Source organism: Citrus sinensis, chromosome 7, assembly GCF_022201045.2.
Source record: "Citrus sinensis cultivar Valencia sweet orange chromosome 7, DVS_A1.0, whole genome shotgun sequence".
NCBI classification, from domain to species: Eukaryota; Viridiplantae; Streptophyta; class Magnoliopsida; order Sapindales; family Rutaceae; genus Citrus; species Citrus sinensis.
In genome coordinates this window covers 21,239,997-21,306,699 of record NC_068562.1, presented here as the reverse complement: position 1 = coordinate 21,306,699, position 66,703 = coordinate 21,239,997, and the positions used below count along the sequence as shown (strand labels likewise).

General features: G+C 35.1%; 2 protein-coding genes, 1 long non-coding RNA gene and 3 other non-coding genes across 6 annotated transcripts; 3 read left to right on the top strand and 3 right to left on the bottom strand.

Moving 5' to 3' along the window:
• The first annotated feature begins 9,465 nt into the window (after window positions 1-9,465).
• On the top strand, window positions 9,466-11,545 carry LOC102626823 (CBS domain-containing protein CBSX3, mitochondrial). The gene is made up of 6 exons (XM_006464906.4): window positions 9,466-9,633; window positions 9,880-10,145; window positions 10,234-10,315; window positions 10,784-10,857; window positions 10,993-11,053; window positions 11,137-11,545. The coding sequence occupies exons 2-6, from the start codon at window positions 9,888-9,890 to the stop codon at window positions 11,277-11,279; spliced, it is 618 nt and encodes a 205-aa protein (XP_006464969.1). The 5' UTR covers window positions 9,466-9,633; window positions 9,880-9,887; the 3' UTR covers window positions 11,280-11,545.
• A 620-nt stretch (window positions 11,546-12,165) lies between these two features.
• LOC102627098 (uncharacterized) lies at window positions 12,166-12,928 on the bottom strand. Its single transcript, XR_369215.4, has 2 exons — window positions 12,889-12,928; window positions 12,166-12,768 (listed from the first exon to the last, which is right to left on the bottom strand). It is a non-coding gene; the product is annotated as an uncharacterized LOC102627098 (long non-coding RNA).
• Window positions 12,929-24,848: 11,920 nt separating this feature from the next.
• Window positions 24,849-25,589, bottom strand: LOC107176326 (uncharacterized). Its single transcript, XM_015528626.1, has 2 exons — window positions 25,334-25,589; window positions 24,849-25,225 (listed from the first exon to the last, which is right to left on the bottom strand). Exons 1-2 carry the CDS (start codon window positions 25,587-25,589, stop codon window positions 24,849-24,851), a joined length of 633 nt encoding a protein of 210 aa, XP_015384112.1.
• Window positions 25,590-30,496: 4,907 nt separating this feature from the next.
• On the top strand, window positions 30,497-30,602 carry LOC112496496 (small nucleolar RNA R71). Its single transcript, XR_003063055.1, has one exon. It is a non-coding gene; the product is annotated as a small nucleolar RNA R71 (small nucleolar RNA).
• Window positions 30,603-33,546: 2,944 nt separating this feature from the next.
• LOC112496517 (small nucleolar RNA R71) lies at window positions 33,547-33,654 on the bottom strand. Its single transcript, XR_003063075.1, has one exon. It is a non-coding gene; the product is annotated as a small nucleolar RNA R71 (small nucleolar RNA).
• Window positions 33,655-51,154: 17,500 nt separating this feature from the next.
• On the top strand, window positions 51,155-51,258 carry LOC127898985 (small nucleolar RNA R71). The gene has a single exon (XR_008050753.1). It is a non-coding gene; the product is annotated as a small nucleolar RNA R71 (small nucleolar RNA).
• The last annotated feature ends 15,445 nt before the right edge of the window (window positions 51,259-66,703 follow it).

The window sequence follows — 66,703 nt, the reverse complement described above, 5'->3', positions numbered from 1 at the left end:
ACAAGTTTATTTAGTTAAGTTGGATGGATTTTATCTCAGCTCATTAAAAAGTAGACCAGGTTAGAATTTCACTAACCCTATCAAACCCAACTCATGCCCACCCTTATATCATTCTATCTAAATCATAAAATGTCAATAATCCAACTCTTTAACCATTTTCACATTGAATTTAAGTTGAGGCAATTGACCTAAACTAAATAACCCAAATTCTAAATAAATGTGAAATAAGACAAAAAATTTCTAAACCACACGTATGACTCGTAGATTGAAGGTAAAACGGATAAATTAGTGTTAGAGTGGTAAATTGGTCTACAAAATTAAAAAAAATTAAAAATAGAAAAAAACTAGTAAATTGATAGAAAATGTAGTAAATTAATGTTGGAGTTGTAATTTGTACGAAGAACTTGTAAACAAAACAAAAACTTAGAAAAATGACATAGAACTAGTAAATTCACATTAAGTGTGAAATAAAACATAAAATATGTAAACCACACATAAAACTCGTAAATTAATGAAAAAAATGGTAAATTAATGTTGGAGTTGTAAATTGTAAGAAAAACTTGTAAACAAAACAAAAACTTAGAAAAATGACATAGAACTAGTAAATTGACATTAATTGAGAAATAAAACAAAAAATGTGTAAATCCCACATAATACTAGTAAATTGATGGAAAAATGAGTAAATTAATGTTGGAGTTGTAATTGGCAAGAAAAACTTGTAAACAAAACAAAAACTTAGAAAAATGACATACAACCTGTAAATTGACATTAAGTGTGAAATGAAACAAAAAATTTGTAAACCACACATAAAACTAGTAAATTAATGGAATAATGGGTAAATTAATGTTGGAGTTGTAATTGGCAAGAAGAAATTGTAAACAAAACAAAAAGTTAGAAAAATGACATACAACTTGTAAATTGACATAACGTGTGAAATGAAACAAACAAATGTGTAAACCACACATAAAACTAGTAAATTAATGAAAAACATGGTAAATTAATGTTGGAATTGTAATTTGCACGAAGAACTTGTAAACAAAACAAAAACTTATAAAAATGACATAGAACTTGTAAATTCACATTAAGTGTGAAATAAAACAAAAAATATGTAAACCACACATAAAACTAGTAAATTAATGAAAAACATGGTAAATTAATGTTGGCGTTGTAATTTGTACGAAGAACTTGTAAACAAAACAAAAACATAGAAAAATGACATAGAACTAGTAAATTCACATTAAGTGTAAAATAAAACATAAAATATGTAAACCACAAATAAAACTCATAAATTAATGAAAAAAATGGTAAATTAATGTTGGAATTGTAATTTGCACGAAGAACTTGTAAACAAAACAAAAACTTATAAAAATGACATAGAACTAGTAAATTGACATTAATTGAGAAATAAAACAAAAAATGTGTAAATCACACATAAAACTAGTAAATTGATGGAAAAATGAGTAAATTAATGTTGGAGTTGTAATTTGTACGAAGAACTTGTAAACAAAACAAAAACTTAGAAAAATGACATAAAACTTGTAAATTCACATTAAGTGTGAAATAAAACAAAAAATATATAAACCATACATAAAACTAATAAATTAATGAAAAAAATGGTAAATTAATGTTGGAATTGTAATTTGCACGAAGAACTTGTAAACAAAACAAAAACTTATAAAACTGACATAGAACTAGTAAATTGACATTTATTGTGAAATAAAACAAAAAATGTGTAAATCACAAATAAAACTAGTAAATTGATGGAAAATGAGTAAATTAATGTTGGAGTTGTAATTTGTATGAAGAACTTGTAAACAAAACAAAAACTTAGAAAAATGACATAGAACTAGTAAATTCACATTAAGTGTGAAATAAAACATAAAATATGTAAACCACACATAAAACGCGTAAATTAATGAAAAAAATGGTAAATTAATGTTGGAGTTGTAAATTGCAAGAAAAACTTGTAAACAAAACAAAAACTTAGAAAAATGACATAGAACTTGTAAATTCACATTAAGTGTGAAATCAAACATAAAATATGTAAACCACACATAAAACTAGTAAATTAATGAAAAAATAGGTAAATTAATGTTAGAGTTGTAAATTGTAAGAAGAACTTGTAAATGAAACAAAAACTTGTAAATATTGCATAAAACTTGTAAATCAACATTAACTTGTAAAAGTTTCATAAAACTTGTAAATCACACATAAAATTGGTAAATGTAACCTAGAACTTGAACAAAAAATAGTAATTACCTGCTACTTAGGTAACAGGTTACCTATTTATTTAGAATTAATGGTAGAGATTTTTTATTCAAATCTAACGGTCCACGTCCATTACGGCATCAATGCCGTAAATTTAGTTACAGCATTATAGAATGACCCTTATAATAAATGTATATTTATTTTCTTTAAAAATATTTACTTATTTATTTTGTTATCTAAAAATACATAATTTTAATGAAGGGCATTTTTGTAACTTGTAATAATCCATTTTAATTTTAAGATAAAGTAAATGCATTAGTGGGAGTATCGTTGATTTTGATTCTAATTTTGATTTCTACAACTTAAGCAAACAACTTATTCTAATTAATAAACAACATTTTCTAATTCGTACAGTTTAAGTAAACAACTATTTGGATTCTAAGTTAGTAAATAGTGCACATGTGCATTTAGGATTTTAGATTGTTAGATAATAGAGTGCCTGAATATATATTTTGTAAAAGTTTTTAAAATTGATTATTTGAAAATCAAATTCTTAAATAATCTAGTTTTATATAAATTTTCAAAATTCAAATAGTAGCTTCTCAAAATCAAGTTATTTATTTATTCTATAATTTCTTAAAAAAAATAATATAATAAGGGAAAAATAGGAAAAATAAAACACCAAAATTAGCTTATGGAAATCAAAAGAAAAAAAAATAGAAAGTTGCATGTAATATGTGGTTTTGGTAATATAAACCAATTGTTGTGGGCAGCGAATAGGTTTGATAAAGGAAAAAATCTGCAAGATACTAGCAGGGGTATCCGCTAACCTGCATTACTTCTTTCATCTTTTTAGTGATTTAATCTTTAATATTTATTCAAGAAAATATGTAAGGTAAGAGTAAGAAAATGCTAAGGTAGCATTTAATTCTTGAATTAGAGTGGGAATCTTGAGCAGTGAGAATCTTGAAATTAGGAGTGTGGAGTGTGAGTGAGAATCGATTGTTTACTTACAGTTGATGTGTTTACTTGGTCTTAAATTGGGAGTGAATTATTTCAAATTACAGTTTTACCCTTATTTAAAGAATAATGGTTTTTGTTTACAAAGTGAAAAAAATATTTGTAAGATAAACTATTTATTTTGTTAATATAAATTAATAATAATTATTAATATTCTTAATTATGTAAATCATAATTTTTTAATTAATTTTAATTTTAATTATGTAAATTAAAAATTATTGATAGGAGCAACATAAATGAAGAATTATTATTAATAATATAGTACAAATTAGTATTTTTCTTATAATAAGCTATTTATTATTATTAATTATTAATATATATAAATATAATAATATTAAAATAAAAAATTATAATATTATATTTTCAAATAAAGATAGTATATTTTACTACTACTAATTCTCTATAAATATAACAATATTATTTTTAAGTATTTTAACTTAGAATCAATGTAAATTATTATTTTTAACCAAATAGAATGATATTTTATTTAAATAAGTTTAATATTATTATTTTTAATATGTAATATTATTAAATAACATTCTTTAAATAAATATGATATTATGATTTTTAAATAAATGTAACATTATTTTATTTTAATAAATATAATTATATTATATTTAATAAGGGAACGGCAAAAAAAGAAGAGGTGGGGTAGATTCCCACTCCTTACTTAAAAAATGAGTACGATCCACGGAATGCGACTTCCATTCCCCTCCTTAAATGAGTAAGTAAACGTTGGAGTGAGAGAAATCCATACTCCCCACTCCCACTACAACTAATAAATACAATATAAACCTAAAAGTAACATATAAGGTAATTGTAGGAGTCGTGTTGAATGGATGCGACTAGTAGTGGTGAATAATATGAAAATCTTAATTCTTGGAGCTCAAAGCATAGTGTTAGATCATGGGTGCTACTCTCATATGCGAGTTTATGGATTGTGGTTCTTTGTTTATTGATTTTTAAAATAAAAATACTTGTGATTGACTCGTGTATTTTGTACTTAAATTGGAGAATTTTTGTATTCTTACATAAGCTGGAGAATTTTTGTTAGATTGATAGATTTTATGTGTTTATTTTAAAGTTGAAACTTTTATGTCACTCACATTACTTAAAACTAGAATTAAGAATGTGGTGTATTTTTTCAAGCTAATTCTATAAATTTATAGTTTGAACTATGTAGTTTATATATTTTTAAGTCTAGGAACCTGTAAAAAATTCATTGGGTACTAGTGTTGTTTGATAATTGCTCAAACCTACAATAGGTTGGTTTTTGGAAAGAAAAAAAATGAAATATGCATTGGATATGATGCAGGTCTAGTGTTTTTATTTTTATTTTTTTGGGGGGAGATGCAGGTGTGTTATTAATAAACCCACACCCTACCCTATCCAATATCATTCCTATTTTTTATTCTCTATCTCAGGTCCCAAATTCTAAATATCCCTCAAATTTTCTATTTTAGCCTGTTTCATATTTAAGGTTCATATTTTATAAATAACGTAATTCAAGATACATTACTATCGTTCGATGTTTCATTTTTACTAGTACTCTTGTTTGATGCTCGTTGTTGCATAATTTACAATGATAATTGCATATTTTATTTTCTTTATTTCATGTATAAGATTATGTTTCACATTTATATCACACCCTGTATCTTTGAAGTGTTTCATATATGAAATGGTGCCAAAATTTATTTTTTCCCGTCTTTTCATTTCATTATAGAATTCAATGTTTAATGTGTTCGCCGATATTACATGTCAAATGTTGCATATTTGGTATTCATTTTTTCATATGCTATGTTTCCTATTTCATGAACAATTTTCATGTTTCATATTCATATCAGATGTTGCATATCCAAAGTTTCGAGTTTCATGTTTTAAATACTACAAAAATTACTATTTCTCCTAGTTTCAAGTTTGACTATTTTGTTGCATATATAACATCACGTGGTGTATGTTTGAGTAAAAGATTGCACGTTATGTCGTTTTATATTAGTTATTTATTTTTTTTTAGGTTTGAAAAGAAAAAAAATGTTAGTTGTCTATTGTTGCATATTGCACACCATGTGTTAGTCATTTTTCATTCTTTGTTTCATGTATAAATATCATATTTCAGGTATAAGTCTAATATTATTTGTTTGAACTTTGATGTTTCATGTTTTAAATACCCTAAAAAATTATTTCTTTTTTCCTTGATTTCATGTTTCACTTTGATATTTCATAGAACATATAAGTTGTTTCAAGTTTAAACATCAATATTGAAATGCCCTCTAAATCTATTCTACTTTGCCCTTTGTTTCCAAGCTTCGTGTTTGACATTCAAGTTTTACATATTACGTTCATGTTACATACATAGAATTTAATGTATCATGTTTGAAGTTTAATGTCTAATATTACGTATTCAACTCGCGTGATTGCATGTTTGACATACCCTGTTTCATATTTATATAACATGTGATATATAGACTTCAAATTTAACACTATAGTAAACAAAGTCACATTCCCTTCGTGAATAAGAAAATATAAATTGCGCAGGAGATGAGGAAACAATAAAAGCAAGCCAATGGAATATAATAGACTACAGAGAAATTTTATTAATTAAAAACTATGTCTTAGGTTTTGAAATCAATCCTTAGCTAATAGAAAAACTACTCGTACATGTCTAAGACATTTAAGATTAAATTCGTTAAGGAAAACTAACAAAAGACAAAAGAAATAAGGTCTTATTGATTGAGTTTTTGTTATGTTGCCTGTTATTCTCTTTAAGTTTCCTCTCCTCCTCTTCTCACATTTTTCTCTCTTATTGAATTGTTTCTTGATGCCAAAGCCTCCTTAGTTCTGACTTTTATGTGTGTTATCAGCCCTAACCCTAGTTGGACTTGGTAAAACTGTTTTTGTTCTTAGATTCCCACTAGGAATATATCTTTGAACAAAGGAAATAAGTCGATATGGCATAATAGCTTACAAAAACGTTTCCTATTAGGTTTAAAGGGAATTTCGGCCAGCCCTTTAAGAACTAATTCTTTCGGAGCAAATCTGACCCTTCACTTCATCATAAGTCAACTAAAACGCAAGAATAGGGATGTCAAAAATCCCTACGGGGACGGGTACCTTCGAAGATTTTCTTTATTCGGGAAGGGTATGTGGATAATTTCATACCCAATTTCTTATTCGGAGAAGAGATGGGAAAATTTTTTTACCCAATTTCTTATTTGAGGAGGGGAGGGGGATGAAGTGGAATCCCCATCCCCTACCCATTTCCCCATTTTAATTTTTTATTTTATTTTTACTTTTTAAAATTACTAGTAAATAAATAATAAAATTTGAATTATAAAATTATAAATATTGGTAAAAATAACAAATATAAAAATATTTATATTATTAAACTTTTAGGCCTAATTAACTAATTAAAGTCCTAAATTTTTGTTTAGGAGATTAAAACGACCGGATAGATTCTATTAGCTCAAAAACTTTGTTTTAATTTTAATATTCATTAAATATTTTAAACTTAAATATATTTTTATTTATTTTTAGATGTTATAATTGCCCACAACGAATCACAATTTTAATATCTAATATAATATAATATAATCTAATATAATATTTGCTCTTGATTTGTTCGGACTTAACTATTGTACTGTAAAGGAAATAATCCACATTTATAAAGTGCCCACGCCACCATTGAAAAAGTTAATTTTGAATCTAAATTCGATTTTATTTGTAACAATTTTGTATTAGACTATTAATTTGTTCATGATAGTTTGTATCCCTTGCATGCTACGTTACTTACTAATTTAATGTATGTGACTTTTGTAATGGATATTAATATAAGATATATTTCAAACTTTACTTTTATTTGAATTTTTTATTTTAATATGATTAACTCAAAATCGAAAACAAAAAAATGTATTAGTTATTCGGGGATCGGGGACCCTCGGGAATCCTCTGTTATTATTTGGAGAGGGGATGAAGATTCTCTCAAGTAATTTTGATGGGGACGGTGATATACGTAAAATATCGGGGATGGGTACGGGGAGATTGGTTCCCTCCCCTCCCCTCCCCATTGCCATCTCTACGCAAGAACGTAAATTGAGCAAAAAAATAATTCAAAAAGTGATCAAAATCCATAAAATTGCACTTTGAGTATTTTTCACACCAATCCAACTTTTCTTCTCCTTTTGTTTCTTTGCCTCCAAAATTCCTATAAGACATAGAAGACTAATAAGAACTCAAAATGTTTAAAATACCTAAAAAAAATTGAATTTGCAAACTGTTAGCATTTTAAAAATGGTTTCTATGTTAAACTTAAGGTAGCGTTAATTTTTTGGATTGAAGTTAGAATTCTTAGGAGTGGAAATCCTATGATTGGGAGTGAGAGTATGTTATTTTCTTACATTGGAATGGAAGCATGGAATGGAGATCAAAATCCAATTTAGGTGTTTACTTTGTCTTGGATTAGGAGTAAATAGTTTCAAATTATAATTTTACCCTTATTTAAAGAATTGTAGTTTTTAATTACAAAGTTAATAAAAAATATATTTGATGAATAAACATTTATTTTATTATATTTGTAAATTTATAATAATTATTAATATTCTTAATTATGTACATCACAATTTTTTTTATTAAATTTAAGTTTAATTATTTAAATTAAAAATTATTGATAAGGGCAATATAAATGAAACATTTTTACTATTAACATAGTACAAAATTAATATTTTCTTAGAATAAATTATTAATTATTAATATTAAATAAATATAAAATTATTATTTTAAAATAAATATAATAATATTATTTTAAAATAAATATAATAATATTATATTTTTAAATAAAGATAGTGTATAGTAATATTATTAATTCTCTATTACTATAATAATATTATTTTTAAGTAATTTTAACTTAGAATCAATGCAAATTATTATTTAGTTAAATATAATAATATTATTTAAATAAATATAATATAATATAATATTATTTATTTTATTTTATTAAATATAATTATATTAGAATCTAATAAAACGAGGGTAAAAAAAGAAGAGGTGGGAGTGGGAATGGGAGTCCCACTCTCACTCCCCACTCCAAAAATAGGTGGTGCTCACAGAGTGAGATTCTTAATCTTACCTTAAAATGTGCAAATAAACACTATTCACTCCAACTCTATAAAGTAAACACAACATAAATTTTCAAAATTTCATTAGTGTAAATAATTATAGGGTAATTTTTAAAAACCTCCCCTGAGGTTTGGGTTTGTTGCAAGTAGATGGCGAGAATTTATTTATTTGTAAAAAACCCCCTACCGTCAGTTAACTTTAACATTGACCGTTAGTTGACTGTGCAAAGACAATATTACCCTTAACAACAGTTTGTAGACGGAAGTAACTAAAAAAAAAATTAAAATTGTAAAATTAAAATTGTTGGCTATTTTACCCTCTTTAAATTATTGATATTTTCTTAAAGTTCCTACAAAAAAGATAAAATTAAAAATTTTAAAAATCCTCTTTAAATTATTAATATTTTTTTAAAGTTCTTACAAAAAAAATAAAATTAAAAACTTGAAAATGAAATAGTTATAATCTTTACCTATGATATTATAAATATTTGGAATTGACAAGGATAAAATTGTCAAAAAATAGGGTTTGTGCTTTTTGCGCCAACAATTTTAATTTTTTTTTTAGTTATTTCCGTTTACAAACTATTGTTAAGGGTAATATTGTCTTTGCACAATCAACTAACGGTCAATGTTAAAGTTAACTGACGGTAGGGGGTTTTTTATAAATAAATAAATTCTCGCCATCTACTTGCAACAAGCCCAAACCTCAGGGGAGGTTTTTAAAAATTACCCATAATTATATTACATAATAATATATAAATTTATATTGCATTAAAAGGTTAAAATTGAAATGAATGGGTTCAAATTGAAATGAATGTGTTCAAAAATATACATACATAATAAAATTGCTTTTATACACAAAAGAGATCAGATTTGGATGCCAAGCGGATAATAAAATATTTGTCAAACCCATATCAGTTAACTAAATGGAGGTTTAAACTCCCACCGGTACCCGTACCTGTAGGCTGTAGCAGCCAAAATTGTAAAAACTGGGCTCGTTTATGTATTTATAAAATCGAGATCCTTCTCGTCAAAAAAAAAAATCGACATCCTTGTACAACCGGGGTTAATTTGGTACAATTGATTAAATAATAATCTAAATGTAAATTTTGTCTATTGAAGGGCGCTATGGCAATAATCAAATAGGAAAAGAAGTAAAGAATTAGGATCACGGGTCACTCTCACCCACTGCCATTTCCTTCTTATTCTATTTGGGTTACAGCAGGTCTCTCAATCTTATCCCGTATCTGCTGCTTCTGCCGCCGCCACCAGTATTGCTCTCTCACACTCACAGGTAAAAAGCCATTCCTTCCTTGGCGTAATCGTTGTTTTGATCTTGTTCGTGCGCCTTTAATTTATGAACCGAAAAATGAATCGGATCGGTTGATCAAGATGAATCCTATCTAACTCTTTGAGATTTCATATCGTTTATGTGCTTATTAATTGATGAGTTATGACAAAATTGTCGAGGATTTATTTCCCATGATTTTTAGTCTTCAGGAAAGATTCTATTTCATCATTGTTGATTATGTTGTAATAGGAAAAAAAATGCAAGGGGCAATTCAATCATTTCTATCCCATGGAAATATCGTCAAATCTGCTGTTCTGCAACGCATCCGTTTGGTCAATCCGATGCTTAGGCCTGTAGTTTCTTCGCGGTTCGAGTCGGTTTCATCTGCTCGTATGGAAGAGCATGGTTTCGAGAGCACAACAATTTCAGACATATTGAAAGCAAAAGGTAAAGGTGCGGATGGCTCTTGGCTTTGGTGCACTACTGATGACACTGTCTATGATGCTGTCAAGTCGGTGAGCAGCCACCCCCTTGAAATAGTTATTTATTTTATTATGAATCGATGACATTTTTAGATGTCTAAATAATTGATTATCATTGCAGATGACACAGCATAACGTTGGAGCGTTGGTCGTCGTCAAACCCGGAGAGCAAAAGTCTGTTGCTGGGATCATCACAGAGAGAGGTATTTTCAAAGCGTGCCATAATTGAAAATAATATGAATGTACCGGAACTGTTAGCTGTTGTTGGATGTTTTGATTTATATTCCTTTCGAGTTCTCTTACTTTTTTTCTTTTTCCTTCAGTGAGTTATTTGTACTTCTTTTGTTAGATGTCTGCCTTCAATAGTCGCAATCTTATTGATCCTGGCTTTGGCTGTAGCAATTGAACATTTATCTGTTTAAATTATGGTGCATAGGCAGAATGATGTGAAGAGTGAAAATTCTATTACTATTGAGTTTCTGATTGAATTAGCTAATTTTTCTTTGCAACTTTTGACTTTAGCTTCTTGACTTTCTCGTTCACATCTCTGTGTGCTCGGTTTCCTTGGTTTAAGGAATGTAATGATGTGCTTACTGGTTTCAATGGTGCTGTGCAATGCCTTTGGCTTATTAATTTTTTTTCCATTTTTCTTTGTTACAATTAAATTCCAGATTATCTCAGGAAGATCATAGTGCAGGGAAGATCATCCAAGTCAACTAAAGTTGGGGACATCATGACTGAAGAGGTATGAACTAGTCCTTTAACAGGAAAATATGTTTGGTTCTAAGGTTTTTTACAATTGAACATGCAAATGTTTCTGCTCAAGCAAGCATAAGTGTGTGTATTGGCTGTTTGATGATCATATCTACGGCGGCTACAGAACAAGCTGATCACAGTCTCACCTGACACCAAAGTTCTGCGGGCAATGCAATTGATGACAGGTCACATGTTGCTGCCCTAGGTTAAATTTGTTTGTTTATTGCTTATCTAGATGAGTTAATCCTGATGCCCTTGATTTTGGCAGATAACCGTATTCGGCACATTCCAGTAATTGATGACAAGGGAATGATAGGCATGGTGTCCATTGGAGATGTTGTTCGTGCTGTGGTGAGTGAGCATCGTGAGGAGTTAAACCGCCTGAATGCTTTTATACAAGGAGGTTACTAGATGATGATGACAAGATGAAATGTTGTGATGCATGTTTTTTGAGTACTACTAATAAGACAGGAGGTTGTAAATATGGCGTGTTGTATGCATCTCCTGTCGTATGCTTTTTCTTTTTCCCTTTTTCCCAGATGTCAATATGCTTTGACGTGAAATAAGACCTTGTGGACTAACCTTAATTTTGCTTGGAATTTCTTTTGTTTTGTCCTGTGCTAACATTGAATGGTATTGTTGCCATGGATGTATATTTCTCTCTACAAGTTTGTTTATATTCCTTTTGTGAACAGTTTTGTCGGCTATTGCCTATTCTGATGTATATGGCAATTGAGATTTGAAGTCTTTGGAATACGGCACGCTGGGCAAATTGTACCTTAACTAACATAAATTGACGCAATTTATATTCGTGTATTATTGGCATGTGGTGAAACATCATAAAAGATTTTCTTTTATATTTTTAGGCTTTACTCTCTGAATTAATCATTTATTTGCTGATAAATGGAGATTTAATATTTTTAGATTTCCTTTTAATCTGACAAAGGTTTCGGTAAATAATAATAATGATGATATTATAGACAATAAAGACCAAGACAGTGTGTGACAACAAATACTGAAATAGACGTAAATAATAACATTTTTTGTAGTCAGATTTAGGGGTGGGCGTGGTTCGGTTTTTTACTAAATTTTCATAATTGTTCGATTACGATTATTTTAAAATTATAATCGTAATTAATTAAATACTCGATTAATCGAAATAATTCGATTCGATGCGGTTCAATTATTTCAATTATGAGCCTATTGAACCTATTTTGGGTTTTTTTTTTTAAATTTAAAATCTTAAATTAATAAATTTATCACAAACATAAAAATACCTTACAACAACAGCGACAAATAATGGCAACAATCCAGGATTGCACATGGTATAAAACTCTCTTTAAACATCAAATTTGGAAAACTGAAAGAAGCAAATCCTAACACTTTTCCACAATCTACATTTAGAACGATAGATTTCCTTATTGTCAGTTGGAAGCACTTGATTAGAATTACAAGAACACTACACATATTTCTCAAGGCAAAAGGAGAACCCAGATTGGAATTAGAGGAAATACCTCACAACAGTAGCGACAAATAAAGGCAGCAAAGGAGCACCGTGACAGCAGCAACAATTGACAGTAGGTGACAGCGGCAGCAGTAGCAGATGACACCGGCTGCAACAGGTGGTAGCGACGGCGGAGACTCGGCGACGAGTAGCAGCAGCAAATCAGATTCGTGAAGGACAAGCAGCGGTGATGACTGACAAGCAGTGGCGATGACGAGATTGCAGCGACGACGACGAGCAGCGAGGACGAGATTACAACGGCTGAAGGTGCTGCGGCTAAAGGTCACGAGTTCGGTTTTCGGCTGAAGAACAGAAGAAGTGTTTATTTGAATCATCTGTAGGGCAAGATTCCACGTATTTGATTAATATCCATGACTGTAGGATATGTTAGGAACCCTGCACAAGAAACAAATGAAATAACAAAAGGGTTTTAATGTTACCAAGTGTTTTAAAAAACAAACTATTTTTCTTTATCTGAAACAAAAGCAAAAATGGGTTCGGAGAAAATGTGCTTACTAGTTTCAATGGGGCTGATTTTGTCAGTGTCGTTTGGTTCATTGAGAGAACTAAAAATATGAGTGAGCTGCTGTTGGTTATATTTAATAAGCAATTACTACCAATGCCAATGTGTAAGTATACACAACAAGTAATAAAGTGATAAGTATTCAAGATCGTCTCCACAGGGATTGATGTTACTTAAAGTGTTAAAGCAATCACAATAGTACAAATCAACTTAGGACCGAAGCAAACAATTGTAAAGTGATGTCTAAAGTAATTGAGGATTGTGAAAGAATTAACTAAAATAATACCATAACAAAATAAACTAGGTTAAATGTATCTAAGATTCAATTGAGATTATAGTAGTTGAATGATCAAACTCTTCTTATGGGGTGATTATTGTTTATCAAATTAGCACTAGTTATTATAGCAAATGCTGCAGCATAGGGCAGAATAAATCTGCATCCTCAGCTATCACATATTGGAAGTCTTATACCCTTAAATCTATGAACAATGACCAATTGTTGATATACTTATGGTACAACATTATAACTCTTAGTCTCTCCACCCTACATGGTGATCACCTATGTCTAGTGTGTCACAAATCTTAACTTCAAGTATTGCCCTTATGAGATTCAAGATAACTTAATCCAAGAAACTCGAATTAAGATCAAGTAGTACTCTAATAATATCCGCTAAGACATGCCCTTTTGCTACTCTATCTTAACTGAAACTATTAAATGAGTGGTCAACCGAAATAACAGTTATATTCATAAAAACTACTAGAGTAAAATGCTACAGCAATCCCATAACAACATATAAGAACAGTCAAGAACCCATTGGATTATTAGTCACTCAACTACATGTAAATTTAGTTCATATTTTGAATAAGGAAAATAAACATAAACATATTAATCTCGGAATACATCAAAACAATTAAAGGAAGAAGATGAATATAAGTTGAGCAAGGTGAAAAATGAATCCAAATAATTCTGCCCGATTCTCCAATGTTGCCGAAACAACACTCTTCAAATTTGATCTTCGTCTTCTTTCCTTGTAATTCTTCGAATGATAATTTTCTTACCGTCTTTCTATGTGGTGCACGCCTTCCTTTTATATTGCAAATTAGATTAAACAAAAACCCATGAGCGTGCATGCTTTAAAGTAGGAAACATGCGCTGACCCGTGCTTAAATTTTCTCTCGCATTGCTCCCATATTGCTACAGTACGGGTTGCTCTAACATCCGTAACAGCACTGCATTGTTCCCGATTGTGCTTTTCTTCTTCTGTGGCCATCTTCTTTCCTTCTCTTGCTCATCTAATGTCTCAGCATCCCCTTATGAATTAAGGCTTTCTGAGAACCTAAATTTATGCACCTGTTTTTAGCACAAATTACTTTGATTCAAGCAAAACTTATTAAGACTCAACTAAAATGAATGTTTATGCAAAATGTAACCAAAATTTAATAAAAACACCTTATTTGTTCTCTAAGTGGTCTTGATTCGAGTATAGAATTGATATAATAACTCTAATTTCCTAGAGTTATCACATCCTCAAACTTAAACCATTACTTGCCTTCAAGTAATGACACATACTAACACTTCCCGCAAACAATCATGCACACAACTTTAGCTATTTTATCAAATTTGCAAGGATTCTTCCACCTTCAGATCACAATCCCAATCATACAAAATGACTATAGTAAATCAGTTCTAGACTTAAGCTTCTTTCTGTCCAGAGTGTGTGTGTGCTTCCTTTGATTGAATTCTAGATATGCTGTAACATCACCAAAGGGCTGCATGAATTTCAGTAGTGATAACATTTCATTCATAAATGGGGTAGCATAAATTTCACATACTCAAACTGTGATGTTTTTAACATTGATAAACTGGGTAGTAATCAATCTTCTCACTGTAACATTTATCTTTCATGTGAATGTCAATCACTTGTAATGATGACACCCAATTACTCAAGCCATGCCCAGATCAGAGTTGCTGCAGTAATATTTGCAGTATAATCTTATCTAGAGGTATCTTTTATTCAAGGGTGAACATGGGGCTCATGAACAGACCTGGTTACTCAATGCCTTAGACAAAGGATTTTTTTTTTCTTTGCTGCAGCATTGCTCATAACTCTCGCTTCCTTTAACACAATTCTGCATATGGGGTACATACTCAGATATGGTTACTCAGCAACTTGAGCCATTGGAGCCGAGTTTATTTCATAGATATCACAGCCAATCAACTTGCTTCTTCCTCCAAACTTAAGATATTTTCTATTCTTTTGGCTTTGCTCTAACATTCTCATACAATTCAACCAAAGTCTAAGTGTTGGGACAAAATTTCATTTCTATCTATAACTATCTCTACTTGGCATTCTCATAAATATTGAATAACACTCAATTTATCTTCATTAGGTTTTCAAATCCACACACAAATATTAGATAACAGAGCTTCACACAATACAAACATAAACACATGCATTCGGAAACACAACCTCCCCCCCAAACTTGAGAGTTGTTGTGTCCTCACAAGCATACATAACAAAGGCACACGAACTGACAAGGATATGGAAGACCTTCAAAAATACCACACAAATTGACAAACAGAAGGATATTTTTTTTTTTGAAGAAATGAACTAGTAAGGAAAGAGTACTCCCCTGAGGTGGGGACTGCAGTACATGATAGAATGCTATTAGAGCTTTTTGGATGCACTGCACAACTTATCCTTAGGTGAAACTCGTGGGGAAGTAGCTGGCAATGTCTTTGTCTTTTTCGCCGCGGGGCTGGTGAGAGGATTTGTGGCTGGGGTTGCTGTAGTAGTACCTTTAGACGTACTGCCTTTTCGTTTGCTGGATTGTCTCAGACTGGTGCGAATAGGCTGGCTAGGAGTTTGCTGTGGAGGAATTAGACTTAATGCATCAGCTGCTTGGCCCTCAGCTGTGATGGCAGCAATGACCGCAAGTAGTTGCTTGACTTGCTCAGGTGTAGGCATAGCTCTGGCTGCTGCAGCAGCTAGCTCGGCATCGACTTGCTCCATGTCATCTTCAGAGGCTGGAGGTGTTGCCATTTTTGCTGTACCCTTGTCCTTTCTCTTGCTCGCAATGATTGGAATAGACGGCTCTTCTTCAAGGTCTTCCTCCTCCTCTTCTTAAATAATGTGCCTTTTTCTGGCTTTGGGCTAGGTTGGGATGGTTGGTTCCTCACGTTCTTTCTCTGAATTGTCCTCTGCCTCTGTGGGCGAGCTATCAGTCTCAGACTTGTCACCTTCTTCCTCAGGTGGGTCAGATGGTTCAGCATCTTCTAATTCTACCTCTGCTTATGGTTTGGCTGCAGTTTCATCTGCTGGTTCATCTGTGGCCGTGGCTTCTTCACTAGCTTCTGCTGGAGCACCTGTGGTGTTGGTGTCAAAATTATACTGTTGGAGCAGTGAATCAGGGAAGTTCCAGTGAGTGCGTTTCATGTACAGAGCAAATTGGTGTAGTTGGTTATACAGGTGCTGTAGATAACTCCAAAACCGATTGTTTTCCTTCTGCTGATCTTCCACGCATTGAGTTATACTTGCGCTGAGTGCCTGGATGGTCTGTTCTAAGCCAATAGCTCATCTTGCACCTGTTCCGATAACTGGTTTAGTGGTTGTTCCAGCACTCTCACCAGCAACTCTCTCAATGGTACGTGCCGTAAAGGCACCATCATTCTTGACATGGTCATTTCTGGCGTCAAGACGAACACCAAAAACTATATAAATGTTAGTGATGAGTGAAGGAAATAGCAAGGCAGCAGTTCAGTGAGTCTTGACTGCATAATCCGGGATTTCTTTTGCGATGATGCTACCCACATCTATAGGAAGCCCTCGAACTATGACATATAACAAGACCAACCTCTCTTGTGAAACCGTAGTGGTGTGAGTGGTGGGCATAAGCCTAGATTTCAGAAATTTTACCCACACCTTAGCAATAGGTTTCAAATCTATCCTATTAACTACATGCTCTTCCTTGTTAGCCCATGATGCCCCTTCGATTGTAAGAGTTGTAAAAATGGTATTCCACTTTTTCGGGGTTAACTTATCACGCAACTTAGGGTACTCACAATTAATTTCAGCAGGTAAATTATAAAAAGCATTGATAACGCAGGAGTCTAGTAGAACAAGTGTGTTTTTTACCCAAATGTTGTGTTGATCAGGGCTCACCAAATTGGCGTAAAATTCTTTGACTACTGGTAGCACAAGATCTCGAGGGTGGTTGCAAAACTCTAACCATCCTCGCTTTGTTGCAGCATTATGAATTGTTTGCACAATTCCAATAAGTTGGTCTGGAAATTGAAACCCTTTTTCTTCTAGAATCTTACGCGGCTCTATGAATTCCTCATATTTTTCTTCGGCGTGGCAACTCTGGAAACATGATGGATCTTTGAGGCGGTTGGCTGTTTTCTTATACCTCGGCATTGCTGTAGCAGTAACAAATTTAGGCTAATGTCCCTGAGAGTAAAAAGAGAAGAAGATGTTAAGAATTGTGAGAGTTGTATTTGCAAAGGAGATGGGGAATAGTGTCGTAGAGCACTAAGCATAGTGACTCCTTTTTATAGTGGACTTTAATTGAATAAAATATTTTGAAATTAATGTGCATATCCCAAAAATATCAGCTAGTAAAATTAAGGCATTAATTTCAGAGATTTATTCACAATTTCTATCCACTTCCACGTCTTCATCTGTCATGATTTATCTCCAATGGTAAGTGAGAGGCTCTATCTTTTAATTTACAGTAACGGTAAAATTGGTTGCTGCAGCACCCATTCGCTTACTCTAGCAACAGTTACATACTACACACCAAAGCCTCTGACACGTGGCTCACTTTTGTACTCTACCACCATACAACCTCACTTGTCAATTTTCACATATACTTCCACAAACTAAAATTAATTCTAAAATTAAAATTAAATAGATCAAATGATAGCAAAAGTAAAGAATGCAATAATTTGAAAAGATAAAATTAAATAGCTAGAATGAAAGAACAAAATTAAATAAAATGGGAAAGAGGGAGAGCTGTCAACAAAACCAAAGGAGAGCAAAATTGGTTTGAAGTGGCTGTCTCCACAATATGCTGCCTCCCATGGAGCGCTTGATTTAAGGTCCTTCAGTCTGACCTTCTTTCATTGTTCAATAGTTGGGTTCTTTAAGGAGTAACACCTCCTTTGAACAATATGCTGCTGGATGTATGTAGCGCTTAACCCTGTGTCCATTAACTTTGAATTCTTGATCTGTTTGTTCATCTAGAAGATCAACAACTCCATGAAGATAAAATTTTAACAGCTTAAACGGGCCAAACCATCGTGACGTGAGCTTTCCCAGAAATAATCTTAGTCTTGTATTGTGTAGCAACACTAGCTGACCAGGGTTGAATTACCTGTGCTGAATATGCTTGTCGTGCCAATGTTTTGTCCTCTCTTTATAAATTCTTGCATTTTCATATGAAAATAGCCGTAATTCATTAAGCTCAAAAAGTTGAAGCTTCCTTTGCTCTGCTGCAGCATCCATATCCCAATTTAGTTTCTTTAGTGCCCAGTGTGCTTTATGCTCTAGCTCTAGTGGCAAATGACAAGCCTTTCCATAAACAATTCGGTAAGGGGACATGCCGAGTGGAGTTTTATATGCTGTTCTGTAGGCCCATAGAGAGTCATGCAAGTGTGAAGACCAATCCTTCCTCGTTGGGTTCGCCACTTTTTCTAAGATCTTTTTAATTTCTCTGTTGGATACTTCAGCCTGATTGGATTGTGGGTGATATGTTGTTGCTACCTTGTGTCTGACTCCATATTTTATCATTGCTGCAGCAAATACTTTGTTGCAAAATATTTTGAAAAAGTTACTTGACATTATTGTTGCCATCACAGCTGAGGGACAGGCAGCTGATGCACCAACCCCAGCTCCTCCACAGCCAACTCCTAGCAAACCTGTTCGTAATAGTCCTAGAGGATCCAACAAAAGAAATGGCGGCACTTCTGGAGGCACTGCTACAATAGCCTCGACAAAACCAAAAAGGACCAGATCGGTGTCAACCAAGCCAGCTGCCCCAGCCGCAACTCTTCCCACCAGCCCACTGAAGAAAAAGACAAACGTTGCCAGTTACCTCCCCACAAGCTTCCCTAAAGGATAAGTTGCGCAGTGCATCTAAGAAGCACTGATGTCATCCCACCATGTTGCAGCAGAAACCCAAACAACAAGGGAGTACCCCCTTCTTGCTAGTCAATTTATTCAATTCTGAACAATTTTTCTTTCATTATGTTTTCAATTTGTGTGATTTATTTTCTAACATCCTCCTCCATGTCCTTGTCGATTTGTGTGACCTTGCTGTTGTGTGCTTGTGAGGACACAACACTATTTACAGTTTGGGGGGGATGTATCTCTGGGTGTTTTGAATATGTGTTTATGTATGTGTTGTGTAAAGCTCTGGTATCTAATATTTGTGTATGGATTTGAAAACCTAATGAAGATAAATTGAGTGTTAATTAGTGATCATAAGAATGCCGAGTAGAGATAGTTATAGATGGAGAGTGAAATTTTGTCATGAGTAACCAGAGCTGAGTATGTACCCTATATGCAAAGTTGCGTTAAAAAACAACAAGAGTTATGAGCAGTGCTGTAGCAATTACCTTTAAAAAAATAAAAAATAAAAGGAGAGAAAAGTGAGACAATAATACGAGGAAGTCCTCTGTCTAGGATATTTAGTAGACAGGTCTGTTCATGAGCCTCATGTTCAGCCTTGAGCACAGTTTGAGTATGTGAGATTTATGCTACCCCATATATGAATAAAATTGTGCTACTACTGAATTACATGCAATCTCTTGGTAATGTTGTAGCATATCTGGAATTCAATCAAAGTAACACACACACACACACACTGTGGATAGAAGGAAGCTTAAGTCTAGAACTGATTTACTATGGTCATTTTGCATGATTGGGATTGTGATCTGAAGGTGGAAGAATCCTTGCAAATTTGATAAAAGAGCTAAGTTGTGTGTTGCATGATTGTGTGTGAAGTGTTAGTATGTTGTCATTACTTGAGGACAAGTAACGGTTTAAGTTTGGGGGTGTGATAACTCTATGAAATGAGAGTTATTATGACAATTCTAAACTTAAATCAAGACCACTTAGAGAGTAAATAAGGTGTTTTTATTATATTTTGGTTATATTTTGCATAAACAGTCATTTTAGTTGAGTCTTAATAAGTTTTGCTTAAATTAAAGTAATTTGTGCTCAAAACATGTGCATAATTGTAGGTTTTCAGAAGTTTATAACTCATGAAGGGATGCTGAGATATTAGACTAGCAAGAGGAGGAAAGAATATGGCCACAAAAAAAGTAAAGCACAACCGGGAACAGTGCAGTGTTATAGCCATTGTTAGAGCAACCATTGATGTAGCAATCCTGGAGCACTGAGGGAGAAAACTTAGTGCGGGTCAGCTGTAGAATTGCGATCTGCAGTTTCCTAATTTAACTCATGCACGCCAGAGGCTTTTGTTTACCCTAGTTTTTAGTTATAAAAGGAGACGCGCACCACATAAAACTGCGGCAAGGAATTATCATTGGAAAAATTAGAGAGAAAAAGAATAAGAAGATCAGAATTCAAGGGGACGACTTCAGCAGTATTGAAAAATCCAGCAGAGTTATTTGGATTCACTTTTTGCCGTTCTCAACTTATACCTTTCTTCTTTCTTTGACTGATCTAATGTATCCCGCGAACAATATGTTGATGTTTGTTTTTCTCTTTCAGAATATGAACTAGATTTGCTTGTAGTTGAGTGACAAACAATCTAATGGGTTCTTGACTGTTCTTATGAGTTGCTATGTCATTGCTGTAGCATTTTACTCTAGTAGCTATTATTATAACTGTTATTTCAGTTGACCACCCATTTAATAGTTCAAGTTAGGATAAAGCCGCAAAAGGGCATGTCTTAGCGGATATTATTAGAGTAATACTTGATCTTAATTTAAGTTTCCTGGATTAAGTTTACCTTGAATCCCATAAAGGCTATACTTAAAGTTAAGATTTGTGACAAACTAGACATAGGTACTCACTTTGTAAGGTGGAGAGAATAAAGGTTCATAAGGCCATGCCGTAGGTAGAATAGCAACTAGTCATTGCTAATATACTTAAGGGTGTGAGAGTTCCAACACGCGACAGCTGAGGATGTAGAATAATTCTGCCTAGTGCTGTAGCAATTGCTGTAACGACTGGTGTTAACTTGATGAAAAGCAGTCAGCCCATAAAGAGAGTTTGATCATTCAACTACCATATTCTCAATTGATTCTTGGACGCATTTAATTTAATTTATTTCGTTACTGCATTGTTTTATTTTATTCTCTCACAATTATCAATTTCAATAGAACCTACTTTACATTTGTTAATTTCATACTTAAGGTAGATTGCACTATTGTGATTGCTGTAGCATTTCTAGTGACATCAATCCTTGTGGAGACGATCTTGAATATTCATCACTTTATTACTTGTTGTGTACACTTGCACATTGGCATCAATAACATTTGATTATAATAAATACCTACAAGTTTTTGGCGCCGTTGCCGGAGATTAATTGTTTATTTTTAAAGTGTGAAGTAAGTCTTGATAGTGCCAATTTGATTTGATTTATTTTATTTATTAGCAGATCAACACTTGCATGCACAAAGATAGATCTGTCGTACTCCAATTTGATCCTGAGATTGAAAGGATTGCTAGGAGACTGCGAAGAGAACAAAGGAATTCAAAAACTGTTTCAGGCATGGATAATTTGCAGGATGGGGGAAATTTGGATCCTCACGGACCATTACAACCAGTCAACATTCAAGAAGAGCAGAATGAACATGCTAACCAGAGACAAGCAAGCAACAACAATATAATTTACATGGCTGATGACAGGGACAGAGCTATTAGAGATTATGCTGTGTTAACTCCTCAAGTTGTACACCCTGGGATAATCAGACCTGAAGTGGAAGCCGCAAACTTTGAACTGAAGCCAGTAATGTTTCAATTGTTTCAAACAGTGGGTCAATTCAATGGATTGTCAAGTGAAGATCCTCACCTCCATCTTAAGTTGTTCTTAGAAGTGAGTGGTGCTTTTAAGATTGTTGAGGCAACACAAGATGCTTTAAGACTAAGGCTTTTCCCTTGCTCCTTAAGGGATCGAGCAAGAGCATGGTTGAATTCGTTACCATCTGATTCGATCACTACATGGAATGAGTTGGCTGATAAATTCTTAATGAAATATTTCCTACAGACAAAAAATACAAAATTGCGGAATGAGATTACTTCTTTCCATCAACGTGAAGATGAGAGTTTGTATGAGGCCTTGGAAAGATTCAAAGAACTTTTGTTGGTTGATTTGTATAATTAATTAATACCAATGCCAATGTGCAAGTATACACAACAAGTAATAAAATGATAAGTATTCAAGATCGTCTCCACAGGGATTGATGTTGCTTAAAATGCTAAAGCAATCACAATAGTGTAAATTCAACTTAAGACCGAAACAAATAATTCTATCGTAATTAATAATTGCGAGAGATGAAAATAAAACAATACTGTAATGAAGTAAACTAAGTTAAATATGTCTACGATTCAATTGAGAATATAGTAGTTAAATGATCAAACTCTCCTAATGGGGTGACTGTTGTTTACCAATTTAGCACCAGTTGTTACAATAAGTGCTGCAGCAATGGGTAGAATAAATGTGCATCTGCAGCTATCGCATGTTGGAAATCTCATACCTTTAAATCTACTAACAATGACCAGTTGCTCATATATTTATGGTACGACATTATAACTTTTAATCTCTCTACCCTACAAGGTGAGCACCTATGCCTAGAGTGTCACAAATCTTAACTTCAAGTAATGCCCTTATGGGATTCAAGATAACCTAATCCAGGAAACTCGACTTAAGAACAAGTAATACTATAATAATGTCCGCTAAGACATGCCATTTCACTGTTCTATCTTAACTGAAACTATTAAATGGGTGGTCAACCGAAATAACAGTTATATTCATAAAAACTACTAGAGTAAAATGCTGCAGTAATACCATAACAACATATAAGAACAGTCAAGAACCCATTGGATTATTTGTCAATCAACTACAAGTAAATTTAGTTCATAATCTGGATGAAAAAAATAAACTTAAACATATTGATCTCGGAATACATCAAATCAATTAACGGAAGAAGATAAATATAAGTTGAGCACGGTGAAAATCAAAGCCAAGTAATTCTGCATGATTCTCCAATGTTGCCGAAACAACAATCTTCAATTATGATCTTCTTCTTCTTCGTTCCTTGTAATTAATCTAATGATAATTCCCCTTTTCTTGCCCCCTTTCCATGTGGTGCATGCCTCCCTTTTATATTGCAAATTAGGGTAAACACAAGCCCATTAGCGTGCATGCGTTAAATTAGGAAACATGCGCTGACCCGCGCGTAAGTTTTCTCCCGCATTGCTCCTAGATTGCTACAGCACAGGTTGCTCTAACAGTCTTAACAGCACTGCATTATTCCCGATTGTGCTTTTCTTCTTTTGTGGCCATCTTCTTTCGTCCTCTTGCTCATCTGATGTCTGAACATCCCCTAATGAATTAAGATTTTCCACAAACATACAATTATGCATTTGTTTCTAGCACAAATTACTATGATTTAAACAAAACTTATAAATACTCAACTAAAATGAATGTTTAAGCAAAATGTTATCAAAATGTAATAAAAACACCTTATTTGTTCTCTAAATGATCTTGATTTAAGTCTATAATTGATGTAATAACTCTCATTTCCTAGAGTTATCACACCCCCAAACTTAAACTATTACTTGTCCTCAAGTAATAACACATACTAACACTTCCCGCAAACAATCATGCACACAACTTTGGCTCTTTTATCAAATTTACAGGGATTCTTCCACCTTCATATCACAATCCAATCATACAAAATAACCATAGTAAATCAGTTCTAGACTTAAGCTTTTTTCTGTCCATAGTGTATGTGTGCTTCCTTTGATTGAATTCCAGATATGTTGTAACATCACCAAAGACTGCCTAAATTTCCGCAGTGATACACTTCATTCATAAATGGGGTAGCATAAATTTCACCTACTCAAACTGTGATGCTTTTAACATTAATAAACTGGGGAGTAATCAACCTCATCACTGTAACATTTATCTTTCATATGAATGTCAATCACTTGTAATGATGACGCCCAATTACTCGAACCATGTCTAGATCAGAGTTGCTGCAGCAATATTTGCTGTATAATCTTATATAGAGGTATCTTTTACTCAAGGCTGAACATGGGGCTCATGAACAGATCTGGCTACTCAATGCCTTAGACAGAGGACTTATTTCTTCGTTATTATTATTATTATTTTTTTTAGAACATAGTTGCTACAGCATTGCTCATAACTTTCACTACCTTTGACACAATTCTGCATATGGGGTACATACTCAGATCTGGCTACTCGGCAACTGGAGCCATTGGAGCAGAGTTTATTTCATAGATATCACAGTCAATCAACTTGCTTCTCCCCCCAAACTTAAGATCTTTTCTATTCTTTTTGGCTCTGCTCTAGCAGTCTTATACAATTCAACCAAAGTCTAAGTGTTGGGACAGAATTTCACTTCTATCTATAACTGTCTCTACTTGGCATTCTCATAAATATTGACTAACACTCAATCTATCTTCATTAGGCTTCAAATCCATACATAAATAATAGATAACAGAGCTTCATATAGCATGAACAACAATACAAATGCAAACACAAACACATGCATTCAGAAACAACCCCCCCAAACTGGAGAGATGCTGTGTCCTCATAAGCATACAGCACAAATGCACACAAATTGACAAGAATTTTTTTTTTAACAAACTAGTAAGGAAAGAGTACTCCCCTATGGTGGGGACTGCAGCATATTACGGGATGCTCTCAGCATTTCTTAGATGCACTACATAGCTTATCCTTTGGTGAAGCTTTCGGGGAAGCAGCTGGCCATCTTTGTGTTTTTCGCTGTGGGGCTAGCGAGAGGAGTTGGGGCTGGGGTTGCCGTAGCAGTATCTGTGGATGTACTGCCTTTTCGTTTGCTGGATTTTCTTGGACTGGTGCGAATAGGCTGGCTAGGAGTTTGCTGGGGAGGCTTTGTAGTTAATGCTTCAGTGGCCTGGCCCTCAACTGTGATGACCGCAAGTAGTTGCTTGGCTTGCTCAGGTGTAGGCATAGCTCTGGCTGCTACTGCAGCAGCAAGCTCCACATCAACTTGCTCCAATTTATCTGTAGAGTCTGGAGGTGTTGCTATTTTTGCTTGATCCTTGTCTTTCCCCTTACTCGCAAGGACTGGAATAGAGGGTTCCTCTTCAGGGTCTTCTTCTTCTTCTTTTTCTTCTTCTTGAATAATGTGTTTTTTTCTAGTTTTGGGTTGGGTTGGGATGGTTGGTTCCTCACTTTCTTTCTCTGAGTTGTCCTCTGCCTCTGAGGGTGAGCTATCAGTCTCAGACTTGTCACCTTCGTCCTCAGGTGGGTCAAATGGTTTAGCCTCTTCTGAGTCTACTGCTGCTTGTGGCTCAGTGGCAGCTACCTTTCCTGGTTCATCTGAAGCAATGGCTTTTTTACTGGCTGCTGCTAGAGCACCTGTAGTGTTGGTGTAAAAATTGAACTGCTGGAGCAGTGCATCAGGGAAGTTCCGATGAGTGCGTTTCATGTAGTTGGTTGTCCAGGTGCTGTAGATAACTCCAAAACCGACTATTTTCCCTCTGTTGAGCTTCCACACATTAAGTTATATTGTTGCTGAGTGCCTGGATAGTCTGTTCTAAACCAATAGCTCGTCTTGCTCCTGTGACAACAGCTGGTTCAGTGGTTGTTCCAGCACTCTCACCAGCAACTCTCTCAATAGTTCGTGCCATAAAGGCACCATCATTCTTGACATGGTCATCTCTGGCGTCAAGACGAACACCTGAAATTACACAAATACTAGTGACAAGTGAGGGAAATAACAAGGCAGCAGTTCGGTGAGTCTTGACTACACAATCTCGGATTTCTTTTGCAATGATACTACCCACATCTATGGGAAGCCCTCTAACTATGACATATAACAAGACCAACCTTTCTTGCGAAACTGTAGTAGTGTGGGTGGTGGGCATAAGCCTAGATTTCAGAAATTTCACCCACACCTTATCAATAGGTTTCAAATCTATCCTATTAACGACATGTCCTTCCTCGTTAGCCGATGATGCCCCTTCAATTGTAAGAGTTGTGAAAATGGTGTTCCACTTTTTCGGGGTCAACTTATCACGCAACTTAGCATACTCACAAGTAATTTCAGCAGGTAAGTTGTAGAAAGCATTGATGACACGAGAATCTAATAGGATAAGTGTATTTCTTACCCAAATGTTGTGCTGATTAGGGCTTACCAAATGGGCGTAAAATTCTTTGACTACAGGCAGCACAGGATTTCGAGGGTGGTTGCAAAACTCTTGCCATCCTCGCTTTGCTACAACATTATGAATTGTTTGTACAATTCCCGTGAGTTGGTGGGTAATGCTATAGCTTTTACCCATTTGGAGACATAATCCACATCAACAAGGATATATAATTTCCCAAAAGATGGTGGGAAGGGTCCCATAAAATCTATTTCCCAGACATAAAAAAACCTCCAATTCCAGGATGTTGGTCAATGGCATTTCATGTCTTCTCGTTATGTTCCCTGTACTTTGACACCTGTCACAACTTTTGACAAATTCATAAGCATCTTTAAAAATAGTGGGCCAATAATAACCTGATTGCATAACTTTGGCAGCTGTTCTGTGACCACCAAAATGTCCTCTATATGATGCAGCATGACATGACTCCAGTATGTGAGGTATTTCTTCTGCTGCAACACATCTTCTTATTACTTGATCTGAGCATAACTTATATAAATGTGGGTCATCCCACAGATAACTTCTAACATCATGAAGAAATTTTTTTTTCTCTTGAAACTTCAGCTCAGGTGGTAGCAACCCACTTACTAAATAGTTAGCAAATTCTGCATACCATGGAGGTTTTGACTACTGCAGCATTTGTGCTTGCTGTACTACCAACAATTGTTCATCAGGAAACGTTTCAGTGATGTCTTTCCTGGTCAATGTGCTTGTGTCTGCATCCAGCCGTGGCAGATGATCTGCTACTTGATTCTCAGTCCCCTTTCTATCTTTAACTTCCAGATCAAATTCTTGAAGCAATAAGATCCATCTAATTAATCTTGGCTTGGCATCCTTCTTTGAAATTAAGTATTTGATTACTGCATAGTTTGTGTATACAGTCACTCTAGTGCCTACTAAGCAGGCTCTGAATTTGTCAAAAGCAAATACTACGGCTAGCAACTCTTTCTCTGTAGTGGTATAATTGATCTGAGTTTGAGTGAGAGTTTTGCTTGCATAGTAGATGGAGTGAAAAACTTTATCATTTCTTTGCCCTAATACTGCTCCCACAGAGTGATCACTAGCATCACACATCAATTCAAATGGTAAAGTCCAGTCTGGAGATATAACTACTAGGGTAGTGATCATAGCTTTCTTTAATGCTCCAAATGCTTGAAGGCAATCTTTGTCAAATTGAAATGGTTTGTCATGCTCCAACAATGAACACAGTGGTTTAGCTACGTTGGAAAAATCCTTAATGAATCTTCTGTAGAATCCAGCATGAACAAAAAAAATCCTAATACCCTTTACTGAAATTGGAGGTGGTAGTTTATCTATTACCTCTATCTTGGCTTTGTCAACCTCAATACCATCCTTGGATATCTTGTGACCCAGCACTACTCCTTATTGCACCATGAAATATTACTTTTCCCAATTGAGTACTAAGTTGGTCATCTCACATCTTTTAAGAATTTCTTCCAAGTTGTGTAAACAATCATTGTATGTTTCTTTAAAAACTGAGAAGTCATCCATAAAAACTTCCAAAGTCTGCTATACCATATCAGAAAATATAGACATCATACATCTCTGAAAAGTTGCTAGAGCATTGCATAGCCCAAATGACATTCTTCTGAAGGCAAATGTTCCATAGGGATAAGTAAATGTAGTCTTCTCTTGATCCTCTAGAGCTATAGCAATATGGTTGTAGCCTGAATACCCATCTAAGAAACAGTAGTATTGTTTTCCAACAAGTCTGTCCAACATCTGATCTATGAATGAAAGTGGGAAATGGTCTTTCCTTGTGGCTTTGTTGAGCTTCCTGTAATCCATACACACTCTCCATCCAGTCACTGTCCTTGTATGAATAAGTTCATTCTTCTCATTAGCCATTACTGTTATCCATCATTTCTTTGGAACACATTGAACTGGGCTTACCCATGAACTGTCTGATATTGGGTATATGATTCCAACATCTAACCATTTGATGATTTCCTTCTTCACTACTTCTTTCATGATTGGATTCAGCCTTCTCTGGTGCTCCACCGAATTGCTGGAACAATCTTCTAGTAGGATTTTATGCATACATATGGATGGGCTTATCCATTTTATATCTGCCATGGTCCATCCAATTGCTCTTCTGTATTTTCCCAGCAAATCTACTAGGCTCTGTTCTTGACCTGCATCTAAAGTGGAAGAAATGATTATAGGGAGTGTGTTGTTTTCACCAAGATAAGCATACTTTAAATGTGGAGGTAACAATTTTAATTCAAAACTAGGAGGTGATTTAATAGATGGTAAGGTTGTTTTTACTTCCCTGTCTGAAAGATTCAGGTGTTCAATAAACCTGTTGTGCTTATCAGATTGTTGTTTGTCCATCCAATCTGTTTGGATTGCTGCAACATCTTCCTCTTCGACATCCTCAAAGGTGGTGGCTTTGTCAAGTGTATTACTGCAGCATCTATCCATTCTGTCTGCTACAACAAAATCCACTACACTTAGGAAATTGCAATCTTCTACTTCATCAGGGTTCCTCATAGCCTCTAGTACATTAAATGTGACTTGCTGATCATTCACTCTCATGGTAAGCTCTCCCTTCTGCACATCTATCAGAGTCTTTCCAGTTGCTAGAAAAGGTCTTCCAAGTATAATGGGTACTTCTTTATCAGCTTTAAAGTCCAATACAATGAAATCCATTGGAAAGATGAATTTGTCAACCTTCACCAGTACATCTTCTATCTTTCCTTCAAGGTATGCATGAGATCTGTCAGCTAATTGCAGAGCGACTGTTGTTGGTCTGCACTCCCCTACTCCCAGTTGCTTAAATACAGATAATGTCATCAAATTAATACTAGCTCCTAAGTCACAAAGTGCTCTGCCAGCATACCTAGTCCCTATGGAGTAGGGTATTGTAAAACTCCCTGGATCTTTCAATTTTGTTGGAATTTTACTCTAGAGCATATGACTGCTCTCCTGTGTTAAAGTAACAGTTTCAAACTCCCCCAGCCTTCTTTTTCGTGCCAATATATCTTTTACAAATTTCACATAATTTGGCATTTGCTCCAAAGCTTCCACAAAAGGTATATTTATGTGCAGTTGCTTCAACAATTCCAGAAATTTACTGAACTGCTTGTCTTGTTTTTTCTTCTGGAATCTTTGTGGGAAAGGTGGAGGATGTCTAAACTGCTGGTTGGCTTCAGGAGATATCAAATTTTGTTTGTTTGGTTTGGTGCAGGTTGTGACTACTGGTGTTGCAACTTCTTTTTCAGCATGTTCTGGTTGAACTTCCTCTGCAGTTACTGTAGCTTGGCCTATGGAACCAGTGTCTTCAAGAGGAGGTTGTTGTAACATGCATCCATTTTGAGATAATTTTTGTGCTGAATTAAATTTCCTCCCAATTCTGGTTACATCAACTAAGCTATCAATATTCTTTCCAGACCTCAAATTAATTACCTTGCATTGTTCTTTGCCCTCCCTCCTAGGGTCTTCTGTGTTGCTAGGTAGACTTCCTTGAGTTCTGCTGCTCATTGCTGTAGCTAGTTGTCCTATTTGGTTTTCTAAGTTTCTTAAGGATACAGCTTGACTCTGCACAATTGCTTCATTCTTTGCAATGTACTCTTTAATCAGTGCTTCAAGTGAAGTGATTAGATCCTGACTATTATGCCTTTGCCCTTGACTTTGCTAATGAAAACCAGGTGGTTGTGTATTTCTATTTTGTCCATTTAACACTGGAGCATTTCGATTCTGACTGCTCCATACAAAATTTAGGTGTTTCTTCCAGCCAAGATTGTAAGTATTTGAATATGGGTTGTTCTGAGGTTGTCGATTGAAATTACCCACATAGTTTACTGAAGCTGGGTTTCTAGGACAGTTATCAAAGTCATGCTCTTCACCACAGTATACACAAGAAAGTTCAACAACTTGCTTTACTGTTGCTGGAGCAGATGTCAAGGCCTTTACCATATTAGTTAATGAGGTTACTTGTGCTGATAAGGCTGTAATTGCATTAATGTTATGTACCCCTGCTGGTCCTCTTACTGCTGGTTGCCTGGCTAAAGGCCACTAGAAATTATTATTGGCAATTCTTTCCAGAATTTCATAAGCTTCAATGTAAGATTTGGATAACAGAGCTCCATTTGCTGAAGCATCCACTATTAACCTTGTACTTGGATTCAACCCATTGTAGAAAGTCTCCAATTGAATGCAACAAGGAATACCATGATGAGGACACCTTCTGAGCAATTCATTGAATCTCTCTCAAGCCTCGTACAAACTTTCATCTTCCAGTTGATAGAAGGAAGTAATCTCATTCTGTAACTTTGCATTTTTTGTTGGTGCGAAATATTTCATTAAGAATTTATCAGCCAATTCATTCCTTGTAGTTATGGAATCAGATGGTAACGAATTTAACCATGCTCTTGCTCGATCTCTTAAGGAATAAAGAAATAGCCTCAGCCTCAAGGCATCTTGTGTTGCTCCAGCAATCTTGAAAGCATCACTTACTTCCGAGAACAGTTTAAGATGGAGATGAGGATCTTCATTTGGCAATCCATTGAATTGCCCAACTGTTTGCAACATTTGAAACATCACTGGCTTTAACTCAAAATTTGCTGCGTCTACTTCAGATCTGATGATGCCAGGATGTATAACTTGTGGAGTTAGCACAACATAATCTCTTATAGCTCTGTCTCTGTAATTAGCTATGTAAATAATATTATTATTGACTGGCTGTCTCCCGTTAGCATGTTCATTCTGCTCTTCTTGAATGTTGACTGGTTGTAAGGGCCCTTGAGGATTTAAATTCCCTACATCCTGTAAATTATTCATGCTTGAAGTAATTTCTGAATTCCTTTGTTCTCTTTACAATCTCCTGACAGTCCTTTCAATCTTAGGATCGGATTGGAATACCATAGATTTGTCTTTACGCATGCATGTACCGATCTGCCAATAAATAGAATAAATCAAATCAAATTTGGTGCTATCAAGATTTACTTCACACTTTAAAAATACACAATCAATCCTTGGCAACGGCGCCAAAAACTTGTTGGTTAATTTGTATAATCAATTAATACCAATGCCAATGTGCAAGTATACACAACAAGTAATAAAGTGATAAGTATTCAAGATCGTCTCCACAGGGATTGATGTTACTTAAAATGCTAAAGCAATCACAATAGTACAAATTCAATTTAAGACCGAAACAAATAATTGCCAAATAATTCTATCGTAATTAATAATTGCGAGAGATGAAAATAAAACAATACTGTAACGAAGTAAACTAAGTTAAATATGTCTAAGATTCAATTGAGAATATAGTAGTTGAATGATCAAACTCTCCTAATGGGGTGACTGTTGTTCACCAATTTAGCACCAGTTGTTACAATAAGTGCTACAGCAATGGGTAGAATAAATTTGCCTTCGCAGCTATCGCATGTTGGAAATCTCATACCTTTAAATCTACTAACAATGACCAGTTGCTCATATATTTATGGTACGACATTATAACCTTTAATCTCTCTACCCTACAAGGTGAGCACCTATGTCTAGAGTGTCACAAATCTTAACTTCAAGTAATGCCCTTATGGGATTCAAGATAACCTAATCCAGGAAACTCAACTTAAGAACAAGTAATACTCTAATAATGTCCGCTAAGACATGCCCTTTTGCTGCTCTATCTTAACTGAAACTATTAAATGGGTGGTCAACCGAAATAACAGTTATATTCATAAAAACTACTAGAGTAAAATGCTACAGCAATACCATAACAACATATAAGAACAATCAAGAACCCATTAGATTATTTGTCAATCAACTACAAGTAAATTTAGTTCATAATCTGGATGAGAAAAATAAACATAAACATATTGATCTCGGAATACATCAAATCAATTAACGGAAGAAGATAAATATAAGTTGAGCACGGTGAAAATCAAAGCCAAGTAATTTTGCACGATTCTCCAATATTGCCGAAACAACAATCTTCAATTCTGATCTTCTTCTTCTTCGTTCCTTGTAATTAATCTAATGATAATTCCCATTTTCTTGCCGCCTTTCCATGTGGTGCATGCCTCCCTTTTATATTGCAAATTAGAGTAAACACAAGCCCATTAGCGTGCATGCGTTAAATTAGGAAACATACGCTGACCCGCGCGTAAGTTTTCTCCCGTATTGCTCCCAGATTGCTACAGCATATGTTGCTCTAACAGTCTCAACAGCACTGCATTATTTTCAATTGTGCTTTTCTTCTTTTGTGGCCAACTTCTTTCCTCTTCTTGCTCATCTGATGTCTCAACATCCCCTCATGAATTAAGATTTTCCACAAACCTACAATTATGCATCTGTTTCTAGCACAAATTACTATGATTTAAACAAAACTTATTAATACTCAACTAAAATTAAAATTTAAGCAAAATGTAATCAAAATGTAATAAAAACACCTTATTTGTTCTCTAAATGATCTTGATTCAAGTCTAGAATTGATGTAATAACTCATATTTCCTAGAGTTATCAACTGCTCAGAAGGTGTCCTCATTATGGCATTCCTTATTGCATACAATTGGAAATTTTCTATAATGGGTTGAATCCTAGTACAAGATTGTTGGTGGATGCCTCAACAAATGGAGCTTTGTTATCCAAATCTCACACTGAAGCTTATGAAATTCTGGAGAGAACTGCCAATAATAATTATCAGTGGCCAACAACTAGGCAACCAGTAGCAAGAGGAGCAGCAGGGGTACATAACATAGATGCAATTACAGCTTTATCAGTACAAGTAACCTCATTGACTAACATGGTAAAAGACTTACAAACAGTCAACATTCAAGAAGAGCATAATGAACATGCTAACCAGAGACAGCCAGGCAACAACAATATAATTTACATGGCTGATGACAGGGACAGAGCTATTAGAGATTATGATGTGTTAACTCCTCAAGTTGTACACCCAGGGATAATCAGACCTGAAGTGGAAGTCACAAACTTTGAACTGAAGTCAGTAATGTTTCAAATGTTTCAAACAGTGGGTTAATTCAATGGATTGTCAAGTGAAGATCCTCACCTCCATCTTAAGTTGTTCTTGGAAGTGAGTGATGCTTGTAAGATTGCTGGGGCAACACAAGATGCTTTAAGACTAAGGCTTTTCCCTTACTCTTTAAGGGATCGACCAAGAGCATGGTTGAATTCGTTACCATCTGAATCGATCACTACATGAAATGAGTTGGCTGATAAATTCTTAATGAAATATTTCCCACCGACAAAAAATACAAAATTACGGAATGAGATTACTTCTTTCCATCAACTTGAAGATGAGAGTTTGTGTGAGGCCTTGGAAAGATTCAAATAACTGCTCAGAATGTGTCCTCATCATGGCATTCTTTATTGCATACAATTGGAAAATTTCTATAATGGGTTGAATCCTAGTACAAGATTAATGGTGGACGCCTCAGCAAGTGGAGCTTTGTTATCCAAATCTTACATTGAAGCTTATGAAATTCTGGAGAGAACTGCCAACAATAATGATCAGTGGCTATCAACCAGGCAACCAGTAGCAAGAGGAGCAGCAGGGGTACATAACATAGATGCAATTACAGCTTTATCAGCACAAGTAACCTCATTGACTAACATGGTAAAAGCCATGACATCTGCTCCAACAGTAGTAAAACAAGTTGCTGAACTTTCTTGCGTATACTATGGTGAAGAACATGACTTTGATAACTGTCCTAGAAATCCAGCATCAGTAAACTATGTGGGTAATTTCAATCGATAGCTTCAAAACAACCCATATTCAAATACTTACAACCCTGGATGGAAGCAACACCCAAATTTTTCATGGAGTAGTCAGAATCAAAATGTTCCAGCATTGAATGGACAAAATAGGAACACTCAACCACCTGGTTTTCATCAGCAGAGTCAAGGACAAAAACACATCAGTCAAGATCCAATCATTTCACTGGAAGCACTGATTAAGGAATGCATTGCAAAGAATGAAGCAATTATGCAGAGTCAAGCTGTATCATTGAGGAACTTGGAGAACCAAATGGGATAACTTTCCACAACAATGAGTAGTAAAACTTAAGGAAGCTTACCTAGCAACACAGAAGATCCAAGAAGAGAGGGAAAAGAACACTGCAAAGTAATCAACCTAAGATCTGGAAAGAATGTTCATATCCCTGTTGATGTAACTAAAAAAGGGCTGGAACTTAATTCATCATAAGAACCACCTCAAGATGAGAGCATGTTACAACAACTCAGCCAACCAGACACTAATGATAAGGGCCAAGCTGCAGCGACTACGGAATGAAATCAACCAATACATGTCGAGAAAGAAGTTGCAATACCAGTAGCCACAACTTACAACAAACCAAACAAGTAAAGTTTGGCACCTCCTGAAGCTACCTAGCAGTTTAGGCATCCACCCCATTTCCCACAGAGATTCCAGAAGCAAAAACAAGACAAGCAATTCAGCAAATTCCTAGAAGTACTGAAACAATTACACATCAACATACCTTTTGTGGAAGCTTTAGAACAAATGCCTAATTATGTGAAATTTCTAAAAGACATCTTAGCACGAAAGAAAAGGCTGGGAGAATTTGAAACTGTTGCTTTAACACAAGAAAGCAATCATATGCTCCAAAGTAAGATTTCTACAAAATTGAAAGATCCAGGAAGTTTTACAATACCATGTTCCATTGGAACTAGGTACACTGACAGAGCACTTTGTGATTTGGGAGCCAGAATTAATCTGATGCCATTGTCTGTATTTAAGCAGTTAGGAGTAGAGGAATGGAGGCCAACAACAGTCACTCTGTAATTAGCTGACATATCTCATGCATATCCTGAAGGAAAAATTGAGGATGTACTGGTGAAGGTTGACAAATTCATCTTCCCAGTAGACTTCATTGTATTAGACTTTAAGGCTGATAAAGAGGTACCCATTATACTTGGAAGACCTTTCCTAGCAACTAGAAAAACTCTGATGGATGTGCAGAAATGAGAGCTCACCATGAGAGTGAATGATCATCAAGTCACATTTAATGTATTAGAGGCTATGAAGAACCCTGATGAAATAGAAGATTACAATTTCCTGAGTGTTGTGGATTTTATTGTAGCAGACAGAATCAATAGATACTGCAGTAATGAGATCAACAAAGTTACCACCTTTGAAGGCCTTGAAGAAGAGGATATTGCAGCAAACTAGATAGATTAGATGCAAGGAAAGCAATCTGATAGACATAACAGATTTGTTGAGAATCTGAATCTTTCAGACAAGGAAGTAAAACCAACTTTACCATCTATTGAATCACCTCCTAGTCTTGAATTAAAATTGTTACCCTCACATTTGAAATATGTTTATCTTGGTCAAAACAACACACTCCCTGTAATCATTTCCTCTACTTTGGATGCAGGTCAAGAACAGAGTCTAGTAGATGTGCTTGGGAGATACAGAAGAGCAATTGAATGGACCATGGCAGACATCAAAGGGATAAGCCCATCAATATGCATGCATAAAATTCTGTTAGAAGACTGCTATAGCAATTCAGTGGAGCAACAGAGAAGGTTAAACCCTATTATGAAAGAAGTGGTGAAAAAGGAAATCATCAAATGGTTGGATGCTGGAATCATTTATCCAATATCAGATAGTTCGTGGGTGAGCCCAGTCCAATGTGTTCCAAAGAATGGAGGGATAACAGTGATAACAAATGAGAAGGATGAACTTATTCCTATAAGGACAGTGACTGGATGGAGAGTATGTATGGATTACAGGAAACTCAAAAAAGCCACAAGAAATGATCACTTCCCACTCTCATTCATAGATCAGATGTTGGATAGATTTACTGGAAAACAGTACTATTGTTTCCTAGATGAGTATTCAGGCTACAACCAAATTGCTATAACTCCAGAGGATCAGGAAAAAACTACATTTAGCTATCCTTATGGAACATTTGCCTTCAGAAGAATGCCCTTTGGTTTGTGCAATGCTCCAGTAACTTTTCAGAGATGTATGATGTATATATTTTCTGATATGGTAGAGCAAACTTTAGAAGTCTTCATGGATGACTTCTCAATTTTTGGAGAGACATATAATGACTGTTTACACAACTTGGAAGAAGTTCTTAAAAGATGTGAGATGACTAACTTAGTACTCAATTAGTAAAAATGTCATTTCATAGTGCAAGACGGCATAGTGTTAGGTCATAAGGTGTCCAAGAATGGCATTGAGGTAGACAAAGTCAAGATAGAAGTAATAAATAAATTACCACCTCTCACTTCAATAAAGGGTACTAGGAGTTTTTTGGGTCACGCTAGATTTTACAGAAGATTCATTAAGGATTTTTCCAAGGTAGCTAAACCATTATGCTCATTGTTGGAACATGACAAGCCTTTTTCACTTTGATAAAAATTGTCTTCAAGCCTTTGGAGAATTAAAAAAAGATTTGATCACTGCACTAGTGGTTATATCACCAGATTGGACTCTACCATTTGAACTGATGTGTGATGCCAGTGACCATTCTGTTGGAGCAGTATTAGGGTAGAGAAATGATAAGGTTTTTCACTCCATATACTATGCAAGCAAAACTCTTGCTCAAACTCAAATTAATTATAGCACTACAGAGAAAGAGTTGCTAGCAATAGTATTTGCTTTTGATAAATTCAGAGCTTACTTGGTGGGTATTAAAGTGACAGTAAACACAGACCATTCAACCATCAAGTACCTAATCTCAAAGAAGGATGCTAAACCAAGATTAATCAGATGGATCTTATTGCTTCAGGAGTTTGATCTAGAAATTAAAGATAGAAAGGGGACTGAGAATCAAGTAGCAGACCACTTGTCGAGGCTGGAAGCAAACACAAGTACATTGACAAGAAAGGACATCACTGAAACTTTTCCTGATAAACAACTGTTAGTAGTATAACAAGCACAGATGCTGCAGCAATTAGGATCTCCATGGTATGCAGATTTTACTAACTACTTAGTAAGTGGGTTGCTACCACCTGAGTTGAAGTTTCAGGAGAAATAAATTTATTCATGATGTTAGAAGCTACCAGTGGGATGACCCATATTTATATAAGTTATGCTCGGATCAAGTAATATGGAGATGTGCTTCAAAGGGAGAAATTCCCCACGTAATGGAGTCATGTCATGCTGCAGCATATGAAGGACATTTTGGTGGTCACAGAATAACTGCTAAAGTTCTGCAATCAGGTTATTACTGGCCTTCTATTTTTAAAGATGCTTATGAATTTGCTAAATGTTGTGATAGATGTCAAAGGACAAGGAACATAACTAAAAGACATGAAATGCCATTGACAAACATTCTGGAAGTGGAAGTTTTTGATGTATGGGGAATAGATTTCATGGGACCTTTTCCATCATCCTTTGGGAACTTATATATCCTTGTTGTTGTAGATTATGTCTCCAGGTGGGTAGAAGCTGCAGCATTACCTACTAATGATGCTAAAACAGTAATGGCCTTTCTTCAAAAAAATATTTTTCCAGGTTTGGCACTCCTAGAGCAATTATTAGTGATGAGGGTACTCATTTTTGCAACAAAGTATTTATTGCAGCTATGGTAAAATATGGAGTTAGGCATAAAGTAGCAACAACATATCGCCCACAATCTAATGGTCAGGCAGAAGTGTCCAATAGAGAAATTAAAAAGATCTTAGAAAAAGTGGTGAACCCATCAAGGAAGGATTGGTCCTTGCGGTTACATGACTCCCTATGGGCCTACCAAACACCACTTGACATGTCTCCCTGCCGAATTATTTATGGGAAGGCTTGTCACTTGCCATTTGAGTTAGAGCATAAAGCACACTGGGCACTAAAGCAATTAAATTGGGATATACATGCTGCAGCAGAGCAAAGAAAGCTTCAACTCTATGAGCTTGATGAATTACGGCTGTTCTCATATGAAAATACAAGAATATATAAAGAGAGGACAAAACACTGGCACGACAAGCATATCCAAAACAGGAAATTCAACCCTGGTCAACTAGTGCTGCTCCATAATACAAGACTAAGATTATTTCCAAGAAAACTAAAATCTCGATGGTCTGGACCTTTTAAGCTGATCAGAATTTATCCTCATGGGGTTGTTGATCTTCTAGATGGACAAACAGGTTAAGAATTTAAAGTTAATGGACACAGGGTTAAGCATTACATACACCCAGCGGTAGATTGTTCAAAGAAGGTCTTACTCCTTAGAGAACCAAGTTATTGAGCAGTCAAAGAAGGTCAGACTAAAGGACCTTAAATCAAGCGCTCAATGGGAGGCAACCCATTGTGGAGGCAGCCACTTCAAACCGAGCTTGATCCTCTCTGGTTTTGTTGAAGGCTCTTCCTTTTGTTTTATTTTAATTTTGTTATTCACTTCGGGCTATTTATTTTTATCCTTTCACATTATTGAACTCTTTACTTCTGTTATCATTCTATATCTTTATATTTAATTTTTTTAGAATTGGCTTTAGTTATTGTTAAAAAGTTTTGAGGGAAGTATGTGTGACAAATGAATTCCATATTGACAATTGCGGTTATATTGTGACAGAGTACAGAGGCGAGCTACGTGTCAGAAGCTATTGGAGTAGAGTATGTAACCGTTACTAGAGCAAACAATTGGGTGCTGCAGCAACCAATATTACCGTTACAGTAACTTAAAATTGGAGCCTCTCACTTACCGTTGGAGATAAATCATGACAGATGGATGCATGGATTTGGATAGAAATTGAGGAAGCAAAAATCTCCGAAATTAATGCATTAATTTCTCTTGCCTATTTTTATGGGATATATTCAATGAATTCAAAATATTTTCTTTCCTAATTTATCTTTCTTTACCGAATTTATCTTTATTTAAATTCAACTATAAAAGGGAATTACTATGCGTAGTGACCTACGGCACTATTTCCCCTCTCCTTCGCAAGCACAACTCCAATAATTCTTACCACCATCTTCTCATTTTACTCTCAGGCATATTACCTTCGAATTGTTACTACTATAGCAATGCCAAGGTATAAGAGAACAGCCAGCCGACTCCAAGATCCTTCACACTTCCAAAGTTACCACGCGGAAGAAAAATATGAAGAATTCATTGAACCGCGCAAGATTCTGGAAGAAAAAGGATTTCAATTTACATCGCAACCCACAGGAATTGTGCAAACAATACACAATGCTACAGCAAAGTGTGGGTGGCTAGAGTTTTGCAACCATCCTCGAGATCCTGTGCTGCCAGTAGTCAAAGAATTTCCATTAGACTCTCGAGTTATAAATGCTTTTTATAATATACCTGCTGAAATTAATTGTGAGTATGCCAAGTTGCTTGACAAGTTGACCCAAAAAAGATGGAACACCATCTTCACAACTCTCACAGTAGAGGGGGCATCGTGGGCTAATGAGGAAGGGCGTGTAGTTAATAGGATAGATTTAAAACCCATTGCTAAGGTGTGGGTGAAATTTTTGAAATCCAGGCTTATGCCAACCACCCACACTACAACCGTTTCATAAGAAAGGTTGGTTCTGTTATATGCTATTGTTCGAGGGCTTCCCATAGATGTGGGAAGCATTATCAAAAAAGAAATTAGAGATTGTGCCATAAAAAAACACAAAGCTGCCGCCTTGCTATTTCCTTCACTCATCACCAGCATCTGTGTAGTATCCAATGTTCGTCTTGATGCAAAGGATGAACATGTCAAGAATAATAGTGCCCTTACTGCATGCACTATTGAGAGAATTGCTGGTGAAAGTGCTGGAGCAACAACTGAACCAGCTATTGTAATAGGGGGCAAGATGAGCTATTGATTTAGAACAGACAATCCAGACACTGAGCACTAGTATCACTCAATGTGTTGAGGCTCAGCAGAGGGAAAACGATCAGTTTTGGAGCAATTTACAGTACCTGGACAGCCACCTACACCAATTTGCTATTTACATGAAAAACACCCATCGTAATTTCCTTGATTCATTTCTCCAACAGTACAATTTTGACACCAACACCACAGATGCTCCAACATAAGCCAGTGAAGAAGCCACTGACACAGATGAACCAGAAGCAGAAGCTGCAGTAGACCCATAAACAGAGGCTGACTTAGAAGATGTTGAACCATCTTATCAACCTGAGGAAGAAGGTGACAAGTCTACGACTGACAGCTCACCCACAGAGGCAGAGGAAAATTCTAAGAAAGAACATGAGGAGTGTTGTGCAAATTTTAATGTACTCGCAAGCACACGAATCTATTGTAGTATAGATCAATGGTGACGAGTGTCGATCCCACGAATATGTGGATTTTAATTGTGTGTAGAATTAATTTTGTAAATGGGTGATTGGATTTGTGGTGGAAATGATTTGGAATATGCTAAAACTTAAATTAAAATGGCGAGAATAAATTCTAAAATTAGAATTGAAATGGCGAGAATAAATTGAAGAGAATTCTATTGAAATGACGTACTTGGGTATCTGAATCCGTATCAACATGCATCATGGGCTAAATATTTCTTATTAATGCCAATTAAATCATGAGGGGGAAATCCACACCTCATGAACCACGCTCTAATTAATATGGTGCTAAGGGCTTATCGTGCCAAATAATAATAACCTTGTACTATGGAGCCGATGAAACCAGGGCGGTACTAGATAAGACTATTATTATTTGTCGATGAGAAGTCAAAACATCCACAAAAACTAGAGGGGAAAAGAAAATAAATTTACCAAATAGCCCATGACACATGTTGAGACTTCACCTTTAACCCAAGTTTGAAAGAAAATTAGCTACTCATAATTGAACTAAAGGCAAAATGGAAATTTATTAAAATACGTAGAAAATATAAGATGGAGAAGGAATTACAGAAAATGGATCCCAAAAATGGATTCAGAACTATCAAATTAGGGGGGGAGGTCCCCTTTTTATAGATACATGAAGTAAATCATGGCCATCGGATTAAAAACAATTTGGACACTCAAAATTGCGCCACGTCATCAGTCAACAGTGCGCGGTTTGACCACGCGGATGAACAGTAACACAGTTTGACCCGGGTTGAACAGTGACTCGGTTTGGTTGAAAATAATCCTGTGTGATGCATGTACCGTACGCGAGATTTTTGGTCCACTGATATGCTGCCATGTCACCATCAACAGTACATAAGAATTTTAGTCCAACAGGATCGTGACAACTCATCAGTCAATGCCACATCATCGGTCAATGCCACGTCATCGATCCGTCTATGTGAACAATGTCGTGAATAGTAACATAGACAGTACTGTACACGTGAATAGTACCGTATATGTGAACAGTGCCATTTTTCCTTTTATTCTCCTCCTAAGGTTTTCGACCGTCCTGAGTTCAAAAGTGATGTTCGTTTTGCCATCTGATCTCTCGTTTATTGTGAAATGACTATGATGCCCCTAAAATACATAAAATACTTAATTAAAATAAAACACACGGAATTAAATCAAAAGAAGGTTAAATACATAAAAGTAAGGGTGTTAGTAAAACTTGTAGTGTAAAATGACGATTTTCTCCTTTATAAATATACATTTTCTAACACTCAACACACCCCCCAACCAGCTTATTGCTAGTCCCTAGCAAATAAAGCGAAAACAAAATTTAAACCCAAAATAATATATTTTTTTTAACACTCATGTTTATTCAATTAGACTAATGATAGTAATCAAATAAAAGTATAAGCATTATCTCAAGTCTAAAGAAACATCACACCCACATCAACCATCCACATGAATCAGCCTAGTAGACTTTGTCATAGCTACCTTAAAAAATGACATGTTAAACCCCAAAATCTCACTGGAAATAATGACACTCTCACAAAGAAATTAAACCCAATAAAAATAGTCACTCCAATGAATGGTAATTGAGAGAGAAAATAATAAAGAAGTGATATCACATGCTCTCCCCAAGATGAAAGAAATATGTCATCAGCTTAGAAATAATACGATCTTAAGTCAAATAAAAATGTTAGTCAACCCAATTTATTTATCTTTTTTTTTCTTTTATTTATTTTTTTATTTTTTTATTATGCACCACTACATCTTTTTATCCCACATAACTAGCTTCTACTTCAGATTATAGTTCCCTAAAATCAAGAAGGACTTTTATTAGGATGTAATGTAGGCTAGGGACATGGTTAACAAAGAAGGGAAATAAGGAAAACAAAGCGTATGTTTAAGAAAAATGCAGAGGAATTTTTTTTTTTGAAAGTTGCAAGGTGGATTTCACCTATTATGGTTATTTATTTTTTTTCTTCTTTTCTCTTTTTTTTTTAATTTTGAAACAACAATTTTTTTTTTTTTGCTTTTGTTTGGCATAAGCTCAAAATGTAAAATAATTATTTACATTTTTTCTCAAATATAAATAGGTGATGGAACTTGTAAGATATCGGGTAATACTCGAAATCAGAGTGGGTCAAGATGATAAGTTTAACAAATAAAAGGGATATTTCACAAAAGGGATGGCTAGAAAGGCTCAAACGGATCAAAAATGGCCTTTCCATCATCTTTTAGGGCTCTAAATAACCTTCCATATCTACTAGTTAGATGGGCCTCCAAATGTAGCAACATGCATTTTTTTTTCTTTTTTTAATTTTATAATTTTTTTTAAGGGTTAACTCAAAAGAAATCTAGAGATCGTGTATATAATAATAAACTGCTAAGCTGTATAAAGAATGAGCAAAAGGGTTACTCTCCAAGAAAAATGATAGGCTCAAAAACTCACTTGATACTTATTATGACATGTTCATTCCTTCAAGCAACTCATATTTGTCTCCGACATCAACATGTAGAGTAGCAAACATAAGGTAACATCACTTAAGACCAAAGATAATACAAATACTAAAATTTGAAATTAATCATATCATCCAATGTTAAAACAAATCACACAATTTTTTTTTTCAAACAACATCCTACCCCCCAACCTATTCTAAATGTGAAAGGAAAATATGCATGCAGAAATGTGAAAATGATGCAGAAAAACTAACTAGAAAAGTTACACTTAAAAAGAAAATATTTTTTCTTTTAATTTTTTTTTCAAACGATGAAGATGCGTTTCTAGAGTCACTACACTCCATATTCAGCCATCTTCAACACAAAAAGTAAACTTAAATTAAAATGGCGAGAATAAATTCTAAAATTGGAATTGAAATGGCGAGAATAAATTGAAGAGAATTCTATTGAAATGACGTACTTGGGTATCTGAATCCGTATCAACATACATCATGGGCTAAATATTCCTTATTAATGCCAATTAAATCATGAGGGGAAAATCCACACCTCATGAACCACGCTCTAATCAATATGGTGCTAAGGGCTTATCGTGCCAAATAATAATAACCTTGTACTAGGGAGCCGGTGAAATCAGAGCGGTACTAGACAAGGCTATTATTATTTGTCGACGAGAAGTCAAAACATCCACAAAAACTAGAGGGGAAAAGAAAATAAATTTACCAAATAGCCCATGACACATGTTGAGACTTCACCTTCAACCCAAGCTTGAAAGAAAATTAGCTACTCATAATTGAACTAGGGGCAAAATGAGAATTTATTAAAATACGTAGAAAATACAAGATGGAGAAGGAATTACAGAAAATGGATCCAAAAAATGGATTCAGAGCTATCAAATTAGGGGGGGAGGCCCCCTTTTTATAGATACATGGAGTAAATCATGGACATCGGATTAAAAACAGTTTGGACGCTATTCTAAATCTAAAAGGAAAATATGCATGCAGAAATGTGAAAATGATGCAGAAAAACTAATTATAAAAGTTACACTTAAAAAGAAAACGTTTTTTTTTAATTTTTTTTTTCAAACGATGAAGATGCGTTTCTAGAGTCACTACACTCCATATTCAGCCATCTTCAACACAAAAAGTTAGCAATAATTAGTTTCTACAATAAAAAATTAGTAAAAACTTAACCAAGATTCCACAATTGTCAACTATTCCCTCCCCCCAACCAGAACGAAACATTGTCCTTAATGTTTTAAAGGAAAGAAGTAAAGTTTAGAAGACATCACCTGGGTGGTGCAATACAGAAGAAAATATTTACAGGCGGAGAGTTAAATCTAATTTGTACTTCTTACTGCGGCTACTGTTACCATAATTATTTGGACACTCCAACACAAAGGTCCATGGGTCCGGCTCTGGTTTATAAGCTTGTAACAGATCAAGTAGCTCATTAGCAGTGTGAGCACAAATAAAAAGTTTTTTTAAATGAGAAGGAATTAAGTAGTTTTTTATTGCATGGTTAAGAAATGCGATAAAGCCATCATAAAAGTTATTAACATTTAACAAACCGATGGGTTTCTGGTGAATGTGCAGATGGGCCCAAGATGCTAGTGTAATAAGTGCCTCTAGTGTTGCAAGATCTCCTGGAAGGAAAATAAAAGCATCAGCATGATTAAACATTTCAGTTATTCTTTCTTGCATACCTGAGACGACTAACTCTTCTCCAGTCGATGAGTCAGACAAACTGCCCAAAGGTTTTAGGGCTCTAGGGATGATGCCTAACACTTGACTTTCTCTTATAAAAGCAACTTCTGAGACCATTTTTTATAACCCTCGGTTACCTCTTTCATACACCAAGTGTAATTTTCTCTCTGCTATACTTCGACCAAGATCTATGGCTGCCTCAACGAACTCTTTATGTTTGCCATAGTTAAATCCAGAAAGCACACAAATGTTCTTGAATTGTCTATTTGGAGTAGCTGCCACTGCGATACTTCTCAAAAATAATTTGTGAGTGCTTGACAAAAAATCATATTTAAGAATCTTGGTGACAGTGGGTCACAGATGTATATGAGGTGGCATGTCAGAGTCAAATAACGTGTAAAGCATATGGCTCGTGAGTAAAAAAGGAAACAGTAAAAAAGAAAAAGAAAACAGTAATAAAATTATTAAAGACAATAATGCAAACAATAAAACAACAGTGAAATAAAATAACAGTAAAGTAAAAGGATATTTACAGGTAGTTGCGACTGCGGCTCACATCTTTCTCTGGTTTTACGTCCAGAAATGGCTTGAACGCCCTCTATGGGTCGAGGATAAGCTTCCCATCCAGTTTTCTTATAAACTGGCAAATAGGGTCGTTTGTAGTCAGATTCCCGATACTATATCATACATGCTCTTTCTGGAATAATGGCCATAACTGGATAATCGCTCCTTGCACATATCCACTGGGATGCGTTTCAAGAGACAGAAGGATATCATCCAATGACTCCTTATTCAAGCCTTCCCTAATGAATTGAATCTTATCTTCCCTGTTATCAGACACCATTCCTAAAGAACATGGGTTTTTATCGCAACTCATTCTGGCACACTTATGACAAGTAACAGAAATTCTTCGAGCTCGTCATTTTCTTGCATAATTTCCTTTACCACAACCAGGCATGTATACAATAAATTTTGGAGGTAACTCACCTGCCAATCATACTTTTGCCTTGATTAACCAATGGATATCAGCAGGTATGTTATTCCTCATGAGCAATCGCATGCGTTCGGACCGGGCTTTATAGATTATAAGGAGGGCATTCTGAGGAAGTGAAGGGAATCGCTTGTGAAGTTTTGCTAGAATCTCGTTTCTGTCCATACCTTCGCCTCCGAATATCAATTATTATGGGAAACTGAAGTAACCGACTTGATTGTCACGGAGTATCATTATCCGCCACTTCACCGGGGTAACAAACTAAAGCACACAAACAGAAAAACAAATTCAAACACACAAAGAAAATTAAAATTGTCCTCTTATTGAATTTACCTCATGCTCCAACTGGATGTCGTAAACACTTCTTTCTATGTCTCTGAGTTGGCTTTCTAAATTCTCAACATAGGCTATTAACTCTGGTGGTTGTAGAGCCCAAATGCGCTGTATTTTACAAAATCGAATCTGCCTTTTGAGATGAGATTTTACCCGTTGAAGTGGTTTAAAAATGTTCAGGAGGAGCGGTTTAAGTATGGTACTCATGATTAACAATGATAAGAGAAAACTTAATGGTTAAACAAATACACTTATGCAAAAATAATTTCAATTAGCAAAAGAATAATATAAAGAAAGAGAGAAAAAATTAAATCACCGAAAAGAAAAAAAATCAATTCAAATCTGGTGAGTCACTCAAATTTATTTTGGTGTCTTCTCTATGTGGTTGGTACTCTAGATATGGCTTTAATCTTTGACCATTAACTTTAAACGTGACACCGTTCTTTGGGTCCTTAATTTCAATTGCCCCACGTGGAAAAATAGTATGAACAATAAATGGACCAGACCATCGAGAGCGTAACTTACTTGGGAATAGGTGCAAGCGAGAATTGAATAAAAATATTTTCTGATCTGGAGTGAACGATTTTCTCATAATTTGCTTGTCATGGAAGACTTTCATCCGTTGCTTGTAAATCTTGGCATTTTTGTATGCGTCATTGTGAATTTCTTCAAGTTCTGCCGGTTGTAATCTTCTTTCTGAGTTGGCTTGCTGCATGTCAAAGATGAATTTTTTGATGGCCCAATACGTACGATGCTCGAGTTCCACAGGTAGGTGGCAAGCTTTTCCATATACTAGCCTGTAGGGTGACATCCCAATCGAGGTCTTGAAAGCCATTCTATATGCCCATAATGCATCATCAAGTCTTAATGACCAATCTTTTATGTCTGGCCTCACCATCTTTTCTAATATGTGCTTTATTTCTCGATTGGAGATCTCAACTTGGCCACTGGTTTGCCGATGATATGGGGTCGCCACTTTGTGTGTGATTGAATACTTTGTCAAAAGAGCCTTGAATGCTTTGTTACAAAAGTGGGCACCACCATCACTGATTATTGCTCGAGAGAATCCAAAGCACGAAACAATGTTGCTTTTAAAAAATCCTATCACCACCTTGTGATCATTGGTTCTACATGAAATTGCTTCTACCCATTTCGATATGTAGTCAACAGCAACCAATATGTATTGATGACCAAAAGACAGGGGAAAGGGTCCCATGAAGTCGATACCTCATACGTCAAAAATCTCAACCACTAAAATTGGATTTAGTGGCATCATATTCCTTCGTGTAATACTCCCCATTCGTTGACACCTATCACATGAAGAATAGAAAGTGTAAGCATCTCGAAATATAGTTGGCCAATAAAAACCACATTGTAAAACTTTAGTCGCTGTTTTCTTAGCACTGAAATGGCCTCCACAAGCTTGTTCATGACAAAATGAAAGAATATTCTGAATTTCATTTTCTGGGACACATCGTCTAACAATTTGATCTGCACAATACTTGAACAAATATAGGTCATCCCAAAAGAAATTCTTTATTTCTGCAAAGAATTTAGCCTTGTCTTGCTTGGTCCAATGCTCTGGAAGTTTACCTGTAATAAGATAATTAACTATATCAGCATGCCAAGGTAATAATTCCACACTCATTAATTGTTCATCTGGAAATGACTCATTCAATATTAATGGCTCTGTAATTGTGTCAAAATGGAGACGAGAGAGATGGTTAGCCACAACATTTTCTGTGCCTTTCTTATCTTTGAATTCCAAGTCAAATTCCTGCAAAAGTAACACCTAACGAATTAGTCTAGGTTTTGCATCTTTCTTTGTGAGAAGATATTTAAGAGCAGCATGATCTGTGAATATAATTATTTTACAACCAATGAGATAAGATCGAAATTTCTCTAATGCAAACACTACTGCTAGCATTTCTTTTTCAGTAGTTGAATAGTTCAACTGTGCATCATTCAATGTCATACTAGTATAGTAAATAACATGGGGAATTCAATCAACTCTTTGTCCTAATACTCCTCCTACTACATAATCAGATGCATCACACATGAGTTCAAATGGTAAGCTCCAGTTTGGAGCCTGAATGATGGGTGATGATGTTAACAATTGTTTTAATTTTTCAAAAGCCACAAAACATGAATCATTAAAGATAAAAGGTACATCCTTAGCAAGTAAATTGCATAAGGGTCTAGAAACTTTGCTAAAATCTTTAATGAAACGTCTATAAAAACTAGCATGCCCAAGGAAAGATCTTACTTCTTTGATTGTTTTAGGTGGAGGAAGATTAGAAATGAGATCCACCTTGGCTTTGTCAACCTCAATACCTTTGCTCGAAATGATGTGACCGAGAACAATACCTTGTTTTACCATAAAATGACACTTCTCCCAATTTAAGACCAAGTTCTTCTCGATACATCTCTGCAGAACTAGTGTTAGATGATGTAAACATTGATCAAACGAGTCACAAAAAATAGAAAAGTCATCCATAAAGACTTCAAGGAATCGTTCAACCATATCAAAAAAAATGTTCAACATGCATTGTTGAAATGTAGCAGGTGCATTACATAATCCAAATGGCATTCTCCTATATGCAAAAGTGCCAAAATGGCAAGTGAAAGTAGTTTTCTCTTGATCTTTTGGTGCTATGGGGATCTGATTGTATCCTGAGTAGCCATCTAGAAAGGAATAAAATTCATGGCCTGCTAATCTATCAAGCATTTGATTGATAAATGGTAAAAGAAAATGGTCTTTACGTGTGACAGAATTCAACTTTCTATAATCAATGCAAACACGTCATCCTGTAGTCACTCTAGTGGGTATCAATTCATTATCAGCATTGGTAACTACTGTGACTCCTGACTTTTTGGGGATAACTTGTACAGGACTGACCCATGAACTATCAAAAATTGGGTAAATGATACCTGCATCTAATAGCTTAAGGACTTCAATTCTAACAACTTCTTTCATGTTAGGATTTAACCGACGTTGCATTTCCCTAGTAGGTTTAGCATTTTCATCAAGGTGAATATAATGCATGCAGTCTACTGGGTTTATACCTTTTATGTCCGCTATGGTCCGTCCTAATTCTCCTTTGTGCTCTTTTAAAACATTCAACAACTTACCTTTTTGTTCGTCATTGAGGGATGATGAAATGATTACCGGCAGAGTACTTTCTTCTCCCAAAAATGCATATTCCAATGTGTTGGGCAATGGTTTGAGCTCGAGTTTCGGTGGTGATTCTGATGATGTGATGAGTTTCTTTTCTGATGGTGCTAGTTGTTCTACTCTTGACTTCCATTTATTAGTGTCCACGGATGGTGCTGAGTCAAGTAAGGCGTTGACCTCATGAACCGATCTGTCAATATCAAAATCCAAACCAAAGTGAGTTAAACATGTTTGTAAAGGATCATCACTAAGGTTTGAAAGAAAAGTATTATCAACTATTGTTTCTATTAAATCCACATCAACAATTCCATTATCTACACTGTGAGGTTGTTTGGCAATGTTGAAAATGTTTAGCTCCATAGTCATGTTGCCGAAGGACAACTGCATATTTCTAGTCCTGCATTGAATGTGAGCATCCACAGTTGTCAAGAAAGGTCGACCTAGAATAATGGGGATGTGCTTCCTTGAATCCTGGATTAGTTGAGTGTCAATTACAATGAAATCAACAGGAAAATAAAACTTGTCTACCTGGATAAGCACGTCCTCCACAATACCACGAGGTATTTTCGTGGACCGATCTGCAAGCTGTAACACCACTGGAGTTGGGTGTAATTCTCCAAGTCCAGGTTTAAAAAATACTGAGTAAACACTAGCTCCTAAATCCAACAAAGCATTCTCAATTGTGTGGTTCCCTATGCTACATGAGATAGTGGGGGAGCCTGGGTCTTTGCATTTTAGAGGAATTTTATGTTGGAGTATAGAACTAACGTTTTTTGTTAAAAATGCCTTCTTTTGAACATGAATGTTTCTCTTTTTAGTACAAAGGTCTTTAAGAAACTTGGCATAAGATGAAACTTGCTTTATAGCATCAAGTAAAGGGATGTTAACACTTACCTATTTGAATATTTCAAGAATCTCACCTGTGGATTTTTCCTTTTTTCCTTTAGCTAACCTCTGAGGAAATGGAGCTTTGGGAACATCTTCTCGTGGGTTGGTTTCTTCTTTTTCCTCCGGCTGTGAGTCCTCAACACTCACAGGTACAATTTGATTCTCTTTTGTCACCGGCATCTCCACTTTGTTGTCGACTTCTTTTCCTTTTCGCAAGGTCATGACTGCTTTGACCTCTCCATGCTGCTATGGTGAACTGGTACTTGCTTCATGCACTCCTTTAGGATTAGGCACTGGTTGACTTGGAAATTTGCCTTTCTCAACAGTCACTGCCAAGGTCTGAACTAAAGAAGCAAGTTGTCCCACCATCTTCTCGAGGCTTGAAACTGATTAGGCTTGTGAGTTGAAGCCTGCTCTCAACTCATTTCGTAGTCCATCAATGGTGCGGTTCTGTTGCTCAATCGTAAAGTGAGTAACATTCTTGAAATTCTGGAATGCATCTTCCCATGGTCTGGGTTGAGAGTAATTCTAGTTCTGATTGTATGGTCTAAATGGTGGCTGAGAGGCTTGAGGAATTGGTTGCATTGGTGGAGCTGGAGTTGCTGGTCCATTCTGTTGGAATCCTTGAGACCATGAAAAATTGGGGTGGTCTCTCCATCCAGGATTATATGTGTTGGAGTATGGGTTGTAATTTGATGGCTTTCTCATTACACCTATGGCATTGGCTTGATCTGGGTATGAGTCATTGTCATGTGGCTCTGTTGATTTAGCAGTCGATAACGATGCTATTTATCGAGAGAGACCTTCAATTATCGCTTTGACATCTTTAATTTTTTAACTTGACTCACGAATGTGAACCTCATTTACTCCCTTAATTCTTCTAGTATTCCTGAGTGATCGACTCCGTTGTTGAGAATTATCCGCTTGTCGCTGGAAGAATTCCCAAATCTCTGATGCACTTTTTGACATTAGCTCTCCTCCACTTGTTGCCATTAGCCATTCTTGCACATTCGGTAATAATCCCTCCAAAAAGTATTGGCATTGGTGCCATTTCTTGTACCCATGATGTGGACACTTCAAGAGTAGCCCATTGAATCGCTCCCATGTTTCGAAAAATTACTTGTCTTCTCTCTGCGTAAACTCTGAAATTTCCCTGCGACTAGCATTGGTTTTATGCACTGGGAAATATTTATTCAAAAATTTCGTTACCATTTGTTCCCATGATGCAATGCTATTAGCAGGCAATGTATTAGCCATGAACGAGCTCTATCCTTTAAAGAAAATGGGAATAATCTGAGTTTAATATCATCGTCTGAAAAATTCTCGTATTTAAAAGTTTGACAAATAGCATGAAAATCATTCAGATGATTATATGGGTCCTCATTTTCTAAGCCATAGAATGTTGGAAGACAATTTAGCACACTAGGTTTTAGTTCAAAACTCCTAGCAGCTACATTTGGGTATCTTGTGCATGATGTGCTCAAATTAGCTAAGGGACTAAAATAGTCCTTAAATAGCCTCTCCTGTGGTTGCAAATCCATTTTATTTTTAACTTGTTTGTGTGTGCGAAGTGTTTTCTCAAGTTCAAGGTCTATAGGTTCAAGATTAGGTAATAATGACCTTCAACCATGCATGCAAAACAAATAAAAAAAAATAAAGATGGGAACAAAACAAATAAAAATAAAGAAGAGGGAGAAATTATGATACTAACCTTATTACGCTATTACAACCTTACTATAAAAATACACAAAAACAAATCCGTGAAAATAAATTAACTAAAACTAAATTAATAAAAAAAATTACAAAGAAAAATAAATTGAAAATTAAATTATAGAATTTTAAAGAAGAGAAAAAGAAAAGAAATACAAACCTTTAAATGTAGATTCACTTTTTTTTTCTTTTTTTTTATTAAAAAAAATACAAGAAAACAATTAAAAAAATTATTCACAAAAATTAATTCTATGAATTAAAATTACTTACCTCCCCGGCAACGGTGCCAAAAACTTGTTGTGCAAATTTTAATGTACTCGCAAGCGCACGAATCTATTGTAGTATAGATCAATGGTGACAAGTGTCGATCCCACGAGAAGGTAGATTTTAATTGTGTGTAGAATTAATTTTGTAAATGGGTGATTGGATTTGTAGTGGAAATGATTTGGAATATGCTAAAACTTAAATTAAAATGGCGAGAATAAATTATAAAATTGGAATTGAAATGGCGAGAATAAATTGAAGAGAATTCTATTGAAATGATGTACTTAGGTATCTGGATCCGTATCAACATGCATCATGGGCTAAATATTCCTTATTAATGCCAATTAAATCATGAGGGGGAAATCCACACCTCATGAACCATGCTCTAATCAATATGATGCTAAGGGCTTATCGTGCCAAATAATAATAACCTTGTACTAGGGAGCCGGTGAAACCAGGGCGGTACTAGACAAGACTATTATTATTTATCGACGAGAAGTCAAAACATCCACAAAAACTAGAGGGGAAAAGAAAATAAATTTACCAAATAAAGCTCATGACACATGTTGAGATTTCACCTTCAACCCAAGCTTGAAATAAAATTAACTACTCATAATTGAACTAGGGATAAAATGGAAATTTATTAAAATACGTAGAAAATACAAGATGGAGAAGGAATTACAGAAAATGGATCCCAAAAATGGATTCAGAGCTATCAAATTAGGGGGGGAGGCCCCGTTTTTATAGATACATGAAGTAAATCATGGCCATCGGATTAAAAACAGTTTGGACGCTCAGGATTGCGCCACATCATCAGTCAACAGTACGCGGTTTGACCACGCGGATGAACAGTAACACGGTTTGACCCGGGTTGAACAGTGACGCGGTTTGGTTGAAAATAATCATGTGTGATGCATGTACCGTACGCGAGAGTTTTGGTCCACTGATATGGTGCCACGTCACCATCAATAGTACATAAGAATTTTAGTCCAACAGAATCGTGACACCTCATCAGTCAATGCCACATCATCGGTCAATACCACGTCATCGATCCGTCTATGTGAACAGTGTCGTGAACAGTAACGTAGACAGTACCGTACACATGAATAGTACCATACATGTGAACAGTGCCATTTTTCCTTTTATGCTCCTCCTAAGGTTTTCGACCGTCCTGAGTTCAAAAGTGATGTCCGTTTTGCCATCTGATCTCTCGTTTATTGTGAAATGACTATGATGCCCCTAAAATAATAAATACTTAATTAAAATAAAACACACGGAATTAAATCAAAAGAAGGTTAAATACATAAAAGTAAGGGTGTTAGTAAAACTGGTAGTGTAAAATGATGATTTTCTCCTTTATAAATATACATTTTCTAACACTCAACAAGGAGCCCTCCATTCCAGTCCTTTCGAGCAAGGGCAAGGAAAAAATAACAACCCATTCTACCTCTAAAGATGAAACCGACCAAGTTGATGCAGAGCTGGAAGCTGCAGCAACCAGAGTCACACGTACACCTACAGAAGCCAAGCAGTTACTTAACATCATTGCCGCCATCACAGCTGAGGGACAGGCAGCTGATGCACCAACCCCAGCTCCTCCATAGCCAACTCCTAGCAAACTTGTTCGTGCTAGTCCTAGAGGATCCAACAAAAGAAATGGCAGCACTTCTGGAGGCATTGCTACAACAGCCTCGACAGAACAAAAAAAGACCAGATCAGTGTCAACCAAGCCAGCTGCCCCAGCCGCAACTCCTCCCACCAGCCCACTGAAGAAAAAGACAAAGACTTTGCCAGCTACCTCCCCACAAGCTCCCCCAAAGGATAAGTTGCGCAGTTCATCTAAGAAGCATTGATGTCATCCCACCATGTTGCAGCAGAAACCCAAACAACAAGGGAGTACCCCCTTCTTGCTAGTCAATTTATTCAATTCTGAACAATTTTTCTTTCATTATGTTTTCAATTTGTGTGATTTATTTTCTAACATCCTCCTCCATGTCCTTGTCGATTTGTGTGACCTTGTTATTGTGTGCTTGTGAGGACACAGCACCATTTACAGTTTGGGGGGGATGTATCTCTGGGTGTTTTGAATATGTGTTTATATATGTGTTGTGTGAAGCTCTGCTATCTAATATTTGTGTATGGATTTGAAAACCTAATGAAGATAAATTAAGTGTTAATTAGTGATCATAAGAATGCCTAGTGGAGATAGTTATAGATAGAGAGTGAAATTTTGTCCTGACACTTAAACTTTGGTGGAGTTTTATGAGAATGCTGTAGCAGAGCCAAAAGAATAGAAAAGATCTTAAGTTTGGGGAGAAAAAGTTTGATTGACTATGCTTGCTATGAAATAAATTCTGCTCCAATGGCTCAAGTTATTGAGTAATCAGAGCTGAGTATGTACCCCATATGCAGAGTTGCGTTCAAAAGCAACAAGAGTTATGAGCAGTGCTGTAGCAATTACCTTTAAAAAAATAAAAAATAAAAAGAGAGAAAAGTGAGCCAATGATACGAGGAAGTCCTCTGTCTGGGATATTGAGTAGCCAGGTCTATTCATGAGCCCCATGTTCAGCCTTGAGTAAAAGATATCTCTAGATAAGATTATGTTACAGATATTGCTACAGTAACTCTCATCTGTGCATGGTTTGAGTAATTGGGTGTCATCATTACAATTGATTGGCATTCACATGAAAAATAAATGTTGCAGTGAGGAGGTTGAATACTCTCAAGTTTTCATTCTTAAAGACAGAACAATTTGAGTATGTGAGATTTATGCTACCCCATATATGAATAAAATTGTGCTACTACTGAATTACATGCAATCTCTTGGTAATGTTGTAGCATATCTGGAATTCAATCAAAGTAACACACACACACTGTGGACAGAAGGAAGCTTAAGTCTAGAACTGATTTACTATGGTCATTTTGCATGATTGGGATTGTGATCTGAAGGTGGAAGAATCCTTGCAAATTTGATAAAAGAGCTAAGTTGTGTGTTGCATGATTGTGTGCGTGAAGTGTTAGTAGAGATGGCCAACGGGCCGTGTCGTGCCGGCCTAGGCCCATCAAAGGAAGCCCACGCGTGCTCGTGCTCGTGCCATGTCATGCCGTGCCGTGCCTAAGAAAAATAGCCCACTAAGCTTTTCTTTTTTTTAGGAGCGCATGCCAAGTTGTTGTCTTATTTTTTTTCAAGCTTATGTATTTTTTTTGGATCCATGTGCCTTTATTTAAATTTAATAGAATAAAAAATTCAAAACTCAAGTCCATATTCAAAAATAATAAATTAATAATAATAAGAGAATTTAATAGTAATATTAGTTGCTAAGTTTGACTCTATGGTATTCGAATTCTTTTTTAGTACTTAACAATAACAATAATAATAATTTTTTTAAGGGTTAACTTAATTGTTAGCTTGGAATTACGTAGAGTCATATATCATAGTTTATAATAATATTAATACATATCTATAAAACCATTATATTTATAATTTTATTTATTAAAATCATGATATCAAGTATTTATTTAATAAATTATAAACATAAATCAATTATATTTTTTTTAAACTAAGAATTAAATAAATTTGAAAAACTTGAGCCAATAAAATATATTAAAAGATTCAATTTCAAGTTATTTATAAAATCATAAAATTTTAAGTTTACTTTAATTAAAAATTGAAACGTGCTTATTGTGTGCTTTTTTTCGCGTGCCGTGCTTTGGCCGATCTCTAATCGTGCCGTGCTTTTAAGGCCCACGTGCCTAAAATCAAAGCCCGACATGGCCCACGTACGTGTCGTGCCGTGCCGCTTGCTCAACCGAGACGTGCTCGTGCCGTGCCGTGCCCGTGTCGTGCCTCGTGCTATCCGGCCCATTGGGCACCACTAAGTGTTAGTATGTTGTCATTACTTGAGGACAAGTAACGGTTTAAGTTTGGGGGTGTGATAACTTTATCAAATAAGAGTTATTACGGCAATTGTAAACTTAAATCAAGACCACTTAGAGAGTAAATGAGGTGTTTTTATTATATTTTGGTTATATTTTGCATAAACAGTCATTTTAGTTGAGTCTTAATAAGTTTTGCTTGAATTAAAGTAATTTGTGCTCAAAACATGTGCATAATTGTAGGTTTTCAGAAGTTTATAACTCATGAAGGGATGCTGAGATATTAGACTAGCAAGAGGAGGAAAGAATATGGCCACAAAAGAAGTAAAGCACAACAGAGAACAGTGCAGTGTTATAGCCGTTGTTAGAGCAACCATTGCTGTAGCAATCCTGGAGCACTAAGGGAGAAAACTTAGCGCGGGTCAGTTGTAGAATTGCGATTTGCAGTTTCCTAATTTAACTCATGCAAGCCCGAGGCTTTTGTTTACCCTAGTTTTTAGTTATAAAAGGAGGCGCGCACCACATAAAACTGCGGTAAGGAATTATCATTGGAAAAATTAGAGAGAAAAAGAAGAAGAAGATCAAAATTCAAGGGGACGACTTCAGCAGCATTGAAAAATCCAGCAGAGTTATTTGGATTCACTTTTTGCCGTTCTCAACTTATACGTTTCTTCTTTCTTTGACTGATCTAATGTATCCCGTGAACAATATGTTGATGTTTGTTTTTCTCTTTCAAAATATGAACTAGATTTGCTTGTAGTTAAGTGACAAACAATCTAATGGGTTCTTGACTGTTCTTATGAGTTGTTATGTCATTACTGTAGCATTTTACTCTAGTAGCTATTATTATAACTGTTATTTCAGTTGACCACCCATTTAATAGTTCAAGTTAAGATAGAGCCGTAAAAGGGCATGTCTTAGCGGATATTATTAGAGTAATACTTGATCTTAATTTAAGGTTCCTGAATTAAGTTTATCTTGAATCCCATAAGGGCTATACTTGAAGTTAAGATTTGTGACAAACTAGACATACGTACTCACCTTGTAGGGTGGAGAGAATAAAGGTTCATAAGGTCATGCCGTAGGTAGAATAGCAACTGGTCATTGCTAATATACTTAAGGGTGTGAGAGTTCCAACACGCGACAGCTGAAGATGTAGAATAATTCTACCTAGTGCTATAGCAATTACTGTAACAACTGGTGTTAACTTGATGAAAAGCAGTCAGCCAATAAAGAGAGTTTGATAATTCAACTACCATATTCTCAATTGATTCTTAGATGCATTTAATTTAATTTATTTCATTACTGCATTGTTTTATTTTATTCTCTCACAATTATCAATTTCAATAGAACTTTACATTTGTTAATTTCGGACTTAAGGTAGATTGCACTATTGTGATTGCTGTAGCATTTCTAGTGACATCAATCCCTGTGGAGACGATCTTGAATATTCATCATTTTATTACTTGTTGTGTACACTTGCACATTGACATCAATAGCATTTGATTATAATAAATACCAATAGTGAGAAATGAAGAAAAATTGAATAAAAATGGAGGCGAATTTGCTCACGGTTTTGGAGAGAGAGGAACGAAGAAGAACATGCTTTTATATTTACGAATCTGGCTATCCTGATAGCACTAACCGGTTATCCAGTTGTTGGATAGTGAGTTAGTTACGTGAATCCGGATTTTCGGATAGAGGAACCAGATGTCCGGCTATCCGGTTGTGATGCAGTGGGATCAAAAACTAAAATCGGTTTTCCGAATTCCCTAACCGGTTGACCGGATATTTTCCAAAAAATTTCAAAAGTAATTCGGCTTACCGGTTTTCCAATCCGGTTATCTGGAATTCAACCTGAGAGCAACCAAAGCTAATCCGGCTTACCGGTTTGCTAAATCCGGTTATTCGGAAGTTGTCTCAAGAGCAATCAATAAGAAAACGATTTTCCAATTGATAGGAAGCGGTATACCGGTTAATCCTTGGAAATCATTTTGACTCTTATTGAATTTTGGTAAGCTCTTAGACTTGTATTATACATACCAATTTATTTTTGGCTTAAAAATTGATCAATTGTAAATCATTTTGTGATTTAAAACTTTTCAATAAGCCATTTAATACATAAACCATAAATGCATACAAGATCAAACATATAATTCATTTATCATGCATATACATCATACAATCATGAAAAATGTAGGCATTCAAAGATTGAGAATTCAAGCATATCACTCATTTATCATGCTTAGGCATTTCATAATCATTAAAATCAAACAAATCTATCATGATGAGTTCACATGCTATATCATATATATATACATATAACCATGCATCATGATTACACACAATAATATGGCAAGAATTGTTACCAAAGCAATTAAATTATCTTACTCATCTTTTTCTCTTAGATCATGATCGAATGATTATTCTCACAAGCTTTCATTAAGAAACTCTCCACCATTTCTTGATTATGGTACCTACAAAAAAAATTCAAGTTGTGCTTCTTGGTACCCAAATATTCTTGGGTCCTTGAGTATTAGTAATGGTTCCTTTTGGAACCGAAAAACATTTTACTCCATAATATACTTTTCTTTTAACAGGACAACCAAGCTTCATGTGACCGTTTTGATTATAATAATGATATACAACTTGATTGTTAATAGTTGTACTCTTCACAAAGTATTTCTTATAATACTTTTGTTTCAAATTTGGCTTATAGCCAAGTCCTCCTTTATCAAACACATATTTTTGTGAATTAATCAAGTTATCCAACATTTTTTTTGCCCATTTGTAAATTTTAAGACAATCTCATTTAACTCATTGCTCTTCTTTTTAAGCACTTCATTTTCTTTCATTAATTCATCAACATGTGATTTCTGATGCTCATATGAAGTACTTTGTTTACATGTAAATGATGCAATCCTATCATTTAACATTTCATTATCTAGTTCCAATTCTTTGATCTTTTCATTTAATGAAACATTGCATTTTTGCAGGGCATCTTTTTCATTTTTCAAGTTATCTACATGTGATTCTAGATACTCATGTGAAGTGCTAGGTTTCTCATTTGATAATGCAACTCTATCATGCAATGTTTTATTCTCTAATTCTAGGCATGAAATCTTTGCACATACAGATTCATTTTCAGTTTTGAGCTCTACCATTTTCTTTTTAAGACTTATATTCTTTTTGCCAATTTTCATCCACTTATCATGCAATTCTTTAAAAGCATCATGTAATTCATCATAAGTAGGAAGATCATTTACCTCATCAAGTTCATCATCTGATTCATCTATAATTGCCATGAGAGCTAGATTTGTCATTTCTTGATGCTCTTCATCATCACTTGTTTCCTCATCACTATCATCCCATGTGGCTACATTGCTTTCTTCTTGAGCTTGTTGAGAAGAGGGCATTCCGATCTTATATGGCCAGGTTTCTTGCACTTATAACATTTGATTACTTCCTTCTTTTCCTTTCGGTTCTTAAGGTCTTTAAATTTTCTTCGCTCACCGGATTTCTTAAAAACTTTTCTGAACTTCCTAGCCAGCATATCCATCTCCTCCTCATCCAGCTCACTTTCCTCATCACTCTCATGTTTCGAGGCTTTGAGAGCAATGCTTTTCTTCTTCTCTTCATTGCCTTTTTCGACTGCCAAGTCTTCCTCATAAGAAATAAGAGAACCAATTAAATCATCAATAGGTAAGATATTTAAATCTTTGGCTTCCTCAATGGCAGTCTTTTTGGGTTTCCATTCCTTAGGTAGCGACCTAATAATTTTCTTGACTTTCTCGCTATTTGAAAAAGTCTTTCCTAGGGCTCCTAGAGTGTTCACAATGTCCGTAAATCTAATATACATAGAATACACACTCTCATTTTGTTCCATTTGGAACAATTCATATTGTCGAGTGTACCTACTAATTTTAGACTCTTTCACTTAATTTGTGCCTTCATAAACAACTTCAAATTTGTGCCAAATTTCATTAGTACTCTCACAACTAGATACTCTATGAAACTCTTTCTTATCTAGTACACAAAACAAGACATTCATAACTTTGGAATTTAGAGTAGCTTTTCTCTTTTCCAATTCATTCCATTCCCGTGAAGGTTTTGGAATATCTTCCCCGACTTCATTTTTAGTCAAAGGCATAAATGGACCATCACAAACAACTTTCCAAACTTCATAATCTAGTGCTTGTAAATAAATTCTCATCCTAGTTTTCCAATATGAGTAGTCATTTCCGTCAAAGAACAGTGGTCTAATTGTGGACTGTCCTTCCCTAAATGTCGAGTCATATTTGGTTGCCATTGATCTTTAACTCTAGACAGTTAAGTCTAAACAAGAGCATCTTGCTCTGATACCAAATGAAATACAAGTTATGCAACCCAAGAGGGGGGATGAATTGAGTTTTTAAAACTTATCCTAATCAAACCACACAACAATCCAATCTAATGTCTTAATAAATTCGAAAACAATAAATTCAATGAAAGCACAATAATAAAAGAGTAAGGGAAGAGAAAGCAAACTCAAGGATTTTTACGTGGTTCGGCAATCCCCGCCTACGTCTACACCTCCAAGCAACCCAAACTTGAGGATTTCAATATCCAAGCCTTCCAAGGCTTCAAAAGATTACAATTGACTTCCAAGGTATCAATGAACCTTTACAACAAAGAGATTATCTCCCAATCTCTTCACTCAAGTGTCTCACACACTTAAACACTCACAAATTTGATGAGGAATTAAAAATTACAACAAAAACTCTCTCAAAGAGTAGATATACAAATTGAAGAACAAAGATGATTCAATAAATGATGATTTACAAAATTGAAGCTCAATATATATTGTGTGCACTTGTTTATGCTTGCCAAGAATACTAAAATGAATTGGATTTGAGTTTATATAGTTTGAGCTCAAAAACTAGCCGTTATGCACATTTTGGTGATAACCAGTTTGCCGTTTATGGAATTCGATTAGCCGCTTTTATGTTACCGTTACATCAAAAATTTAAATTTCAGAACATCCAGCATGCTGCTTTTCATATTCGGATTGCCGCTTTTGAAATCCGGATAGCCGCTTTCGAAATCCGGATAGCCGTTTATGTTCCAGAAGCTTACTGTCCAAAATCCAATCTTTCGCTTGTAAAATCCGGTTAGCCGCTTGCTACAGTAACTGCTACAGTGAGCTATTTTCTAAAATTATAGTTTCACCCTAAAACTTTATAAAATTGTATTATGACCCAAACTATGTAAAATTTTGAAATAAGTCCAGTTTTGGAATTTCTAAATAATACTTTGTTAATCCTAAAACTTTTTGAAATTATGATATCGTCCAAACTATGTAAAATTATAAAATGGTCCAAAATATTTAAATATTTTCAAATAGGTCCAAATCCGAAATTCAAAATAATATTTTTAAAATCAAAGATAGTAAAACTCTTTCATTTTAGTCCATATCTTAAAAAACAAGCTAATAACATAAAAATCATTTTCTTGTTATAAAAGCACGATATGTAAATATTTTGTCATCCAAAACATGTGGTTTGTTATCATCAAAATCAACATTTATAGCCCTATAGGCTATACCTTATAAACAAGTATGACATGTCATTTGCTTCTTTTGTAGGAGTTAATCATCATGATCAATCAATTTTGTTAGGATGTGGGTTGATTTCGCATGGGGACACGGAGACAATTACGTGGTTATTTGACACATGGCTATCATGTATGTCTGGCTCTCTTACCCTTGGAATCATTACAGATCAAGACAAAGTGATGAAAAATGTAATTGAGATTGTTTTTCCAAACACTAGGCATCGATGTTGTTGTGGCATATACTGAAGAAGGGGTCTAAGAAGTTGGGAAGGTATGCAGATATCGTGCCATTAGAGTTTCATTGCATTATGTTGTTTATGATTCACATACTCATGTTGAATTTGAGGAAGCTTGGCGTGACATGTTAGATAAATATGATCTTGGTAATAATCAGTGGTTAAATGGTTTATATGAGGAAAGAAATCGTTGAGTTCTATGTTCGTGAAAACTACTTTTTGGGCTGAAATGTCAACCACTCAGCGTAGTGAGAGTTGTTTTCTTTGATAGATATGTTAACTCGAAAACAACTTTGAAGCAATTTGTGGAGAAATATGAGAAAGCAATGGAAAGTAAAATTGAGAAAGAATGGCAAGCGGATGCTATGTGTTTTAGCTAACGGGTGTCATGTCGTACCAGTTTTGCAATGGATAAGCAAGTTGAAGAAGTGTACGCTATTTTCAAGTTTCAAGAATTTCAACAAGAGCTGATGAATAAGATTTATTGTGAGGTTTTCAGTTGTGGGGGATCAGAATATAAAGTTATTGAACACAATGAAATTAGTAGAGAGAAGACTTTTAAAGTTATTTTTGCAAAAGACGAGGGTGAAATTCGTTGTGTGTGTTCAATGTTTGAATATAAGGGCATTCCTTGCAGACACATTATCGCAGTGGTGTCATGTAACCGTATGCAATTACTGCCTGAAAAGTATATCCTATAAAGATGGAGGAAAGATGTGCAGAGATTCTATAATAAAGTCAAAGTCAGTTATGATGCACGAAATTCGAGTATTGAACATCAGCAATATAAAGAGGAGTGCACTGCTTTTTATGATGTTGCTGAGGTAGCTTCAAAAAATGAAGAAAGCCATAAAAATATGTATCTGTGAATGTTCGATGTGATGGTGACGATACAACCATTGATGGTGGATCAAGAAGTTGTACCGAAATCATACAGGATCTAGTAGTAACTCGGCGTAAAGGTCTTCCACCTTGTCAAAGAAAGCAAAAGCAATTTAAGAGGCCAAAACAAAAGTCGAACAATGTTTCGATAAGCACAACTGTAGAGGTAATTACTTTAATACATTCATTTTAAATTAATTTAATATATACTTTAAATGTATGTTGATTGCATTTCTATTTAATATATTCATTTTAAATTAATTTAATATATACTTTAAATGTGTGTTGAGTGCATTTCTAGGACTCAGAGATACATGATTTATCTTCTTAGGTGGCTACTACAATCCCAACACAGGAGAAAAAAATGGCTATGGCAACATTTTTTTTATTTGTTATTTCCATTCTTTGTCATATGTTTGATAATTTGTATTTAAAAGTTTTTTTTTGTTGTACAACAACTAGCACAGTAAGCACCCCTAGCACATGCATTTTTTCCTCCTTCCTATCAGTCTTGGATGAATTATAATGGAGTCCATCACGTAAACTTGCAACATTTTCCGCAACAAAATTTCGAGGATGCCAATCGAGGGGAGTTTTCAACTAATGAACCAAGCATATAATCGAAGTTTGTTGAAATTGGTTGGATGAATCAACAAAGTTAGCTTATGTTTTATGTATTATTGTAAAGCTAATGTAATTTGGTGTATGTGTATTTCGACATTTTTGAAATTTTAGAGTTCGTAAGTCTATTTTCAAAATTCTGAAAATGGATCTATTTGGAAAATATTGGAATAATTTGGGTCATAGTATAATTTCAAGAAGTATTCTTAGGGTCAAATTCTAATTTCAGAATACTGTGAATTAATTCAAACAACTCGGAAACTTATATTTAACATGAAAATGCTATTACATATCGTGGTCAAATTCTACAAGTCTTTTCCAGTCACATAGTACAAATTGAAACAACTTAAAAACAATACTTGAATAAAAAACATTATTTTAATAAAATCATATTGTGGTGCCTCTCTCTTTCGAAGTTCGTCGTCCAACAATCACCTCTGCACTTCACATTCTCGCATATGCTCAAGTTCTTTATGCAATAATTGAAATTTAACGAACAAACACTCAATCTCCAAGGCCAACTTCCTAACCTCATCCGCTAACAATTCTATTTTCTCTTTGCTATGTTTACGATCTTCTGCCCATTGAAAGTTCTTACATCCTCTACAAATCCAAAATTTTTTATTTGGATTTTTTGTTGTCCGTGGCGTTAACAACTCCATCTGATCACCGCATCCGTTACAGATTTGCAATGAGCTTCGATTCTCACTTGTGTTGGATGACATTGTTTGTGATTAATAGACTGTTGGGAAGAAACTGCCCAAAAAGAGAAACAATTACAGTTAATAATGCCAAAGAAATTACCCAATTCAAATTTTAATTGCAAGACCATTGAAAAAATGTTTAGTCAGTCTTGAATCAAATCATATGAAGAGCATGAAAAGAAAACCAGAACAGGGTTCCATTCCTTTGAATTGGATATGTGCAACAAATTCATTATGATAATACTAATTACTTAATAGGCAATAAAACGAGAAACATATTTCAAGCAATTCACCACAAAATGCAGAGCAATTCACCACAAAATACAGAAGTCACTTGCAGAACAGTTCAGCACAAATTGTAATGTACATATTTTGAAGCTCCCGTGGAAAAGCATAAAAAAGGTTTCCACAAAATCATTCATCATACATCATTCCTCTCAGACAAATCTGTACACAGATTCTTCCGGAGCAAAATCTCATTTTCATCATCATTCATCCTCAACATTAGCAATTTCTCTACCAAGGAGCTTCAAAATCTTGTAACTATTGGGCATATATGCTACAAATTTACATCATTAAGCACCCAAATCAAGTGCGAAAGGGAAAAATGAACATCAATTGCAATTTAACACACTCATTTTCTTAACATTTTATTTCATCCAAACATTAAATAAAACGGGAATGACAACAACTATCAAAATTCAGCACTTGCAGAGCAATTATATTTATACACGATAACTGTGCTAACCTAAATCAACCAAATTGTCCCCATTTTACCATAACCTAGAAAAGTTAAAGATCGAAGCATTACCTCGGGCTGTGATAACTATGCTGCTTTGTGAGTTCGATGAAGGATACTCGTGATGCCTGCCAGCGTTGACGGTGATCGTGGCTATGAGACGCTGTTTCACTTAGGAAATTTTAGCGGCAGATTATGGTGGATTGCAAATGGTTGGACCTCAGTCGAAGAATGAAAAGGAATATATTCGCGAATGGTTGGACCTTGGTCGAGGAAGGAAAGAAAATATATTGTTTTCGGCAAACAAAACGAACAAAACGCTGCTTGATCTATCGTTCAGGTGTTAGATAGTAACGAAGAGGAAGAGCATTTGGGTTTTGTCGTTCCCTGGTGAAACGAAGAGAGGAAGACGTTCTATCTTGCTTTTGCCTAGGTTAAATGGCAACGTTTTATGGAGAAGCAAAAAGAAAAAAAAACAAACGGCATCGTTTTGTTTAAGTTCGGGGTTTGACCAGGGCAACTATGATTTTCCTTTTTTTTAAACAAACCTAAAACCATTTATGAAAATCCTAACAATTTCTTATTTATTGTTTTAAGTGGATTTTGGATGACCTAAATGAAACAATGAAATAGTAAACAAGGCAGACGTAGGAGGCTGTTTTATCATGTGTGAGGTGCTCTCTCACAAGATGAAGGAGGTTAACTCGAAGGGTTAAGTGTTTAGTGTAAAGGAGAAGATATGATGAAAATGAAGATAAAGACTACCAAACATGACATGTGTCTGTTTGGGAGTGATCGTTGAGCTTTTTCTGGAGTGTGCTTGAGGGTTATTTGGTCATTTTTCATACATAGCGCTTAATGAATGGTTATCCTTCTTTAAGTCAGGACATTTTTGTAATTAGCATTGTGGTCCCTAGTGTTGACTGTTAGAAAATTCATATTTATAAAGGAGAAAACCGTCATTTTACATTTCAAGTCTTACTAACAACCCTTACTTTTATGTTTTTAACATTCTTGTGATTTAATTACGTGTGTTTTATTTTAATTAAGTAATTTATGTATTTTAGGGGCATTATAGTCATATCACAATAAAGGAGAGATCAGAAGGCAAAACGGACATCACTTTTGAACTCAGGACGGTCGAAAACCTTAGGAGGAGCATAAAAGGAAAAATAGCACTATTCACATGTACGGTACTATTCACGTATACGGTACTGTATACGTTATTGTTCACAGCACTGTTCACATAGACGGATCGATGACGTGCGATGATGTAGCATTGACTGATGAGGTGTCACGATCCTGTTGGACTAAAATTCTTATGTACTGTTGATGGTGACGTGGCAGCATATCAGTGGACGAAAAATCTCGCGTACGATGCATGCATCACACATGATTATTTTCAACCAAACCGCGTTACTGTTCATCTGGGTCAAATCGTGTTACTGTTCATCCACGTGGTCAAACCGTGGACTGTTGACTGATGACGTGGCGCAATCCTGAGCGTCCAAACTGTTTTTAATCCGATGGCCATAATTTACTCCATGTATCTATAAAAAGGGGGCCTCCCCCCCCTAATTTGATATCTCTGAATTCATTTTTGGACTCCATTTTCTGTAATTCCCTCTCCATCTTGTATTTTCTTCGTATTTTAATAAATTCCATTTTGTCCCTAGTTCAATTATGAGTGGCTAATTTTCTTTCAAGCTTGGGTTGAAGGTGAAGTCTCAACATGTGTCATGGGCTTAATTTCGTAAATTTATTTTCTTTTCCCCTCTAGTTTTTGTGGATGTTTTGACTTCTCGTCGACAAATAATACTAATCTTGTCTAGTACCGCCTTGGTTTCACCGGCCCTCTAGTACAAGGTTATTATTATTTGGCACGATAAACCCTTAGCACCATATTGATTAGAGCGTAGTTCATGAGGTGTGGATTCCCCCCTCATGATTTAATTGGCATTAATAAGGATTATTTAGCCCAT

Excerpts from the sequence above, each read along its gene's own strand:
- LOC102626823 (XM_006464906.4), top strand. The coding sequence starts at position 9,888 with ATGCAAGGGGCAATTCAATCATTTCTATCCCATGGAAATATCGTCAAA. Across the intron at positions 10,146-10,233 it reads TCTATGATGCTGTCAAGTCG|ATGACACAGCATAACGTTGG; the intron begins GTGAGCAGCCAC and ends TTATCATTGCAG. Across the intron at positions 11,054-11,136 it reads GGCAATGCAATTGATGACAG|ATAACCGTATTCGGCACATT; the intron begins GTCACATGTTGC and ends TGATTTTGGCAG.
- LOC107176326 (XM_015528626.1), bottom strand. The coding sequence starts at position 25,589 with ATGAAACGCACTCATCGGAACTTCCCTGATGCACTGCTCCAGCAGTTC. Across the intron at positions 25,226-25,333 it reads GGACAACTCAGAGAAAGAAA|TCCTTGCGAGTAAGGGGAAA; the intron begins GTGAGGAACCAA and ends CCTCTATTCCAG.